The sequence below is a fragment of the Diadema antillarum genome, unplaced genomic scaffold (genome assembly GCF_040938485.1).
Source record: "Diadema antillarum isolate AM-2024a unplaced genomic scaffold, OU_Dant_1.0 seq00000002_RagTag, whole genome shotgun sequence".
NCBI lineage: Eukaryota > Metazoa > Echinodermata > Echinoidea > Diadematoida > Diadematidae > Diadema > Diadema antillarum.
This window is the reverse complement of record NW_027271124.1, coordinates 1,001,464-1,073,552: the sequence shown is the minus strand read 5'-3', so window position 1 is coordinate 1,073,552 and position 72,089 is coordinate 1,001,464. Positions and strand designations below refer to the sequence as shown.

Genomic DNA, 72,089 nt, shown 5'->3' with positions numbered 1-72,089 from the left:
TCCACCACATACCAGCTAATACCTGTATAGATGATCATGACCTACATGATCTTGAAGCTTTTAAAAAAAATAATTGTGTTAACTGGTTTTGTGTAAAGACGTCAGAGGTTAAAACAAAAAATACACAGTTAAAAATGTAAAAGGTAAGAATGTCAGAGGTTATTCCGTGCGTCAAGATTAACTGTCATGCGACCCATATACTAAATGCTATGACAGTGATGACTATACCATGTCACTGAATGCCATGTCCTTTCCTACTTATCAAGAGGAAATAAAAACACTTGAGAGGGGAGGGCTTAACATTTTTTGTCGATAATCAACAAGGGAATCACTGTCAGGTAGAACATGCACAAATATGTACTAAGTTTCATGATACCTTGATTCACAAGAAAAAGTGAAATATAGCACTTTCATTAGAGCTTATTTGCCAGGAAATTTCCCTGAGAATCTCCATTAGGTATAGCTAATACATGTACATCGTGTATATATTAAGTTTCATGAAAAATCCTACAAGCATTGCATAGATATGAGGGAAATAGTGAAATTTTAAGGGCCCAATTGACCTTGATCTTTGACCCCTGACCTTTGACAAATGACCCCTAAATCCCTAGAATATTCCTGCCAGTACCAAGTTCCATGAAGATACCTCGAACCATTTGCGAGATACGGAGAAAAAAAAGTGAAATCTTAACATTTTAACCTGACCTTTGACCTTTGATCTCTTGATCTAAGACTCTCTGGAGAATCTTACTTTGGTGCAGTCACTAAGTTTCAAGAAATTACCTCCAGACATTGCATAGATATGGGGGAAATAATGAAATTTTGAGCATTTACCTTGAACTTTTTGACCTTTCACCTCTTTGCCGATTTTACTTAAAAACTGCTTAATTAATTGCCCCATCATACGTCATCCTTGGACCAAGTTTGGTGAAATTTGCTTAATCCAGTCTGAATCATCTCATAAGCTGATACAATTTGTTAAGTCGACCTTGACCATTGACATCTGGTACATTCGGGTGTTAATATGCGTGATATGCTAATTAGGTGGTATTTGCATAGAGAAATAGTGTTTTGATATTACAAACCATTTCCTTTTGACAAAAGGATATGCATACTACTTTGGTAGTTTTATCATAAAATGCAGTTCTTAGACTGTGAGAAAAACTTTAAAGATAATGTTTTTAATTTACTTTCTTTAGTAATTACAGAGCCGGCGCAGTGTTTTCAAAAGTGTGGGGGCCCACTTCCCCGTCCACTTCCGGGTTTCTTCAGCTAACAAGCAAAAAAAAAAAAAAAAAAAAAAAAAAGGTCCTCAGTTCATTCTCTCCCCTCCCATTTTAGTGCCCTTTACGTACTTCCGGGTTGAAAAAGTGTGGGGGCCCAAACTGATGACACCTTATGTATTCCTTTGTATGGTGCACCGCCCCTGAATTATGTAAATTAGGTGGTATTGATAGTTCAAGTATTCAAATTCTTTTCTCATTTTGTTTCATAGATTGTTTACAACGGGTAAGATATATCTATAGGAAGAGATTTAAGGGGGTTTTATTTGTTTACAAATCAATTTGCATTTAACTTGCATAATTATGCAAATTTTATGTTTATTTACATAGGTATGAAATCAATTTTTTGCAGGAATTGTTTCCACATATTCTATAGAATACTTCTACCAAATTAGGTATTTCTGCTGGATGCACATATATTTTTAATAATTTTTATATGTATTTTGCATAAATTATGCAAATTAAGGCTTATTTGCATAGATACAGATTGTCTCTTTAGACGAAAATTTTTCATTTGCCCTAGGGAACATCTGTGCCAAGTAAGACATTTGTACTATAAAATGCAGCGATCGCCCCTTTTTTTCGCCCTTAGCAAGCCTACTACAAGTCAACTTGGACGTGATGAGGAAAATTGCACTGTACACTGTTAAACCTCTCAAAAATGATAGCTATCTTGTATAGTTCTGTCCAAAATCAGCTTTCCTATGATCGGCAGCGTCACTTTTTATATCGGTAACAAAGTAAAAATCTCGAAATGAAGATTCTCTTTAAGAGAAAGCTGTGGAATAATCAAAAGATCCAAAGATCCAAACTTTATTTTCACTTTTTTTTTTCAACAGAATGTACAAAGAAATATGTGAAATTTGACATGCGTGTCGTTGAAAATAAACATAACCAGCCAGAGATAGAATTATGTTCATGTCGATGTGATCAGTAAAAAAAAAGAAAACAAAAGAAAGACATATAATAGTATTTATACACTCTGCGAAAAAAAAGTGGAGGTACCCACTGAAAAGACTAAGCTTGTATTGTGGGTACCTCTGAGGGAAAGGAGATAGATGGGATGAAGTCTGAGTCTGAAGGCAATGATTTTTTTTCTTGCATAAAATAAGCTCTTTCTCTCTCTCTCTCTCTCTCTCTCTCTCTCTCTCTCTCTCTCTCGACATTCTTCTGACGATATTGCTGTCTCTTCTGAACGTTTTTGTTTGTCCTATTCTGTTCTCTTACTGTTTAGTTTTGTCTCGTTTTGTCTCGTTTCATAGTCAACTCTCCGTAGTACTGTTTCTCCTATTCCAGTCCCGTTTCATGTTTACTCATGTGTCTGTTTTTGTTGATCTGTCTTTGTGAGCTTCCAGACCTTTTCCTTGATTTCAACTGATGTTTTTCTTCTGAGGGGCTCACACCTACAATCTTTGCCTTTTTTAGTGGGTCCCTCCATTTTTCGAATTTTGCATATTGTTCACTTACTTCAAATCGCATGAGTTTTATGATAATGTATAACTATCGTAAGGTGCTACAATCATTGTACATTCTTTTCATCCTACATAGTTTTACGCACCTTATTTTCTGTTACCAAAAAAAAAGAAGTTATGTCTATATACATGTTCTTGTCGAAAAATGAAATAAAAGATTGAATTGAATTGAAGTTATTGGCGCCATATAAAGATCACCAAGAACAATAGGCATTTAGCAGATTGTAGATGAATCACTTCTAAAAGTAAAATATACATTATATTCAATTTAAAATTTCAATTTCAATTTCAATTTCAATTTATTTTCACAAACCATTCACATGTAATACAAACCCCTTGTGGGGACATGTACATTGTTCTGTATAACAAAATTGAACCAGGTTGATGTTTACATGGAATGTTGTGTAAGACCCTGAAAAAGCACAGCTTGTTAAACAAGGTCCCAAAAGAAAAAAAAAATTACATGCAGATGAGTGGAAATGATATACAATGTATTGCAAAATAACGCTGAAGTGAGAAAACAAAAGCAAGAGGGAGACGGGGACGGAAGGGAAGAAAAGAATTAATAAAAACCTAGAGAGAAGTGACATATAAGCATGCGTAAATATAGACACATATAGGCCTATATTCAATCTGTTTCGTCTTTTTCTTTCTCTCTCAATGCTCAAGCAGGTTGATATGCACGCGAAATATTTGATATATTTGTTGATTTCCTTCACATTGCTAAAACTGCACGTGTGGTCCGTGTTTCTTCTCTTCTCTCTCTCTCTCTCTCTCTATCTTTGGTTATTTTCTTGCACTTTTTATTCTATAGATTAGTGCCTAATAGGCGTACATAATAGGCATGTACACATAAAAACAAAAATGCCTCCAATTTCGCAAAAAGAATATTGATTGTACAGGGTTAGCTTTGCTTTGGAACTTTTCAGACATTTTCGTAGCCTAATTTTTACTTATTTTGAAAAGTTCAACTTTTAATAAGAAATGAAAAGTAATGATATCAGGGATGAAAAAGGTCCATTGAAGAGAAAATAGAACAATTATTAGGCAAGGAAATTGAAGATAAGCTTGACTTCTGCTCAGTGAATGAGGCTTGGGTTATATTCAAGAATGGAATAGAGAAGGAAATGACAGAGTTTGTCCCACAGAAGATGACATCCAAAAAGAACGACATACCATGGATTACAAACAAGATTAAAAGGTTGATCAAAAGGAGGGATAGGTTGAACAAAAAAAAAAGTCGGAATATGAAATTAAGAAACCACGGGGTAGTCCCTTTTCAATTGGAGGAAGAGTTGAAACAAAGAAATCACTGCAACAAGAGCTAAGGAGGGCTTATCGGAATTAAGTGGAATCTCTTTTTTCTATCGATGAAGATACCACAGAATTTGAGCTAGAGTATGAAGAGATTTTGGGGCTTCATCAAACACAACATGACTGATAATACAGGAATAAGAGAACTGAAAAGCGATGGTATTACGATCACTGATCCGATGGCAAAAGCTGAAGAGCTGAACCAACAGTTCAAAAGTGTTTTCACTAAGGAAACACCCATACCGAATGACTTACTTCAGACTTTAAAGATATGGGTGATATTGTGTTTACATCAAAGGGTGTAGAAAAGTTGCTTGGTGGTTTAAAGATATCTCTCTCAAAAAAATCGAGTGAAAATTTTCACTCTAAAAAGAGTGAATACAAAAAAGAGTGAATTTCGAGTGAAATTGGAGTGAATTTTGAGTGAAAATGCTCATTTTCACTCATTTTGGAGTGACGTCAGGGATCACTCGAAGATTTTGGAGTGATCCCTGACGTCACTCAAAATGAGTGAAAATGAGCATTTTCACTAAAAATTCACTCCAATTTCACTCGAAATTCACTCTTTTTTGTATTCACTCTTTTTAGAGTGAAAATTTTCACTCGATTTTTTTTTTAGAGAGGTATACAAGGCCCCTGGACCGGATGGTATAACTCCACGAGTCTTAAAGCAGCTGGCAAAAATTCTGGCTCCAATATTCTTTGCAGTATATTCAGGTTATCATATGAATTAAGTGAAATACCAAATGATTGGCGTGATGCAAATGTTGTACCAGTCTACAAGAAAGGTAGTCGATCTACTCCTGCAAACTACTGCCCCATTTCGCTGACATATATTTGCTGCAAACGAATGGAACACGTTTTAGCCAGCAAAATTATGAAGCACGGGGACGAAAATAACATTATCTTTCCCCTGCAATGGGCTTCTGTAAGAACATGTCATGTGAACAACAATTACTAGGTTTCACAAGCGATCTAATACACAGGAACTTGGATGAAGGGCGTCAAACGGATGTTATAATCATGGATTTCTCAAAAGCTTTTGACAAGATTGGACATGAGCGGCTTTTTATACGTAAATTGGACTATTACGGTACCGGGGGAAAAATCTGAAATGGATTCAAAGCTTTCTCAATGGAAGAAGTCAGAGGGTCGTTTTGGATGGTATTAAATCCTCTCCAATAGCGGTTGGATCTGGAGTGCCTCAAGGGTCGGTTCTTGGGCCTTGCCTCTTTCTGCTTTACATTAATGACTTGCCTGATGGTCTAGCGTCAACGGTTCGCCTTTTTGCCGATGATCGATGCAATTGACAATCAACATCATACGCAAAATCTTCAAGAGGACCTAAACAAAATTGGTGACTGGGCGAAAAAATAGATGATGGTTTTGAACACAGATAAGTGTAAGGTTTTGACACTATCCAGGAAAAGAAGAAAGGTGCAACACTTTTATCATCTAAATAACGCCCCTCTTGAATCTGTTGACTCCGTGAAGTACTTGGGTGTAACCATCACTTCTGATTTGAAGTGGACCCAACACATCAACAATACTGTCAATAGAGCCAATAACGTCCTTGCATTTCTAAGACGCAATCTTCGCATAAAATATTCTGATATTAAAGCCACAGCTTACAAAACGTTGGTTCGACCAAGAGTATGCTTCCACAGTTTGGGACCCATCTTCCAAGAACCTAATCAACAAAGTGGAAATGGTCCAGAGAAGAGCTGCGAGATTCACTGTAAATCGCTACCATAACACCTCAAGTGTCACCAAAATGCTGCAAGAATTACTTGATTGGACCACTCTGGAACAGCGCAGAGAAAATGACAGGCTAATTATGATGTACAAAATACACAATAATCTTACTCCTCTTTCAGCACAAGACTATAGTATCAAACAGGTTACTCAATTGACGAGAGCCTCGCAACCACATGCATTCCTATCAGGTACCATACTCGAGAACTGAATCGCATCGCCATTCGTTCTTTCCAAGAATTGTAAGGAACTGGAATTCCCTGTCGTCAGAAATTTTTTCAGCGCCATCTGTGGGATCATTCCGAAACCGACTAACGGTTGATCACAGTGGCTAGTTGTTTTTTCCAAATTTTATACGTGCTTGTAAATATCTGTAAATAAACTGTATTATAATGTAAATAGCACAGTCTGCAAGAATCGTCAGCCTATTGAAGGAGGCAGACTCAATCAGACGAAGAAGTTATATCGACTAATTCAAAACTACTGAAAACGTGTGTGCTTTTAAATTCAGTAACCATTTCTTTATCATTATGAGTAGTGTGAAGTAGTAGTAGTAGTAGTAGTAGTAGTAGTAGTAGTAGTAGTAGTAGTAGTAGAGTAGTAGTACATGTAGTAGTAGTAGTAGTAGTAGTATTCTTATGATTATCATTAGTATTGGTATCAGTATTAGTATATTTTATTGGATCATGACCACAAAAGTAGTGCAATACACGACTGAGTACCTGTAGACTCAGTAGTAAAACCTTGAGTAACAAAATGCGTCATAATAGTATTACTGAGTTTATCCCGAAGCCCTGACCTCTACTGTAGTAGAGGTCAGTGGTATACAGTACTCTGGATATTAAAGGAAACCGGTTGCGGTTTTAAAACCGGTTCTCTGAATTTGGCCGATGTAACACTCGTAGTACACCGTACCGCGCCGGTACGCGATTTTTTTTTTCCGTAACCCTAACGCGTCGAAATTGCCCATTGTGTCACTTGAGCAAAGACTATCAGTGTACAAGTTGGTTTTTTGTACGCATGTGCGTGGACTTCAGCAGATAGGCGTTGAGTTCGTACTGTTACACAGTATATACAGAGTACCATTGGCATGGTCGTCTGCTAACCACAGAATTAGATTACAATGTGAGAATGGGACGCCGTCCTTCAACCAGAAACATAAAAACGGGTTTGTGTGTAAGGGTATGTGTATGCGCGTGTGTGTGTGTGTGTGTGTGTGTGTGTGTGTGTGTGTGTTTCCACTTCACGTCATGTCATCGCCATCGCGTTCGGCTTTTAGGTGGTATTTCTGTAGTTTTGTTCGCCGTACGTCTGCTGACACTTTTCCTGTGTCTCGCGAGCACTATAATCTTGTATATCTTTTGTGTCATGTGTATAATCTTTGAGTATTGTATTCACTGGTATATTGTTATTTATACTCTTTGTTTGCTACTCTCATACCCCAAGAGGGGGTCGAAAGAGTCAATAAAATTCACAAAATTCACAAATATTTAGGTCTGCAGCGATTGCTATTGTTAACATTGATCATGTTTATTAAGCCCCACAAAACCAGATTCGAAGAGGGCTCTTGGTCTTGGGTAACATGGATAAACTCCTGGGTTAATTTGGGTTTATCCTCCAACTTCACAATGATTCAGAAAGTTGTAGTATAGGCTCCTTTTTAGTTCAGGTTCATATATATCAAGGTATATGATTCTCATGCAATAACATCCATGATGAAGATGGGGGAAGGGAAGAGAAACTGCGGGAGGGGGGGGGGAGCTAGTAATCATCGAATTGATCGATGAATCTCTCTATAAATATTTTAATTTAATCAGCTTTAAAAAGGCATTTTGGATCGGCATTTAAAAATCAAAAGATGTGCTATTTCCATCAAAATCAATTCATTTTCCCAGTCCATACATGTGCAAAATTGCTCTAGTATCACGGTTTGAATTGCTCTATATCAATATTTTTTTTTTATTTTTATGTTCACTTTATCATTGCCAACCCTATAGTCCTACTCATCACTTACCATCGTCACCTCTACCATCACGACTATCATTGCAGGAAACCAAAACCCAAAAAGAAATGTGGACTGAGTGAAAGCAGCAACATTAGTAGAACACATCAGTGAAAGTTTAAGGAAAATCGGGCAATTCGATGCAAAAGTTATGAATTTTTTAAGTTTGGATGTTGGAACCACTGGATGCATGACATCATGTGTGGGCAACAACATAAAGAAAATATAAAGAAAACAAACATGTTTTCACTTTTCTTGAGTAATGTAAGAGCATTTGATTAACCACTTTCAGAAAGTAGGGGGAATGAATACTACCCTTAACGTAAATTATGTCAGCATATCAATTAAGTTGATAGAATGTATAATTTTATCGATTTTTTTTTTGGTGGAATTCTCTTCATATTTTCTTTACATTGTTGCCCATCATGGTCTCTAGTAGTCTCTTTATTCAGTGATCACAACACAAAACATATAAAAATCAAAAACTTTGCATCGATTGCCCGATTTTTCCTCAACTTTCACTGATGTATAATGCCAATATAGCTGCGTTCACTCAATCTATATTGGTCTTTGGGTTTTGGTTTCCTTTAATATCAATCAATCATCACTACCATCATTGCTTTTATTCAATTCAATTCAATTCAATTCAATTCATTTATTTTTCATTCTTCTTTTTCCAACAAAACATAACGCATAATATATTTGGAATTACATCATAAACGTAAGCATTCGACTTTGTAAAAGATAAATGATACAAATAAACAAAAGAATGCATACTGGCAAAAAAGTACAAAGTTATGCTTCAGTTGAGAAAAATAAAGAACTTAGAGGTCCACTAAAAAGCAAGCTTGTATGTTGTGAACCACTCAAAAAATGAACAAACTTATGAATTACTTATATTTACAAATACTTATCACAGATATAATTTACGACAGAACGGAACAAGACAGGAGAAATACAAAAGACATGACACGACTTGACAAAAAAGACGGAAAGAATGGGGAGAGAGAAAGCAAAAGAAAAAAGAGAAAGAGAATAAGACAATGCCTATTAGATTACCATGCACGACCATAAACATCATTACTATCATTTCACAACTGGATATCATCTTATCACCACGATTATCACTTGTATTACCATCGTATACATATCACCACAAGCAATATATCTTCCACCACTATCAATACTTTTTTTCCATGTCATCAATCCATCAACAACTTCACGAAATCTCTTTCAAAGTTTTCAGCATCATCATCATTATCATCAGTCTAAATAAGCATTGCGACAAGCAATATATTCATACTCGATCCCTCCCTCCAATGCGCACATGGCCAAGCACCCGTAATTGAAATGATGGAGAGAAACGATTGAATATTAAAACACTGATTTGCTTGTTTGTTTGTTTGTAAGAACACTATAGCCGCATTCACACGTACAAAATAGCTGGTTACCGAGCGCGCTCCAAAACTCGAGAGTTCTTGTTATACTCGCAACTTTTTATAAATTTCATGATCGATATAATTATAGAAACAAACACCTGGCTTTAACTGGTATCAGATTCCCAGGTGGGTTCATGACTTTAAATGTGTATGAACCATTTGTTGTCGACTGACACCCAAAAAGGGAAGCCATGTATGATTTGTTGTCTCGAAGTCGTGCAGTATCGTACACATAAAAAGTGATGAGATATTAGAGCTGTGATAGAAGTTTACCAGTATATGAAGTTTATTAATATCAGCATAGCCATATGTTTACTATGTGAGAGAGAGAGAGAGAAAAAAAAAATCAAACCCACAGCTCCGATTCTCAAGTAAAACACATTTGTAGAAGAGATTTGAAACGATCGTTTTATAATGTGTTATTTGGCACAAAATAATTTCACTTATTCTAATAATATTAATTGATAACCAAATGAAAATCATTTTGCCCGATGTTAGCCAAATTTAAGATTTTTTCATTAAATTGGAGCAACGAGCATTAGTTCAGAGTCAACGAGGCTACTTTCGAGTTTGTATGAAATACATTCATAGGAAACTGATTACTATAAGTTTGAACGATGATAGCACCCAAAATATCATGGTTACAGTTCATTATTGAGAAGGTTCGTTATTCAGAAGGTTCTTTATTCCGAAGGTTCGTTATTCCAAAGATTCGTGATTCCGAAGGTTCTTTCCGAAGGTTCGTTATTCCGAAGTTTCGTTTTCCAAAGGTTCGTTATTCCGAAGGTTCGTTATGGACCCCATTTCATTGTCGGATCAATAAACCTTCTGAATAACGAACCCTATTTTATTTTCGGATTAGCGAACCTTCGGAATAACGAACCCTATTTCATTTTCGAATAAACGAGCCTTCAGAAAGCGAACCCTATTTTTCGGATAAACGAACCTTCGGAATAACTCACCTGCGGAATAACGCCACATTAATGTTCGGATATACCCTTTTTGATTTTCGGATTAACGAACCTTCGGAATAACGAATATCCGAAACACACAAATTCCCTATATACTTAGAGGTTTGTTAACCCTAAATTCAAGAAAGGTTCGTTAATCCGAACATTTGTGACATATTCCGAAGGTTCGTTAGTCCAAAAATAAAATAGGGTTTCTATTCCAAAGGCTCGTTTATTCGAAAATGAAATAGGGTTCGTTATTCCGAAGGTTCGTTAATCCAAAAATCAAACAGGGTTCTGGAATGGGTCATAAGACTTTTTTTGTTCAAAAGTTATCTGGATGTCTATAATGTCCAAACGTTTTCTCTATCGGTCCTTAAAAAATTAGAAAGGTTTCTTGTTATTTTAACGATTAAAAAAAAACACGTTTTTATAACGTCCAATTGAAACGTTTTGAATACGTCGAAAACCTTCCAGAAAAATGATGTTCTGAAAAAGTTTTGACAAAACGTCCAAATAACGAACTTCGAACGTTTCAAGAACGTTTAGAAACGTCCAAATGTCAGTTAGGACCCAGATTTGTATCATGGTTGTACTTTGAGGTACTCACATGCGCTTTATTAGACCGTAACCGCCCACGATCTAAAAATGACGTCAAAATCACGTCCATTTTCCTTGTTTACATAGTTTTCGTGAAAAAGGCGTCTTTCAGACGCCTTCCTTTTTTCTTTTCCAATATACATCAAAAAGGCATGAATTAACGTGTAGATGACGTGCTCATGACGTTATTCCGACGTAAACCTTGTCTTTAGAATTGTGATTTACACGTCATTTAGACGAATCTAATGACCACCAATGACATCTTTGGGACAACTTTTTTATTTGAGCAAAAATACGACATATTGACGTCAGTTTGAAAAATACGACATATTCACGTCAGTTTGTAACGTTTATATGATGTCACGTATCTGTGTTTATTTTCGTCTATAAGACTTTAAATTAGTAATCTACACGTCTTTACAACGTCTTCGTATAACCAACCAGGCGTCAGAAAGACGTCACAATGACGTCTTTTAGATATCTTCAAACATCAACACGACTTATTGGCGTCAGTTTGAGACGTCTAAATAGCGTCTGTTTTTCTCTGCTTATTTACCGCAAACAAACGACAATTATTACGCCTTTCTAAAGTCTAGATAATGACGTCTCTCTATATGTCTCCCATTTGAGCAAAAAAAAAAATCTTATTTTTGACAGTTGACTGACGTGAAATTGTCGTCGTTCTGACGACAGTATATGTCGCAAACTGATATAACTCTTTAAAATCATAATTCGTAGGCCTTATTATATGAAGTCACAAAGACGTCGCAAAACTGACGTAAATTTAACGTCACGTTATTGATATGGCGTGGTAAATAGGTTGCAAAGCAAAGTACATTTTATTTCACTAATACGTCGTAAATATGAAGTGAATAATACGTCTCAAAACTGACTTGAATTTTACGTCTTAACCCAGCTAACACAAAGACGTTTTCTAAACGTTCTTGAATTATTCCAAGTTCGTTTTTTGAACGTTTTGTCAAAAATCTTTCAGAACGTCTTCTGGTGGAAGGTTTTCGACGTATTTAAACGTTTCAATTTGACGTTATAAAAACGTTGTTTTTTTTAATGGTAAGATAACACTAAAAAAAACTTTCTAAAGTTTTAAGGACCGACAGAAAAACGTTTGGACGTTATAGACATCCAGATAACTTTTGAAAACCCTCTAGAACGTTTAAAAACGTTTTAAGAACGTTCAAAAAAGTCTTATGACCCGTTCCAGAACCTTGTTTGATTTTGGGATTAACGAATCTCGGAATATTTCATTTTCGAAGAAACGACCTTTTGGAATAGCGAACCCTATTTCATTTTCGGACTAACGAACCTTCGGAATAACGTCACAAATGTTCGGATTAACGAACCTTTCTTGAATTTAGGGTTAACAAACCTCTAAGTATATAGGGAATTTGTGTGTTTCGGATATTCGTTATTCCGAAGGTTCGTTAGTCCGAAAATCAAATAGGGTGTGTTATTCCGAACATTTGTGACGTTATTTCGCAGGTTAGTTATTCCGAAGGTTCGTTTATCCGAAAAAAATAGGGTTCGCTTTCTGAAGGCTTGTTTATTCAAAAATGAAATAGGGTTCGTTATTCCGAAGGTTCGCTAATCCGAAAATAAAATAGGGTTCGTTATTCCGAAGGTTCATTGATCCGACAATGAAGTAGGGTCTGTAACGAACCTTCGGAATAAAGAGCTTTGTTTCATTTTCGGAATAACGAACCTTCGGAAGAACGAATCTTTGGAATAATGAACCTTCGGAATAAAGAACCTTCTGAATAACGAACCTTCTCAATAACGAACTGTAACCATGATATTTTGGGTGCTATCATCGTTCAAACTTATAGTTATCAGTTTCCTATGAATGTATTTCATACAAACTCGAAAGTAGCCTCGTTGACTCTGAACTAATGCTCGTTGCTCCAACTTAATGAAAAGATCTTAAATTTGGCTAATATCGGGCAAATTGATTTTCATTTGCTTATCGATTAATATTATTAAAAATAAGTGAAATTATTTTGTGCCAAATAACACATTATAAAACGATCGTTTCAAATCTCTTCTACAAATGTGTTTTACTTGAGAATCGGAGCTGTGGGTTTGATTTTTTTTCTCTCTCTCTCTCACATAGTAAACATATGGCTATGCTGATATTGATAAACTTCATATACTGGTAAACTTCTATCACAGCTCTAATATCTCATCACTTTTTATGTGTACGATACTGCACGACTTCGAGACAACAAATCACGCATGGCTTCCTTTTTTGGGTGTCAATCGACAACAAATGGTTTATACACATTTAAAGTCATGAACCCACCTGGGAATTTGATACCAGTTAAAGCCTGGTGTTTGTTTCTATAATATATCGATCATGAAATTTATAAAAAGTTGCGAGTATAACAAGAACTCTCGAGTTTTGGAGCGCGCTCGGTAACCAGCTATTTTGTACGTGTGAATGCGGCTAGTGTTCTTACAAACAAACAAACAAACAAACCAACAAATCAGTGTTTTAATATTCAATCGTTTCTCTTCATCATTTCAATTACGGGTGCTTGGCCATGTGCGCATTGGAGGGAGGGATCGAGTATGAATATATTGCCAGTCGCAATGCTTATTGTCCCCGCCGAACGAGTTCGAGCAGGGGACTATAAAACGGGCTCCGTACGTGTGTGTGTCTGTGTGTCCGTCTGTCCGTCTGTCCGTCCGTCCGTCTGTGCGTCCGTGTGTGATCAAAATGTTCAAAAATGCTACTCCTTCGCCATTTCTAACCCGATTTTAATTCTGTTTGCTTTATATGATAGCACTACATGGGAGCTTTGAAACTTCTATACAGAATTTCAGTTGTGACCTTTGACCTTGACCTTTGACCTATATTGTACATTTTGCTTCAAAATGCTTCTCCTTCGCCATTTCTAACCCGATTTTGATTCCGTTTGCTTTATATGATGGCACTAGGTGAGGGCTTTAAAACTTCTACGCAGAATTTTGACCTTTGACTTCTTTGACCTTTGACCTTGATTTTTGACCTATATTGTACATTTTGCTACAAAATGCTACTCCTTCGTCATTTCTAACCCGATTTCAATTCCGTTTGCTTTAAGTGATGGCACTAGGTGAGGGCTTCAAAACTGCTACACAGAATTTTGACCTTTGACTTCTTTGACCTCTGACCTTGATTTTTGACCTGTATTGTACATTTTGCTACCAAATGCTACTCCTTCGCCATTTCTAACCCGATTTCGATTCCGTTTGCTTTATGTGATGGCACTAGGTGAGGGCTTCAAAACTTCTACACAGAATTTTGACCTTTGACTTCTTTGACCTTTGACCTTGATTTTTTACCTATATTGTACATTGACTACAAAATGCTACTCCTTCGCCTTTTCTAACCCGATTTCGATTCCATTTGCTTTATGTGATGGCATTAGGTGAGGGCTTCAAAACTTCTACACAGAATTTTGACCTTTGACTTCTTTGACCTTTGACCTTTATCTTTTTACCTATATTGTACATTTTACTACTAAATGCTACTTCCGGCGGGGACATATATTACGCACCGCGTAATTTCTACTTTTCCTTGTTTAGACTTATGATAATGATGATGATGCTGAAAACTTTGAAAGAGATTTCGTGAAGTTGTTGATGGATTAATGACATGGAAAAAAGTATTGATAGTGGTGGAAGATATATTGCTTGTGGTGATATGTAGGCCTATACGATGGTAATACGAGTGATAATCGTAGTGATGATGATAAGATGATATAAAGTTGTGAAATGATAGTAATGATGTTTATGGTCGTGCATGGTAATCTAATAAAAGCAATGATGGTAATGATGATTCAAAGTTTTTCGTTTTTATATTTTTTTGTGTTGTAATCACTGAATAAAGAGACTACTAGAGACCACATGATGGGCAACAATGTAAAGAAAATATGAAGAGAATTCCACACAAAAAAAATCAATAAAAAATTAATTATACATTCCATCAACTTAATTGATACTGACTTATGTTAAGAGTATCATTCCCCCTATACTCTGTAAAAACATCGGTGTTAGATTTAACACCATGGGTGTTAAATCTAACACCGATCAAACTTCAATAGAGAACCACACCCACAGGTGTTGAAAATGTATAGTGACGGTGTTAAAGTGTTCGCCTGGCACTTCGTGGTGTTGATTGACACTGTGGCTGGTGATATTTTTGACACTGCGCTAGAGTTGATTCAATAATGACACCGCATGGTGTCGATTTGATATTGGTGGTGTTAATTTCCATGGTTTAACACCCGTCCAGCTTCAATAAAGGACCACACCAACTGGTGTTACTGTGGTGTAAATGTGTTTACACATTTTTTCAAAAATCAAGTACTTTATCGGAAAATTCTTTATCGTCTTGTCGAAGTTCAAAATTCACAATTCAAGTGCAGTACTAATAACTAAGAAACTATTCAAAAAACAATTTGAAATTTTGAAATGACACCCGGAGGTGTTAATCTAACACCATGAATGAGCACCGGAAATTTAACGCCAGCTCGGTGTTTCATATTTAACACCGGACTTTTTGCAGTGTACTTTCTGAAAGTGGTTAATCAAATGCTCTTCCATCACTCAAGAAAAGTGAAAACATGTTTGTTTTCTTTATATTTTCTTTATGTTGTTGCCCACACAGTCATGATGTCATGCATCCAGTGGTTCCAACATCCAAACGTTAAAAATTCATAACTTTTGCATCGATTGCCCGATTTTCCTTAAACTTTCACTGATGTGTTCTACTAATGTTGCTGCTTTCACTCAATCCGCATTTCCTTTTGGGTTTTTGGTTTCCTTCAGTGAAGGTCGTGGTGGTAGAGGTGACGATGGTAAGTAATAAGAAGGACTATAGAGTTGGCAATGATAAAGTGAACATCAAAAAATTATTGATAGAGCAATTCAAACCGTGATACTAGAGCAATTTTGCACATTTACGGACCGGGAAAATGAATTGATTTTGATGGAAATAGCGCATCTTTTGATTTTTAATGCCGATCCAAAATGCCTTTTTAAAGCTGATTAAATTAAAATATTTATAGAGAGATTTCATCGATAAAAATCGATGATTACTAGCTCTCCCCCCTCCCGCAGTTTCTCTTCCCTCCCCCATCTTCATCATGGATGTTATTGCATGACAATGTAATCATATACCTTGATATACATGAACCTGAACTAAAAAGGAGCCTACACTACGCCTTTCTGAATCATCATGAAGTTGGAGGATAAACCCAAATTAACCTAGGAGTTCATCCATGTTACCCAAGACCAAATGCCCTCTTCGAATCTGATTTTGTGCGGCTTAATAAACATGATCAATGTTAACAATAGCAATCACTGCAGCTGTAGACCTAAAAATTTGTGAATTTTGTGAATTTTATTGACTCTTTCGACCCCCTCTCGGGGTATGAGAGTACAAACAAAGAGTATGAATAACAATATAACAAACCAGTGGATACAATACTCAAAGATTACACATGACACAAAAGATATACAATATTATAGTGTATATGGGAATACAAACATGAGTAAAATCATGGAGCTACAAACGAAGTCGTTTGTAGCTCCATGGTAAAATGAAAAGATATACAGACGTTAATCTACATGTAAATAGCAGATTACAAATTTGACAAAGAAGGTTGCTTCACTAACCTACCGCTACGTGTCGCTACGTATATATAATACTTTGATTATGATTTATTCCAAGCTTCAATTAGATTTCCAATTTACTTTTTGCAAGATATTGATGACGACGTCGAGTTTGCACGCATCCTAGTAACGCAAGTCTCGCGAGACACAGGAAAAGTGTTAGCAGACGGCAAACAAAACTACAGAAATACCACCTAAGGCAAAGCCGAAAGCAATGGCGATGACAATGTGAACACGTGGTGAAGTGGAAACACACACACGCACACACACACACACACGCACACACACACACACACACAAACAAACACTCACACACGCGCATACACATACCCATACACACAAACCCGTTGTTATGTTTCTGGTTGAAGGACGGCGTCCCATTCTCACGTTGTAATCTGATTCTGTGGTTAGCAGACGACCATGCCAATGGTACTCTGTATATACTGTGTAACAGTACGAACACAACGCCTAACTGCTGAAGTCCACACACATGCGTATAAAAAACCCAACTTGTACACTGATAGTCTTTGCTCAAGTGACACAATGGGCAATTTCGACGCGTTAGGGTTACGGAAAAAAAAAATCGCCGCCGTACGCTTGCACCACGTAACACACGACACACACAATGCACGAATTGAAGGTTTGGCGCATCCTGTGTAACGTGTGGAAAATCTTGTGTTCTGCAACCAGCTGTGATACTTGAAGGAGAGTATTACAGATATTTAGAGAAAATGGAGGAAGATGCGAGTGGAAAACCTGTTTTATTGGAAACATCGGGTAATTCTGAGATTGTCTTGTGTCAAGAATATTTTTAGATATGGTTGTTTATCAGTGAATGATATTATTTTACTCCTTCATTCTGCGGCGGAACTCAGTGTGAAGCCCCACACATAGGTTTCGATGTACTCATGGAGTCATACGTGTGAATACTTTCCATCAGCAGTGCAGTGCCAGTGCAGTGATCAGTAAAAATAAGTTTATGGACCCATGCCATGGTATGGTACCGGTGCCACTACCAGTCTGGTGGTATGGTGAGACAAGATCAAATGATTTGCAGGGCCGGGTAGAGGTTTGTAGCTGGATATAAGATCTCACTTATATCAAGAATTAAATTAAAATTAAATTTAGACAATTTTTAGTATTTTACAGCTGTTGATACGGCTAGCGGCTGTTATGCCATGGGCAATTAGAATTACGGGGCTATAAAAGTCAGCACCTGGCCTGGTTATGTTATTTAGTGACGTGCTTGCACTGTCTGTAGTCTTCGAAGTGTTGCAGTTGGGTTGTAACTTAGGCTGCACACGGAATCACATGTTCACCTGCTTTTTCCAATTATTGTCTTCACCTGCCTGCTCAACATTTGATTGACTGATGATGAGCTACGTAATACATGTATGAGAGTGATGTTGAGATGCTAAGTATAGAATTTTCTAGTACAACATAAATGCAGACACAACTGTATTGTAATTTACAGTGTACACTATGTTTACTCGAGTCTATTTTTCATGTTGCATTGCTACATGATACATTATGATCGTATGACATTGCTACAAGCCGTTCAATCAAGGTTTCTATTTTGATTTTACATCTGACGATGCCTGGATATCTATTTGTAATCTGCTGTGTTCATTATATCACTAACTGACTTGCAGGGAAAAGTCTCTTTGCTAGAATATAGCATCCGGGATCATTTTTCCTTGACTCTTTCAATGCGAAATCCAGGCAGCCCAATCTGTAACTGTCTACAATGTATGTGGTGTACTGAAGATTGATCATAGTTATGCTCTTTTGTATTCTGTTTACATTTGTGTTTTTGATATTTGAATGTGTTATGTGTTGATTTTTTTCATCAGTTTTGTCTGTGCTGTGTTTAAGACAGTGGTGTGGAATTTGAATGGGTCTGGGAACTATACCGGGTGTCCCAAAAAAAGCGGAACGGTGGATTTTCAGTACCTTGCGTTCTAAAAGTAGTTTATTTTTTGACATCATTAGAAAGAGCATCTTCCGCAGAAGACCATGATACCAAAATTATTAAATTTGGTTCAGTACTTGTTATTCTACGCCAATTTCTGTAAATGCAGTCATTTTCAATTTTTTGCGACTTATGAGATAATAATTTGGGTGCGACACGCGTTCCATACGGTGAATTGTGTAAGCTCATTGATCCATGTCAACAAAAGATACAGCTTTCATATTGGGCGCGGAAACACACACACACACACACACACACACACACACACACTGTTTTTTTTTTCCTGGCCCGCGCCCAATGTGAAAGCTGTATCTTTTGTTGACATGGATCACCGAGCTTACACAATGCTCACCGTATGGATCGCGTATCGCACTCAAATTATTATCTCTTAAGTCGCAAAAATCCGGCAAAATTTGGAAATGACTTCATTTAAAGAAATTGGCGTAGAATAAAAAGTAATGAACCAAATTTAATGATGTTGGTATCATTGTCTTCTGCGGAAAATGCTCTTTTTAATGATGTCAAAAAATATATCACTTTTAGAAAGCAAGGTACTGAAAATCCACCGTTCCGCTTTTTTTGGGACACCCGGTATTTTGGTGAAGATCAAGTTACGGAGGAGTGACTAGATATCAGATGCAAGTAAAGTACAAATTGTAGCTTGTTGGGTTTGTTTGTTTACTTGTTGAAACCGGAATTTCATTATAACATGTTTGTTACAATGGGAGTGCACGGAATACAAGAAATTAAAATAATTACGATGTACTCTTTTCGATCTTTCTACCCCTGCTTACTTTGGCATTTGCATTTAATAAATTGTATGTAGTTACATGTAGAGGCAGACAGAGTACACAGTATGTCCAAAGGAGCACAGTGTTCGTCTGAAGTGGACAAAATCAGCTATGGCAGCTCACTGTCAAATACTAAAATATTTCTACTAATTCATTTCTTTGCTGTCATTACCCTACATACCAGGCAACATCAATGATGTGCATGTGCCTTCAATCAATGGCGACCATGAAGTAACAGTCAGAAACGATACAGACACTAGCGGTACAGTGCCCACCAAGAGCGTAGAGGAGAGTGTAGACTATAATGTGAACAATTTGGATGCCAGTGATGGGGAAGGTGGTGCCCACGAGGGCAGTTACCAGGTGAACAGTGATAAGGAGAGCCAGGGAGACAGCATCAGTGATACTGGCAGCTACTCGCCAAACACTGCCGACCTGGAGGATGAGAATGCCATGCTGGAGCAGGGCACGTACCGCCAGATCGCCAACGCTGACAGCAGACCTGCCGAAGACGGGGCGAGGGATGCGGACCCTGTTGCCGGCGGCAACCAGGATGCCCAAAATGAGCTGCTGGAGCAGATTGGGAGCAGGGACCACTGCGACGATAGTGAGAGCGAGCTTGGCAGTTACCACATCAACACGGACAGGGAGGACGACGATGAGGATGCAGGTCGATACCGGGATAAGGAAGGGTTGTCGGATGGAGAGTATGACCTCAGTAGCAACCAGGAGTCGGATGTTGAGGAGAGCATGGATGAAGTGGAACTCCTGAGAATGCGGACATTGTGCAGGCAGGAGCATGAAACAGAGGATCTTCCAGAGACAGTCACAAAGCTGACCACACCGTCAGGGGCCCAGATATACATCGTTGGCACAGCGCACTTCAGCGAAAACAGCCAGAATGATGTGGCAAAGGTCAGTGCACTTTAGGCATAAATGGTCAAACTGTGGTGAATGGTACACTTGCCATTGCCTGTGAGCCAGATTTGAAGCATGATTTACATGTGTACATGTACATTATATCTTTGAATAGATCAGCATCTATAATGCAGCGTAGTATTTCCATTCCTTAAAAAATAAAAACAAAGAGAATTGTCATTGAAAGCTGAAATGTGGCATTATTTTGTTTGATAATTAGTTGTTTTTTTTTTTTAATCTACAATGTTTTGCTATGGATTATGTACATATTGCATAATAAGCTATGACAGATGTTTTATTCAAAAGAGGAGCAAAGAAAATATGCACACTTTGTCATGTTATGAGTTCATTGTGCAGTGAGTTTACAATCAACCTGTAATTTTACAGTAATGTTGATGGGAACACTTTGATTATATATACTATGTACATGTATGTAATTGATCTTTGATTCATACTGGTGACTTCTTAAACATATGAGTCAATTTTTGGGGGAGAAAAAAACAACAACAAAAAAGTCTTATACTGTGTAAGGTAGTAATTTGTAGTCTACCATGACTTGGGTCAAATATGTGATCACTGTTTTATATGATTCATCAACTACTGTAAATGTAGAATTTGAAAAATATGAAAGCAGTGGTTTCCAAAGCTCAAAAGCTCGTCATTACCGTAAAATTTGGTGCCTTTGATATACAATATGTTTGTCTTTAAAGAGTTTAGGGGTTTGAAAGGTGTGTCACTGGCTGAGATTAGGAGTTAAAGGAGATGGCTAGTAACTGATCAGTGGGAATCAGTGGGAATGTTGGGGGATGATTGTTCCAATCCTTGTGGGATTCATTTAAGAGTATATCTATTGTTGTGTGAAAATTATTTGCTTCAGAATGGTCTCAAATTCAAGTAATGTGCAGTTCAATGTTTCCAGGTTAGCATGCCTGCACAGTGTCGAGGTGATCGTTAACGGGCCGTTAATGATCACCCCGACACTGTACAGGCATGCTAACCTGGAAACATTGAACTGCACATTACTTGAATTTGAGACCATTCTGAAGCAAATAATTTTCACACAACAATAGATATACTCTTAAATGAATCCCACAAGGATTGGAACAATCATCCCCCAACATTCCCACTGATTCCCACTGATCAGTTACTAGCCATCCCCTTTAAGAGGAGGTGTAGGACTAGCAAGTGTAGCACCTCTTAGGACTAATATTACATTCAGGTATAAAGATAAGCTTTAAAAAACTTCCCCAACACCTAGACCATCAGAAGTGATCCGGATACAATTTTGAAGATATAAAACTGGATAAGATTTGTGTTTGACATTGACAAATATTGACAAAACTCAAAACCAATCTGCATCTGGATGACTTGTAGCACAACATTTACAGTATACACTTAAGATATGGCTTTCACTTGAGGCCAGCTGTATACTGATAGGTTTGGTAGCCAATTTTTAAGATATCATCCCTCAAGTGTAGTATGATAACTATTACTGCTGTTTGTAATGTGTACATAGCCTTTTTATGCATGTGGTTTGTACCAAATGTTATGCAAGTTAAAATTGGTTGACCCTACAAGCTATTACACAAGGTTATTATTGTGTGTGATACATAGAAATTCTAGCAGAAAGAGTAGTGGTTCCTAGCTGCTATGCTGGCCAACAGGCTTTACATGATGTCTGTAGCTGCTAGTATACAATATGCACTATGAAAAATTGCCCACAGGAGGCAAATTAGATTGCCGTTAGCTGTCATCAGACAGATGGCTGCTGTTAAGCAAGGTATTGATACAGGTACATGTGACTTTTTTTTTTTTGGATGTTTGCAGTGGCCACTTATAGCAGGTGGTCACTATAAGACAGGTTGATGTTCTGTATACTTGCCTGAATGCAAGAATTAATTTCCCCTCCTATTTTTCTTTCATTCATCAGACAATACAGGCAGTACAACCTGACATTGTCATGTTGGAACTCTGCAGAGGGCGTCTAAGCATTCTTGAGTTGGACGAAGAGACGTTGCTCGACGAAGCCAAGAATTTCAACCTCGCAAAACTAAGGCAATCGATTAAACAGGTAAATTTGTGGACACAGCTTTCTCTGTTTGTCTATGACATCACTAATGTTGCTTTTTACTCAGTTTAGATAAGCTTGAGAGAAAAAAAAAAAGGCATGGATAATACAAACCTTGATATTAGATGGCCAATGCAGTTACTAGGATGTGATTGGTCTACAGCTCGTCACATGATACTGTTTGTGAGGATCGTAATGTATGTTATATTTCCCAGCTCGTTATATTTCACCAACTGGTCAAATGAATATATTTTTTCATGTCTGTCACCCTCTTGTGGTTTAAACATCAACAATCACACCAACACAAGGGTGTGGGACTACGCTAATTGTGACAAGCACACGATTACTATCGATAACGGCAGTCTCGATCAATATAATCTGGTCTCATAATCGTGATCATATTTTCCCTCAGTGCTGCGCGCTTTGAGAAAATATAATCCCTTGGGAAAATATAACTCCCTGGCAGTCGAAAGAATGTTATATTCCACCTCCTACCAGTCAATATCTGTATATTGTTGTAGTTTTGTGATAATTGAAGATATGATGGGAGTAAGAGCAAGGTAAATGATTTTTGAAATGATTATACATTGTACTACAACTTGTAGGTTCTTAAGTAGCATAAAATAATTCATACACTTTCACAAGGAGTTTGGTGGTTTCCATTCATCCCTTATCTCATAGACATAACAAACATGTACCATGTACTCAAATTCCACATCATTAAATGGTTCCACAGTTTTCCTTTTAAGAGCACATTTCTTGTGGCACATACTGAGCAAGGGGTATGTCATTGTGAACAGGTGTTTTCAAGATCTATGATTCATTGGATCTGTAAGACAATTCATGATATCAATTTTTTTAATTGTGAGATTTGTAAGTGTATCTATCATTCAATAATTCTAAGTATTTCAACTATTTGTTGCAATGGAATATTATTTCCTAGAGATGAGATCTTTTTGATATTGCATGCATCACGTGGGTATCACATTATATTCATCTCCTTTACACAGAATAATTGTTAACTTTGAAAATAATGTCACTAACAAACGTGACCATCATGGTTATATCAGGAGTTTTCTGGAATTCTTTTGATGACAAATAGAGATGCACTGAATAACAATACAATTGCAATCCAATGTAGTACCAGTATGTGTCATGTATTTCTACTACAAATTTGTACAAGTTTGTAGAGCAACAGAGCAATGTCTTTGTGTGTCTGCATTCACATTTGGGTCTCTGGTAGAATGGTAAAAAAAGTTTCAAACAAAACTTAATGGTATTCTGGTAATGTACTCTGTAGCATTTGATCACAGTTTGTAGTTCTATGGTTGACTTATTACTCCACATACAGCATATAGTATTTATGTTGTACCTGATCAGATGAGCCTTTACTATGTACATTGTATGTACAGATAAACTGTATGGTGCAAAAGGGACCAACAGTCATGTGCAGCACTCGGATAAATAATAAGGAATTCTGGAACCACTCTGTCAACTACCCTCATGAAAGTTTGATGCCAGGCATTATTTTATTGAACATCTAGAAAACTTAGTTTACAAAAGATGGCTGCTACATTTTGAAAATCAGTCCTTTTTGTTTGTAATGTAATTGATTGTTCTTAAAAGACAGCAGAAAAAAACATTCTAGAATTACCATTGCTTCATGTCTCAGTACCTGTCTGTGAAAACACATGACACAGCATGACACTGCAGTAAAGGAGTGATACAGTAGTCGGAGGAGCATTTAATCTGGTGTAGCTCTGTGTGGGTGACAGGAAATCAAATGGGATCTCGCATCCTGTAGAAGTGATTCAAGCCGCATCATCCTGCTGTTTAAGTGGGAAATACATTGTAAAAGCCTCTTTGCAACAACAACAACAACAAGAACAAACACTAGAAGAAGATGAATTATAAAGCAATGCACATTTACACATGTACATATGCCATATATTTAGCAAGTCTATTTTTTTTTTGGTGCAAAATCAGAGCTTTTTGACAATTTCGCGATTGGTTAAATTTGCGATCATAAAGTACAGTTATGGACAGGGAAATGTGCGTGTGCATGTGGCATTGATGTTGAGATCAGAGTGTATAATTTTGCATGTTGTTAAATTCACGAATAACACCCGATTTATGAAATTCTTTAAAATAAAAACATTGCAAAATATATGGTGTATGCAGTTTCTTGTATCAGCGTGAACAAGTGATCATAACTAAATTCATCTTCAACCATTGCCAAAGGGAACATGTCTATAGGGATACTGAAGAAAAACTTGGGCAACTGCCCTGAATGTCTCAGATTGTAAGTGACCCCTACAAAGAAAAATTAAAGAATGCAAATATCCTATCCCTGCTACTGCTCTATAAGCTATACTGTATCTTCCAAGTTTCAGTTGGTCGTAGTGAGTATTTGGGTTATGCACTTATTCATTCTCTCTTTATGTGTCATTCTTGGTAAGAATGTAGTAATTGGTGGTGTAAAATGTTGCCTCCTCTATCTCAGTGACTGCTCCATTCGCTATGTGTTATACTACATGTAGGTTGTATATATTCCAAAATTCAGTTGGTATTAATGACAGCATTTGTATGCACTTTTTCTTTATACTGTAAGAATGGAGTGATTGGTGGTGTAATGCAAGCCCTGCTGCTCAACCTGTCAGCGCACCTCACCAAGGAGCTTGGCATGGCGCCTGGCGGAGAATTCAGGAGAGCTGTCAGAGAGGTAAAAGAGTGTTTTCTAACTCGCCCCCATGATCTTGAACCTCCTCACCCATGCATTCAGCAGCACTATTGCCCATGTAATGAAATTCTGTTGTATTGTGTGCTCGCAGGGTGGTCCACAACTTGAAATTTTAGCATGTTGCAAGCTCAGAATCTGAGAATATTGCAGAACTTGAATATGCACGGAGCGCACACGATGAGTACGTAGTACGCAATATTTTGCTGCTTATCTCTCTTTGCGCTGCGTACATTCAATGTTCTCTCTCATGTTTTGCAGACAAATATCTTAAGTACCTGGTGGTTTGATGTTTCTTATGTTATGCACATGTTTTGCACATTATTGAATACTTTTACTTTGAGCTTGTTGCAAATTCTTAAGGATGTTGCATAGCATGTTGCTGGCTTTTTAGGATGTTGCACAAGAATTTTAGCATGTTGCAGCGACATGCTAAAACCCCTCATGGACCACCCTGTGCTCGATACATGTACTGTATATTCACAGTGGATAAGTTTAGGAGTATTGTAGAATGATTCGTATCTGAGAAAAAAGTGCTCTTTCTCCTCTGATGCCTGACTGTACATGAATTTAATGATGTCTTACAAGATGTGCTGATATGCTTCAGGCTCATGTGAAGTTTTTTTTTTTTTTTTGTCAATCCAATTTTCAATTCAAATCAATTTCCAATATCACATTTTTGTTTTCAGCTTTTCTGAGTAGATACATTGCTATTGCTACCTCTATGAAATGTGATAATATGATAATGTTCATACTGTATTTTGTAAGTACATAACATGCAGTATATTTCACATTGTTGTCCCCGCCGAACGAGTTCGAGCAGGGGACTATGAAATGGGCTCCGTACGTGTGTGTGTCCGTGTGTCCCGTCCGTGTGTCCGTCTGTCCGTCCGTCCGTCTGTGTGTGATCAAAATGTTCAATTTGCTACTTCTCTGTCATTTATGAGCCAATTTTGATTCTGTTTGCTTTATATGATAGCACTACATGGGAGCTTTGAAACTTATACACAGAATTTCAGTTGTGACCTTTGACCTTGACCTTTGACCTACAGTATATTGTACATTTTGCTTCAAAATGCTACTCCTTCGCCATTTTTAACCCGATTTCGATTCCGTTTGCTTTGTGTGATGGCACTAGGTGAGGGCTTCAAAACTTGTACACAGAATTTTGACCTTTGACCCTTTTGACCTTTGACCTTGATTTTTGACCTACATGACATTGTATTGTACATTGGCTACAAAATGCTACTCCTTCGCCATTTCTAACCCGATTTCGATTCCATTTGCTTTATGTGATGGCACTAGGTGAGGGCTTCAAAACTTCTACACAGAATTTTGACCTTTGACCCTTTTGACCTTTGACCTTGATTTTTTACCTATATTGTACATTTTGCTACAAAATGCTGCTCCTTTGCCATTTCTAACCCGATTTCGATTCCATTTGCTTTATGTGATGGCACTAGGTGAGGGCTTCAAAACTTCTACACAGAATTTTGACCTTTGATTTCTTTGACCTTTGACCTTGATTTTTTACCTATATTGTACATTTTGCTACAAAATGCTACTCCTTCACCATTTCTAACCCGATTTCGATTCCGTTTGCTTTATGTGATGGCACTAGGTGAGGGCTTCAAAACTTCTTCACAGAATTTTGACCTTTGACTTCTTTGACCTTTGACCTTGAATTTTGACCTGTATTGTACATTTTGCTACAAAATGCTACTCCTTTGCCATTTCTAACCCAATTTCACTTCTGTTTGCTTTATGTGAAGGCACTAGGTGAGGGCTTCAAAATTTCTACACAGAATTTTGACCTTTGACTTCTTTGACCTCTGACCTTGATTTTTGACCTATATTGTACATTGGCTACAAAATGCTACTCCTTCGCCATTTCTAACCTGATTTCGATTCTGTTTGCTTTATGTGATGGCACTAGGTGAGGGCTTCAAAACTTCTACACAGAATTTTGACCTTTGACTTCTTTGACCTTTGACCTTGATTTTTTTACCTGGGTCAATCCACGTCAAATCATCCAGTGCTTGTCACCCGACCCCCTCCGATTTTCTTTAAAATCGCACCAAATGTTCCCCAAAGTGTCTGACGGAAAATCCCAAAATATTTTGCCCCAAGGTCAATTGGTTGCTAAGATACAGCCTCACATAGCAACCAATGCGCATTCCAAAATATTAGTTAAAAGAAAATTATGCATTTTTGATCGATTGTGGTAGCATGGATATTTATGCAAAAGTGTTCATTATCTGGAAATTGAGAGAACTTTATAGTCTTTGCAAGAAAAAGTGACTGTGACGCGAAATTGACTTTTCGTTTACGTGCACGAGGTCACCGAAAACGGTGTTAAATGTTAATTTTGAAAATTTCAATGCATATTTAGAGGCTAATATCTTCCACATTTCATCACCTCAGGTTCTAAGATATTATGCTGTTGAAGGCTTTGACTTGCTCAGTAATTTTGAAAAAAATCAGCGGATTCGTGCTCACCGTTTTTACGGAGAGCGCCCTCAAAGTTGACAAAAATGAAAAATGTGTCAAATTCAAGGTCACGGATCACCCTTCGTCCCACCTAGGAATGGCATCAATTTTTGTGTATTGATAGACATTTACCTATATTATCTTGGGTTACCAAAGAAACTTTGCTACCGAAATGTTAAATGGTAAATTTACCCCACTGAAAATGGTCGTAAACGGCCAAATTTCCATGTAATATCACATATTGGGTTTAGAGGACATTTTAAATGTCCATGCTTTCAAGATGAAAAGCCGTAGCCCTGTGATATTTGCTGTAGGGGTAGTCTGTAATACATATTTTAGTAATGTATACCACAAAACACTTTTATTACATAATAATGACCTTGAAATTTAATCCAAAATTTGATAAAAACAATAAGTCGCTCTATTTTCCTCATTGCACTGCATGTAATATGTGTTTTGAATGACTTTTCACAGATCAATATTTCAAGAATTATGAAAGCTGACAGCGTACCATATTAAGGTTCTAAACTATTTGTGTTCTTCTTTCAGATTTAGTGTCAATTTGATCATGAATGTTATACCCTTGACCTTGAAGTACTTCTAAAAATAGCTGTAAATTTGTTAACTACAAATTACACGCACAACATGTGTTTTATGGCATAACACACTAGTGATTCTTTCACAAACACAAAAGCTTTTTATAGTGTAAATGTTATATACTGGAATTAATCTATACGTGCTTGCAAGATATGTTACAATTAATTACTTTGTTCTGACAATGACCCTCAATTTCAATCACAAAAGGGGACAGTAATATTGAGTGATTTCATGTGATTTTCCTATGGAAAACAGTACTTGTGGTAAAAGTCATAAAAACTTGACCATTTTTACTATCTATCACTTTCATTGATTAATTCTATTCAAATTATGGTAGAAAAAGTGGGCTGTGACAATTTCCAATTAAAAAAAAAATGTTGTAGAAAATAAAAAAACAAAGAAATACATAACAAATTTACCAAAAACAAGAAAATATATAGGAATGGAAATGATTTTTGAATTGTCATAAGTAACAGAACAAATCCCCCCAAAAGAAGACTCTCAGTGCTTTTAATTTGCTTTTCACAGGCTAGAATGGGCACAATGTCCATAATTTCAACTATTATTATGTACCAGTACTTACAGTGTAAATACAGGTCTTTATGGGCAGGAATAGACATTTCTCCTGATTTTGAAGGTCATAAATTCAGGGTCATTGTCAGAACAAAGTAATTAATTGAACATATCTTGCAAGAACCCATAGATTTATTCCAGTATATAACATTTACACCATAAAAACTTTTGTGTTTGTGAAAGAATCACTAGTATGTTATGCCATAAAACACCTGTTGTGTGTGTAATTTGTTGTTAACAAATTTACAGCTATTTTTAGAAGCACTTCAAGGTCAAGGGTATAACATTCATGATCAAATTGACACTAAATCTGAAAGAAGAGCACAAATAGTTTAGAACCTTAATATGGTAGGCTGTCAGCTTTCATAATTCTTGAAATATTGCTCTGTGAAAAGTCATTCTAAACACATATTACCTGCAGTGCAATGAGGAAAATAGAGCGACTTATTGTTTTTATCAAATTTTGGATTAAATTTCAAGGTCATTATTATGTAATACAAATGTTTTGTGGTATACATTACTAAAATATGTATTACAGACTACCCCTACAGCAAATATCACAGGGCTATGGCTTTTCATCTTGAAAGCATGGACATTTAAAATGTCCTCTAAACCCAATATGTGATATTACATGGAAATTTGGCCGTTTACGACCATTTTCAGTGGGGTAAATTTACCATTTAACATTTCGGTAGCAAAATTTCTTTGGTAACCCAAGATAATATAGGTAAATGTCTATCAATACACAAAAATTGATGCCATTCCTAGGTGGGACGAAGGGTGATCCGTGACCTTGAATTTGACACATTTTTCATTTTTGTCAACTTTGAGGGCGCTCTCCGTAAAAACGATGAGCACGAATCCGCTGATTTTTTTCAAAATTACTGAGCAAGTCAAAGCCTTCAATAGCATAATATCTTAGAACCTGAGGTGATGAAATGTGGAAGATATTAGCCTCTAAATATGCATTGAAATTTTCAAAATTAACATTTAACACCGTTTTCGGTGACCTCGTGCACATTAACGAAAAGTCAATTTCGCGTCACAGTCACTTTTTCTTGCAAAGACTATAAAGTTCTCTCAATTTCCAGATAATGAACACTTTTGCATAAAAATCTATGCTACCACAATCGATCAAAAATGCATAATTTTCTTTTAACTGATATTTTGGAATGCGCATTGGTTGCTATGTGAGGCTGTATCTTAGCAACCAATTGACCTTGGGGCAAAATATTTTGGGATTTTCCGTCAGACACTTTGGGGAACATTTGGTGCGATTTTAAAGAAAATCGGAGGGGGTCGGGTGACAACTTTTCTGAAAATTGGATGATTTGACGTGGATTGACCCACCTATATTGTACATTTTGCTACTAAATGCTACTTCCGGCGGGGACATATATTACGCACCGCGTAATTTCTACTTTTCCTTGTTTTCATTGTCATGACTCTCACAAGAAATGTGCAAGATTAGAAATTATTCAGAAAATATTGTTTATGGTGTATAAAATATTGTCTCCCTAAACACACATGCTCTGTGTAGGAAGATGATCTTCAAGGTGGGAAGGCACTAATTTTTTGTTTGAACAGGATGATTTCAAATTCCAATTTCATCGCTGTGGTTCTCAATCTAATTTTATAAAGCGTTATAATCCCGAATTGCAGAATAGGCGTACAGTGTATATACAGGAACGTCCTTCGATTTCATCGCTTTGGGTTCTCAATCTAATTCTGTAAAACGTTATAATCCCGAATTACAGAATAGGCATATATGTTTTCGCATAATCTTTTCTTCTTTTTTTTTGAGCGCATAGGGACATTATCACTTTGTGTTATGCGTAATATAAGCACTGTCAATTATTATTATTATTATTATTATTATTATTGTTATTATACAGAAACGTCCTTCGATTTCATCGCTGTGGTTCTCAAACTAATTGTATAAAAAGGTATAATCCCGAATTACAGAATAGGTATAACTACAGAAACGTCTGTCTTTCACTTGTGATAGTCAGGGAATGCTATTTGCTCAGGGAAATGTATCTCGTTATTAAATTCCCTAGATTCATTGATTTTTTTATTTCTCTTGCTGAGGTATGCTGATAAGATATGTCGGCATGTTCATTGTCTTTTTATTGTCTCTTCTGTTGGCAATTGTGGAAACTGATTGTACTCTCTTTCAAATTCTCTTCTTCTCAATAGAAATTGGATATATCACTTGGAAATTTTGCAACAAAAAGTCTGTATGTGGTCAATTAATCCCCTCTCTGTTGCGCACAGGCCCACACAGTACCTGATAAATAAAGATTGGTAAATAGAAATTGGATGTATTGTTTGGAAATGTTGGGGAAAAAAATCTGTATGTGGTCTATCATTCCCCTCTCTGTGGCTCACAGGCCCACACAGTATCTGGCAAATGTAAATTGGTAAATAGAAATGGGAAATTTAGAAATAAGAAAACAAATTGTAAATTTAGAAATAAAAAAAATTGTATGTCATATGCTCCATTAATCCCCTCTCTGTGGCTTACAGGCCCACACAGTACCTGGCTGCAAGATTCACCTGGGGGACCGGCCCATCCAGATAACTCTGAAGAGAGCCATGGCCTCCCTCTCACCCTGGCAGAAGCTACGGCTGGCCTGGTACCTCCTCACCAGCAAAGAGCCCATCACGTAAGCCAGTTTGTGTCAAACCTCATGAGGCCAAGCATTCTCACCAGGAGTTTATTCACGCTTGTCGTGGGCCAAAGACGGATGAATTATCAGTGGGCGTACGCCCTGGGGGTTGGGTATGGGGGGGGGGGGGGGGGGGGGGGGGGTGTTGGGGGTTCCCCCGTTGCGCGGAAGATTTTGCAGTGTTCAGTAAAACACAGTTTAATCGCTGCTAAAATGCAACTAACTTGGACTTTTTACACAGAGATGTAATGAGCATTGTAAGATGCATATTCTCACAGAAACCATTCTGAAACACCATGCCTTATATTGGCAGCAGTTTGTAAATAAGAAATGAAAGAGGGGTCAGTGCCAGTGATGAAGGTTCTGTTTTCTTGTAAGCAGGCTATTAGTGTCTTCTGGACATTGCAGAAACCTTAGTACAGCTTCTTTCTTGCCTGCCCGGCTGTCGATAAATTCACAATGATTGCTATGCTTATAAATCCATCCCCACTCAGATGAGCTCAGAGTGACGGACTGGTTTTAATAGTTGGTCTTTGTATGTGATATCAATTCACCTCTCTAGTCATGAAACATTATACGCCTTCCATGAATGATCGTGCATGGTATAAGTTCCTCAGTGACAGGTCCACAAATTATGGTTGGTTAATATTCTTTTCAAAACATCCTAGAAGCCAAAAGAGAATCTTATCAAGTCTTCGAAGCCCACGACAGTTCTGCATACACATATCGATTTGTAGATATCATACTAGAATGAATGTAATGATATCATTGTTCTCATTTGATATTGCCCAATTCAGAGATAAGTATTTATGATACTCTCTTCTTATTGTACACACGATGTGTAAATTTGATGGACAGTATTTTGCTTGTGTGTGTGTGTGTGTGTGTGTGTGTGTTTGTGTGTGGATGTATTTGTGAACATTGTTAAGTTTCATTGTTTAAACATAGGACATGACTTTGTATGTAAAATACCATAATTGTATTAATTGTCTTATCATTTCGTTCTCAGTACATGAACACAAAGGGGAATGATTATACATGAGTACAACATGTGTTCCCTATGAGTTTGTGTTTATAGGCTTGATGAATTATATTCACATGAAAAGTACAAATACAGGCACTAAAAGTTTACCTGTTGGGGTCAAAAAGCTAGATTTTTATCATCACTATTGATGGCATACTATTCCGGAAAGAATTAACTAGTCACTACCTGATTCCATTACCTTCCAAATGGTTTTCAAGTCTAATAGAAAATGATCATCCATAAGTATGCTCTTTGTTGGGGTCTAGGGCAATTACCTCAGACCCTTCCCCTAACCCTAGCCCTAATCCTGATCCTGATCCTGAACCTAAACCTAACCCTAACCCAAACTCTAACTCAACACCTAACCCTAATCCTAATCTTTACTCTAAACCTTATCACTAGCCAGTATTTAGCCGGGGGACAGGGGAGGGGGAGGGATGGGGGGGGGGGGGGGGGGTAATTGTCCTCGAGGGAATAATTGCCCTGGTACGTCTTTATTGTGATTGAAACATCATAATTATAGACATGCTCATCTGAACTCATGAAATGTTATATCCTTGTACCCTCCCTCACTCTCTCTCTGTTTATTGTTATCCAGGAAAGAGGAGGTGGAGAAGTTTAAGCAGAAGGACCTCCTGGAGGAGATGCTGGGGGAGATGACAGGGGACTTCCCCGCCCTCAGCCAGGTCTTCGTCTTTGAGAGGGATATGTATCTCTCCCAGTCTCTCAAGGCATGCAGTCAGACCCAGCCACCCAGCAATGATGGTAAGCAAGCAACAGATGATGCGCCCTTTGATGGCAACTTTTGTCCAATAGCCCAAAAAATTATGTGAGTTTCTTCCTTTTTTTTGTCTCAACTACTTATAAATCTCGCACACGCAAGTGACTTCTTTGGAGCTGTGTTGATTTCATGTCATTATGTCAAATGCACAATCATGTCATTATGTTATTATGTCAAATGTACAATGGTGTGCAAACTTATAGCGATAGTAAGAAGTAGAGGTGAGTAATAATGATAAAAATGAAAATAATAATAATAATAATAATGATAATAATAATAATAATAATAATAATGATAATAATAATAATTATAATAAGTACAGCATTTGTAATGCACCATCGATCTGGTGCCCTATTCTGTGGCACAGAGGGACGTACACGTATAAGCTACTTAGTGTGGTGGATGAGACTTTTCCTTCTATACAAGGGACTTTCCATTCACAGGAAAGTTTCTTTGCAATTGTTGTCAATCAGTGCAGTGGATTCTGAATTTCATGCAGCACACTGGTTTTTTATGACTTAACAAAGTGATTACAAGAAAACGTGAAAGCATAAAAATTTGTTTGTCTGTTATACCTCACTAAAAGTGTTTGGGAAAGTCCGAGATCAATGGTGCTAGTATGCCATTCCTCTCACCTACACCACATACTCCTTTGTTTGATATGATGCTCGATACAGGTTTGCTTTCCTTCTCGTATGTTTGATTATGTTCCTTTGAGAGATGTGTATAAGGCATGGTGACAGATTCTGAAAGACACCATGAAAGAGAATTCAATCATGATTCATCATAATACTGATATAAAAGATGAAATATGATATTGCAGATTGTTGTAATGCAGCACCAGATTTTGTGGTCACTTTGTGCCTGTATGTGTGTGTTTGTGTGTATGAATGGTGAATGTGTGCTTTCAGTAGACAAAACCTAGTTATGCACCTTGTCATGTTTGCATGTAACATGAAACAGAATGCACTATACCTTAATGTTCAAGCATATCCCAATCCCATGCAGGCAATGAAAGTTGGAAAGGCTTGACTTTCTAAACGATTCTTGTACACTCAAGTGAAGGGGGTGATGGCTCTCCACCCCAGTTATGAGCCATGAGCCATTTTGGTTTAATAATGTTGAGCAGCCCGTTACCATAGTGGTGGCATTTTTTTCAATATGAAACTTCCACAAATGTTGCGGATTGAGCTGGCTCCCTTAGTTTTGGGTAATGTATTGATCACATTGAGTGACATTGTTTTATTGTTCAAAGGTTTTCTTTAATGTTTTTGGTTAGATACATTGGCCCGCCATGGTATTATCCTTTGTCTGATTAGGCCGACCAGACGCCGTGCGCTATCTATACAGCGACTCAGCTGTGTATAGTTATTGTCTGATAAGTGTATTTATAAATGTCATTGTATAGTTATTGTGTGATTGCATGTATTCAAGTTCAGTGGAAGAACTACATATACCTGTCCACGTATGCGGTACTTTGTGTAAATGTCATTGTTTGTAAACTGAAGTCATGCACAGCATCTGATCGGGCTTCTGTTATGACTGTATGTGCAGGGCCCCCAGGAAGAACAGTACCTGCCTACTGATGGGGCTACCCTGTTGAAATAAGACTGAATAAGATAGAATCAAATAAATAAAATGTGACCCGCTACAACAAAAAGGTCCTAAAGTCGCGCATGGTCGAAGCCGTGAAAATCGAGTTTGAAGTCAGAGCATTAGAATTGGTCAAAACTTACGATTTTCTGATTTTGATATATTACTGGAGTCTAACATGTCTTCTATCATCTGTGGAAATTTTGAAGCAAAATTATCAAAGGAAAGATTAAAAAATAGCGTTTTTCTGAGCCATGTTTTTTGGCGTTTCAACGAAGCAGAAACTGGTTCGAAAATTTGGATTTAGCGCCTCAGATAGGTTCCGCCCCTAACAACGACCAGAGTGATCTCATTGGTCAGTTTGCTGCTTGCTGCTAACCGAAGCGTGAAGCTCGCACACTGCCCAGTCAACTGGTGCGTGCGGGCGGGGTGGGCTATGCTCAGCCGCTTCTCACATCCTGGTCACTGATTGGTTGGTGAGGAGACCGCCGACGCTGATGTGCTTGAATGAACTCTTCGGGGGTTGCTAGGGCTTACCTTCTATTGTCCAGAGGTGAAAACTGACTTGCGTGTCCCTTGATCGCGATTGCGTCAAAAGGAAGACTTTTAGGGCGCTTTTCTCGAAACAGTGATTTTCCAGACGTCTCGACATGCTCTCTTTTAAACATCGATATCTCCGCAGCCGATTATCTTTATAAAATGTGTTATATATCAATTTAGAGCAGAAAGATTAGGGGATTATATCATGCAATTTTCAAATAATCGACCTCGCCCGACTTTAGGATCATTTTGTTGTAGCGGGTCACAAATTACTGGAGGGGGGAGGCTCTGTTCTTCCCTCTCTGTCTGATATGAAAAGCAAAGTGTGCCAGTGTGTGTTTTAAGGTGAGAGCTGTGGATTGTAATGTACAGTAGTGTAGTAGAAGTCACAAATTGTGCAGCATACGTGTACAGCCCGTGATCCATGTCAAACAGCCTATCTGAGAGAATACCTTTCCTTCCAACCTGGTGTCTCTGCAGGCTTTGTGTATCCAGCTCCAGTGGTAGTGGGTGTGGTTGGTATGGGACACGTCAAAGGCATTGTAGATAGCTGGGAGACTTCAGTCACCGCAGAGGCTCTCAAAGAAATCATCACGTAAGTTCAGTTTCATGTACAGTGCACTCCTCTTATAATGAATGAGGTAATAATGAAATTTTGGATACACAAATTAAAATTCAGGTCCCTGGGTTCAGCTATAACAAAATTTTGAACGAAAGAAAACTGCCAGTACCCAGGACTTCATTATCGTGGGAGTTGCCTTTACTTTTTTTTTTTGCATTCTTTTTTTTTTCTCTCTCTCTCTCTCTCTCTCTTTTGTTGTTGTTGTAGTGTGCCACGATATGTTTGTATGTGTATATGACAAACAAACAAATATGCAAGCAAAGAAATACAAGGAAAATATAAAGGCCAACCAAAACAAAACGTGCCCAAGCTTTGTGTTTTGGTATACTCAGTATAAAGAGGTGGCTCACATTGGTCTACAAGAGACCCCCTGTTCACAGGGGCCAACTTCCTACTTCCGTGTGGTGCACTTTAGACAGAATTGGCTCTTTTGAAGAAAAAGAAACTTGAAATTTCAGTCCATAGCTCGGTTATCACATTGCAACAAGTGACAGTCCAATTCATGAAGTTTTTTTTGGTCAATGTGATTCATGCCTGCATGTATTAATGATTTCCTGTGTGTGTGTGTGTGCCTCCCTCTAGTATTCCAGGTCCATCGATTGCTGGGCGCCTCTTGAAGTGGGGTTTCCGGGCCTCTCTGTTCAGCCTCCTTGCCTGGGGTTGCTACCGCTTCTCCAAGTGGACCTACCTGTCGTTATGGTAACCAAGCCGGGTCGTCTTGTAGGGTGACTATTGGCTACGCCAAATACAATGGAGTATCAAAGTGATGATGTCACAGGTCTCTTGTTACAGCTTGGGTTGGAACCAAGTGCATGCATTAACACTTGGGCCAGGTGAGGTTGTTTAGAACCAGTTTCCATGGCGATGAATGGCTATGACATCACACTTTGGTACTCTATGTAGAGACTCAAGGGTTGTGGAACCGTTGACAATATCATCTCATAGTGCACAGGTAGCCTCAGTCTGTGAAACACTATCACAGTGCTGGCTGTATTCACATAGAAAGTGTGATCATATATTTCCGATAGCAATTTCGTCACAAATTTCTAGTGCCTGCTAGAAGCAAAACCTAAGTGTTATTTCAAATAGTCTTTTTGTGTAGGCTCTGTTGTGAGTAATGAATAAATGATAACTAAAAGCTGATATTGAATTGTGTATTGCACGAGAAGGTACACATGAAATTGTTTCTATTTTCTTATATGTGCATTATTTTAGTATTGGAAACTCCTAACATTTTCAAATGAACAAGCATTATAAATATTTTTATAATGGTATGTGGTGTAGTGAATGTCATGAATGTCACAAGTAAATGTAGTATTAAAGTAAAAAATATAACTCTTTTTTTTTTCCCCCTGTTGATATATTTCTCCTCTGTACACATTTTACCATGTGACATGTTGTGCCCCAGTTTCTGCCTCCATCTCAGAGGATGGCAAACAGCATCATACTTTCTTCATGACCATCTCTTTATTCCCACACCTGGAAATCTCAGCTCAGTGTATTTCTAAAACTCCCCGGAGGATTTTGTGTGGCCATCCTACCTGTAGACCATGCAACACGTATGAGTTTATCAGAGCACCGTCCAAAGTTTGTCTCGGTTCAAAGCCGTTGGATCACGTAATGTGAAAAGTTATAGAATTTTGTTGTTGTTGTTGTCAGAAACAAACAAATAATGTTATCCCTGGAGACTCTGTGTACCCACCCCCTTCAGGACACTCCCGTTATTGCAAAGTCCTCCAGACTAGCATTTTGAAATTTCGTTTTAGCCAAACAGTAAAAGAATATAAAAATAAACCAGGTATAGCTGATGATTTCGGAACCTTAGTTTACTTTCTTGTAAGGAGAATTTCGTTATAACCATGGTCATTATAATGGGAGTGCACTGTACTATGCAAAGATAACCTGAAGATAGTAGTGGTTGTAGTCTGGGCAAAGGCCACAGTTCCAAAGAAAATGTCTGTAATTGCTTGGTATGTACTGTAACGACAGAAACTGTGAAGAAATTGTATCACTAGGCCCATTCACACACACCGATAAATCATGATTTGACCAAAGATGCAAAGTGCACTCTCTTTTAATGCTCTTGTTCATGAATTACCCTGGTAAAAAAAAAAAGGTGATCCAAATCTCACCAGTTCTTAAGAAAAATTTTGATCCAAATTGCACAGGTTTGAGTTTTTGTCTGCCTACTCTCAAAATTTAAAGATGGTGGCTTAGAACATAATCAAAATTGAGATATTACCAATTTTCTGGACCATATTTTTGTTTTTGACAGGTGCCATGTTTTCATTGATATCTCTACACAATATTCCTGAGTGACCCATCTTCAAATCCTCTTTACTCCTTTTTTCTGTGAAACTGCATCTCCTAACTCTCTTTTATTTGCATCATTTTTTTTTGTAAATGGGATATTATGATGGTCCAATTACAAAGTTTAGAGCTTTCTCTTTTTAACTTTGTAGAAAAGTAGAAACTTATTTTGGCCTACTTTTTGTGAGTTTTGTGCTGGGTGGTCATATTTTATACTGTGATGTGCCATTTTATTCAGCAGTAAAAAAAAAAAAAATGCTGGTGCTTTGACATGCAATTAAAACATCAGTTATATGTCTTACTTCAACAAGCTTACAAACAGAAAATATACTTTCCATAGAGTTAAAAGAGTTTCAGCTTCTCGATTTTTGGAGCCCGAGTAATAGGTAAATATTTGCTTGTATGTCAGAGTTTTTTTTTTTTTCAAAGTTACTTGATTCTTCTGTTATTGATAGAAATGGCATTTATTTGTAGTTTGATAGATTTAGATATATATAGCTCTTATCAATTGGCTCTCGAGAGTTAGCAACATAATTTGTAATTGAAGAGATGAACATTTGAGGAATGTGCACAGACTTAGGCTCTGTGAATGAATTTTAACTTTATAGAATTTTACATAGCAGGTACTACATGTAGATTTAGATCAATCTATTAAGCAGCTCTCCCTTTGTCCATTTAATCTGATTTATTTTTTCTTCTTGGTGTGCATATGTAGCTAGCTGAGCTAGGTGATAGCATTTTTGAATCTCGATTTTCCATAAAACCTGACGGTGATTGGAAATTAATAGATTTGGCCCGCACGCATTTTACATTGAGCTGCAATGAGCAACTCCAAGGTATGGTGATTAAACACTATGTACATGATGTTAAACTGTTAAATTGTAATCTGCAATGTGTTTTAAGAAGCTGCACAGTCATTATGTGCAATATTTATAACAATGTCATGATGGAAATTGTAATGAGATATGACACAAAATTATCAATTTTTGTTTTGTCCCTTTATGTTACTTATCCAAATGCATGTGTACAATGTATGTGTGTTGTTGGACATTGTCCACAACATGATTTATCAGGGGCCATTTTTTTTAAATACATTGTTCATGTAATACTGTTGGCAGGTCTCTGTCTAAAGGCGGGGGGGGGGGGGGGGGGGGGGAGGAGGAAATAGCATTTGCCGTAGTGCATGTTAGAAACCCTATATTCATTTTAATCACATATCATCACATATTTAGATTCGAACGTTGACACTAATGCATGTCAAGAAAGATCACTTCAAATTGTACAACCTGATGTGGAAATATATGTGTGTTCTTTCTTCCTTCCAAGTTTATAGGGATGGTATAGTATTGGTGGAAATGAGGATTGGGCTTTTAACTTTTTGTAAGATACCAAGAAACCACTTATGAAATAGTATTGAGTATACCCTTTTAAGAGGAATTCAAAGTTTATTTGATGAAAATCGGTTTTAGAATGACTGAGATATCCAAAAACCAAAGTCAAACAAAGTGATCGTAATAAAAGGTGGGTCCCACCTTTAATTAGGATTGCTCTGTTTTAGATATCTCAGCCATTTCAAAACCAATTTTCATCAAATAAATGTTGAATTCCTCTTGGAATTTCCTGCTTTCACATTTCATAATAGGTTTCTCATTGTGTCATCTAAAAATGTTAGAAACCTGAAGTTAGGTGTCAACCAAAACTATATGATCCCTTTAACTGTCTTTTTGCCATGCACTTTCTGCTCTTTTGATAAAGAAGATGCAGGGTACTAGATAAAACAAGAAATGATCTGTTTCTAGAGATATGACATTTGTAAGGTAATGATATTTCCACCCCCTCCCCCCCCCCCCCCCCTCCAAAAAAAGAAAAAAAAAAAATCTCCATCTTGACATGTATCAAATTGTTTTGTTTGCTCTGTGAATTTAAATGTAGTTCTGCTGATCACATTTCCAGCAGGATGTATCATTTCTTAGAGCACCATCATTATGTTGTGTAGTATACATGTAATAGTATAATTTTTTGTTCTGTGGTATAAAATAGAATTATAGCTGATGATTAATTATTAACATGCATTAGTATTTGTGTGTTTGATTTGCATAATACAATGTATTGTAATTAGGAACAGATATAACAGATTTGTTACTGTTCACTGAACGTGTATTCCAAATTTATGAATAAGCCGTAGACATACATTGTACAATGATGAATGACTGTTTAAATAGACAGAACAAATGTTAAATGCAGCCTACACATGCACAGATTCAACCCCCTCCCCAAATCTTTGAACAAAGTAATTCCTTTGACCTTCCGTAGCATTGTTTGCTACTGTACTAGCAAAGGTTATATTATCAAAACCTCAGAAATGAATACTGTGCGTTGAGTCAAGTGAAAAAAAGAAAAGAAAAAAGTGGTCGTGCTCACTTTGAAGTTAGTGTGTCTGTAAATGTTGATTGAGACTGCCAAATAAAGTAACTGTCCTATTTTGTACGTAGATATTCATCTTTCGGTTTCTAATTGAAACTTTAGGCCTGTAGAGATTCAGATGATTTCATAGGAGAGTGGGATAATGTGTTGTCAATCCACTTCATATGAATGTCTTCTTTGAAAATGACTCGATTTTATTGGAAACCTTTGTTGTGGTTATATTTGTAATTTTGTGATCAGTGTTTAAGTCTTAACTACATGTTATGAATCCTTGCTTTTTGAGGACATTTTTTTTTTCTTTTAACCAATTCTGTGATCAAATAACAAACTCAAATGAGAATGGTTGTTTACTTGTATCTAATGTAGATATCACAAAGTATATTTATTTGTTTGACGAATTCAATTTAAGATTTATTGGAACTATTTTTGAAAGTTGGAGTTCTTTGGAAATTTCTTACTGTATGGCTGACCAGTCACATACTGTATTTTGTTCTTATTCAACTGAGCATGACATATAAAGCCCTAATTGTATCAATAAAATATCTCCTTCGGAACGTACAGAAACTAATGTTCTGTCCATCATGTGTTCTGCATATTTGCTTTAATTTTGTGTACAATATTGAAGATAACCCTAATAGAATGTGGGTGTTTGTTTGCAATGTAAGAGGCAAAACACTCTTTCCTTCAGTGAGGACATTGAATAGAGGTCCCGCTTACGAGAGAGTCAAATATTTAAAAATTATTTATTCGCCAATAATTAGGACACACACGTATGGGGTGCTTAAATGGAAGAGTAGAGTAGTGATAACACTGAAGAGGATATACCCTAGGTAAATAAGACCATGATGTGACAGCCCAGCTCAAGACGCACAAAAAGTAGGCCAAAATGAATTTCCACTTTTCTTATACGTACATAAAGAGTAAGCACTAAGGTATAAGATGATTGATACATAACAAGTAAAAACCATCCCAACCCATTCAAATAGTGATTGAAATACGGCAGAGTCAGGAGGAGCAGTTTCATAGAAAAGAGAGAAGGGATGATTTAAATATTACAGTCACTCGAGCGTCTCGTGCAGTAGTGTCAATGAAAACATGTCATATTTCACAGTGAAAGCAGTGCCTATAAAGAAAACAAAAATGGTCCAGAAAATCTGCTATCATCTCGATTCCGGTTTGGTTTTATAATCTACCAAAGATAGACAGTATAGGTGGAGAAAAGATTACTCTGCTAGATATGACGAACTATAACAACAACGAAAAAAAAAAGAATATGAATGTGTCTGTCGACCATATGACATATTTTGGTTCATTACAGAAAATCCCAATCTGTAAATTTAGGTGGGTTTGAGCTGGGCTATCACATATAAATCTCATTACAACATCATATTACCCCCCTTACATTTTCACTTTCGATCTTTTTTGCTAGTCCTCTTCAGGGCTGGGTTTGTGGTACAATTGTAACAGGCATGGTGGGATTTGGGAATGAGTTGGGTCTGGCTGATTGCGTGCGTCTTGTGTCGGTTGGGCGCCATCAAACTCGACTCTTTCCATATCACAACTCAAGTTTTGAAGAAGATCCGACCCACGAAAAGGTCAAAGCTTGGCATCCAAAAGGCTGTAAAGTGAACAAAAACAGCAACCTCCCACTTATATGGCTCTTTCTTAGTTATTCAATCATATAAAGACCAAACCACACCATCATAGCCTCTTCCAAGTACAGTCGCGACAAAATCATGAAAGTTTTTATCAAATTAATATCGATACATAGTGTCGAGAATGGTATCGTATCTGACTATGACGTCACTGTTGTCTGCGGTTGTTGCGGCTGCGTTGCGGTGTTGTTGGCGGTGGTGCCACCATCGTCGGCAGATTCATCCACCTGACCGTTGACGTAGTCAAATCCCTTGAAAAACACGTAGAGTACAACGGTATTGACGATGTTGATGGCCGCCAAAACCAGAAAATAGTAGGCGAGGTGGCCGTTGTTGATATCAGGTGGATACCACTCATCTCCTGGAAACATCGGCGGTGATGAGAAGAAACGAGCTTAATGGTGACATCACTCAAAAAATGATAATGAATGACAACAAAAATGAAAACAGAGAGAACACATGCAAGAAAAAAAAGCTGAAGTTAACCGATGGTTGTCTTTGTGTACCTCGAAAAATTTCTTTGTGCGATTGTACTGAAAAAATAAAAATAAAGAGAGCTTTTCACACGTGCTCATCCTTTCGTAGAATGCAGAGGGAGTCTATTGTAGGTATTGAACTGGAGATGAAATTAGCAGTCAGTCATACTGCGTCATAATAATTGTTTAAGATGTGCTCTTTTCCTACATCGTCAGTGTTCCCAAAATGATTATGTTTCAAGCTACAAGTAGTTGTCAGAGCTGCGCTCCTGCTATCGTACATTTTTATGTTTACAATAAGCATAAGCTCTGTTTAGCTTGATGTCGTTTGCTTTATAGCTTGGGGTAGTAAACACACATAATATTCGCTTCGCCGTGTCTTGACTTTCTTAGCCTACTTTGACAGATAGAATCGATTCTTCGATCGCATTGGTACGTTCAACACTTTATAACATACCGATGGAAAGTACTTGAGGTTCACTTTTTTTTTTAATTGTGTAGGCGCCCTATGTATTTTCCCCTTCCTGTTAAAAATTAGAAAGAATTACGAGCTATAATATAGCACATGTCTTCATCATGGATTAAGTGGCAGTAAATTGTGTTTGCTAACAGTTTCATATGACTTGAATCATTTGTTTTTATGAACAATTCGTTACGAATGAGATTACAGCCTGGTCCCGCATACGGGAAGACTGATAGGACACCTCCAGTTACCAAAAAATACTGGTGACCATCAACAAACCAATCTGCGACCAAACACCCAAAAATATGATCGGCGACTGGATGTAGACGAGTTGCCGATATGTTCTTGTCATAGCCATCTGTTGCGACACGGATTGTCGCCGCTACACGGATTGTCGCCCCCTTCTCGGGGCGACAATCCGTGACGGAGTTGGCGTCACGGATTGTCGCCCCGTCACGGATTGTCGTCTGGCGACAATCCGTGACGCTTGTGCAGTTCCCAGTTTTTGACCTCGATGGCGACAATCCATGATGGCAAAAAATTTGTTGCGACACGGATTGTCGCCCCGTCAAGGATTGTCGCCCCGGACTCGGGGTGGTTGCTCCGGTGTTAAGCTTTGGTGGGATGGGTATGACTGGTAAGTTATGCGTATGTTTGTTTGTTTGTTTGTTTGTGTGTGTGTGTGTGTGTGTGTGTGTGTGTGTGTGTGTGTGTGCATGGTATGTGCTGTATATGATTTGCAGGTGCGTACAATAAGTGACTTGTGTATGAGTTTCCGTATTGTTGTGTGTGAGTGTGTGTGTGTGTGTGTGTGTGTGTGTGTGTGTGTGTGTGTGTGTGTGTGTTTGGAGTATAATAACACAATAATCATGTAGAAACTGTGCATGTGTGGTGGTTGTATAGTGGTAGTGATTTGTTTGTCTGTGTGTATACGTGTGCCTGTATGCGTACGTGTGTATGTGGTATATAGTGGCGTATGTGTATATCAAAGGGTACATGTATGTGATGGTGCGTGTTTGTGAGCGCAGTTTTGTGCCTGCATGAGTATCTGAGGGGTTTGGTGTTCGTGGGCTACATAGGCCCTACGTATGTGTGTTGTGTGTGAGCGTTCGTGTGTCTACGTAAGGCCCCAGTCACATAATGCTCTGCGTCCGGCGTTACGTCCAAATAAGTCTTTTTTTTTTCTGCGGACACCCGCGGATCCCTTGCTGTCACCAGAGCATTTTTACAAAACATACGGGAAAAAATATGCGGGCGATACGGAGAGATACGACCAAATGCGAATACTTGCGTCCACTTGCGGATATTCTTACGAATTGGCACGTAATTTTGTTCTTTCAACTTGCATAAATTTCCGAATAGTTCGGAACACTTGCGTAGAGTTGCGACTATTTACGGAGAGTTGCGGATATTTTCGGATAGTTACAGATTGTTATAAATAATTATGTACAATGTGACGATCCCTGCCAATTCAATGTATTATGACAGCAAATTTATCACATATTGGACTGTCTTACATCGTACACTGGGGAAAACTGAAATTGAATTTACATACAAGTTGTGAAAAGTTTTCGCATTTCTTTAATTTGCTTTACAATAATAAAAGATATATGAAATTTTGAACTTGAAGTTTGAATTTTATTTGTGCAGCTCAAATATGGATAAACATCATAAATGTAAAGACTACATAACATAATTATACCACAAATAGAATACAATCTAGATCGATAAGTTAAACAGAGTAAGAAAATATTACTTACAGTCATGGAATAGACTAACTGTGGTTACGCTGTCATTGTGCAGTGATATTCATGGCTTTCTGGGTTATGTTAAGGAGATTGTTATAATAAAGCAATGCCTATTACATTTCCAGAAAAAAAAAAAAAAAAAACATTAAGACATTCGGACACCCCTCCCACACCCAAATACAATATTTAAAAAAAATGTAATATCCATGGAGCGTAAAGTGGGTAAGACTATTTAATATGGAAATACTAAATTCGTTCTCATTTTATATAGTTTATCGCTGTCCCACACCTTCCCAGCCAGAAAAGTGAAAAAAATGCTGTCACTTCATCCCCAACCCAAAAATTGCCTTCCGAGTTTCGAAAAATATACATTCAAATAGTATACAAGGGAAAAATGTTCAGCACCAATGGTCAAGCGATGTCATGCGTATATGGGTGCCACCTAAAATGACCATTTGTGGGAGAAATTTCGTAACTTGACTTTGCGGTTCTGCCTCTCCACCGCTCCGAGTGTGTTGTAGCATTCCTTCAGGTAAATGCGCTGCAGCTTGGCAACACGAGTTGTGTGGCTTCCCACGCGTCTCTGTGTTCCCATGCGAGTGGAAAACAGAAAACGTCGAAGGACGTAATCGTCTACAGCATCCCCTGTGCAATTCCCTGTACCTAGAGGTTCGTTGATCCAATAATGAAATTCGGAATAACGAACCTTCGAATAAAGAACCTCCGACTAAAGAGCCTTCAGAATAACGAACTTTTGCAATAACGAAATGTAACCCCCTCCCCACATACACACACACCCGAACCGATACCACATTCCTTCCTGATGAAACGACTTCCCAATGTTGATGAATTAATAAGACTAGTCACATAATGGACGGTATGCAGAAAAGCAGCATCCGCCCGCACGCAAGCACCACTCCGAATTCATAAACAAATCCGCCAAACTCATCAAAGTCAAAGCTGCTGATAAAATCAATATCAACGTTTATGCCAGCAACAGCTTACTAGGTGTCCCTACCCACGCGCAGCTAAAAAACACATACGCAAAAAGCTGACATAATAAACACATTCTTCCATCACACACACACACACACACACACACACATACACACACACACGCACAAACGGACACTAAATTATCATGTGCGCGCGCACATACACACTTCCTTGAAACCTCACCATGACTTTTTACATGGCATGTTTGCATGGATGTAGCCATGTAAGTTATGTGTTAGTATTTTAATGACTATGTCCTGAACGATATTACCCAGCAAAATGTGCTTGAGGGCGGGCGACAATCCGTGCCGCCAGCCCTCGTCACGGATTGTCGCCAGACGACAATCCGTGACGGGGGCGACAATCCGTGCCGCCAACTCCGTCAAGGATTGTCACCCCCGAGCCGGGGGCGACAATCCGTGTAGGGGCGACAATCCGTGTCGCAACAGCCATCTTTTCTTTCATCATATACATCTTATTCTTGCTCACTATACGTCAGTTCAGTTGCTTGTTCTGCTGCATAGGTGACAGCTGTGACAATTCGATGGCCTCAAATGAAATGCATAAAAAAAAAATAAAAATCAGACAGACCAAACAAATAGAACATACCTGCTGTAAGCGCGTTTATGGCGGGAACCAGAAGAATTCCTACCAGGTGACCCAAAGTGAAGTAAAAGAAGAAGATACCGGTCAAGGTAGCCGGGAGGAGCTGTAGCGACTGTTTGAAGGCAAACTCGAGTCCTGGATTGAGAGAGAGAGGGAGAGAGAGAGAGAGAGAGAGAGAGAGAGAGAGGGGGGGGGAGGAGGAAAGACAGAGGGGGGGGAATAAGAGATGGAGAGTCACAGAGAGAGGGGGAAGGGAGAGGAATGGAGAGATGACACATCATAGAGTTGCCTCATACCTCGTCCATGTATATTTTATTCGTAAGCCCCAGTCACATAATTATATAAACACTGATCCTCAAGGATCTACAAGGCAATCTCCGGAACATGCCGGCAATGATCCGGGGAGTTTCGGGATAATTTTGCCTATGATGGGGTCTCAACGAGCGTTCATGACTGTACACATGGTATCAACACGGCAGCTACACGGATGAGGCCGGGCCAGCACGGCATCTGGCAACTACACGGTCCATGCCGGAAGAGCGTCTACACGGAACATCAGGGCGTCTACACGGACCAACATGGCAGCTACATGAACCACGTACGCCGGTAGACGAAAATCTGCCGTAAAAAGCGAGCTGATTTTAGATTTTTCATTAATCTTCTCGTTCTCGTTACGTACGGGACCAGGTAGATTCGTGTCCATCCCTGTAATACCGTGTTTGAACGTAATGGTCCGTGTAAATGCCATGTGGCTGCTGTGTAGGTCCGTGTAGCTGCCTTGATGATCCATGACTGTCTTTGGACTGCCAAGGATACTCACTTCGCCTACACGATCGTTCCAGGCAGCCACACGGACCTTTACGGCAACTACACCGCAGCCACACGGGTCATCCCGGATTGCTCGGCCAACGCGGCAGTCCCCGGACGACGCCGGATGTTTTTGACCTCCAAAAGTTGCCGTGTTGGCCTCCCGGATGTCCCCAGATCGATACGGACTTACACGGTCCTCCAAGGATGCCCAAGGCGTAAACACGGATCTCACCCCCGGATCACCCCTGATCAGATCCGGGGTGATCCGGCATGTCAATGTGACTGGGGCTTTACTTTGAAAAACTCTGATATACAGTACTATAACAAAGTCGGCTTTGACAGCATATAGATTCGCAAGCATTATAGCTTATAATCCGAACTCGCAAAGAGGAAGAAAAGGATAAGAGCTACGTTTACACTGACAGGTCAATAGATAGTCTAGCTGTTCTTCTCAAGCAATATTGCCTCCATCTGTGGTGCGGTTATGTTACGCTGTTTCTTTCGACTATATTTCAAACTCCTTCCTTTCCTGTATTGTTGTCGTTGATAAGAAATATATATTCGTTGCCGCCTCCAAAGAGGTCTCCTGTATTAGACATATTGTGACGTCATTTCAAGAGCCTTCGTCATAATTCATTTAGATTAATCACACAAAGTCAACGTCAAGAAACCAATGCAAACCACTTTCCTCAAGGAATGTTCTTCGTATTCTATAATAGCCACACTCCAACTTCATAAACAGATTAAACTTTGCAGCTTTACCAATGACACACTGGAAGCACCATTACGGGTGCAACTTTGCACCTTTCAAACCAGTGTCACAACGGGAGCACTTTTAATGTACAACTTTGTACCTTTTCTCGTCTAAAACGTGCAAATTCGCAACAGTACAGGTGTCCCTACTGTGTCTTTTCAAGGTGCAAAATTGAAACAATTTTTCTTAGTGTGTACCATGTCCGTGTTATCGATCATTTTCTTCCTGAAGTTGGCCGACATCATTTATTTTCATATTTCTCGCTACCCCCTTTTTTTATTGCTCTAAATGACGTTAACGAAAAATTGTCTGACTCTAGCTTTATCTATCAAAGGGAACAAGCACACCAACCTGAAATGTATACGAGAACGTCGGCTAAGGCCATGAGTAGGTACTGTGGAATAATGTAGATCAGGGACAGATCAGACACAACATACTCGATGCCATCTGCGCTTGTGATTACCGAGCTCCCTCCATCGGCAATGATATTCAGCCGAGCGCTCTCTACGGCAGCTGCAAACAAAACCGACAGCGTGGCGCACACGAGGCCCCAGACTGGTCCAAAGCAAACGAACAGGAGACAAGTAACAGGAGACAAGTAACTCCAAGGTAAAGGCATATGCTATAAGGGGACTAACAAAAATACATGTAACTTACGACAACTTGCGACCGTGTGCCGTCACCATGTTCAATGCAAAATGATATATCCAATTTAAGCTTTCTCGTCCATTACCCAACGTAGCTCTGGTATACATGTTATTGATGATTTCTGGCCTCCCTTCAGAAACATGATCTTTCTAGTTGGAAATAGTTGACCAAGTCAAATTGACGAAATTTCCTAGATATCGTCTTCTTTATCTTCATTATCATCATTATCATTATAATCATCATCACAATCACCATCATTATCATCATCACCATCACCATCACAATTATCATCATTATAACCATCATCATTATCATCACCATCATTATCATCATCTTCACCATCATCATCATCATCGTCACATCGTCGTCGTCATAATCATCGACATCATCACATTCATGTTACAGAATTTGGTGGTATATTTTCAGTTTAAACCGTACGGGACCTCAAAAAATGATAGTGACTGTCATGAATGCTTCAGTCTTTGGACTCACATGTTCGGAAGGACAGCGTGGTGGAAACGAGGCGCGCGCTGAGGTATGGGTAGACGTAGACATTGACGATGGGTGCCAGAGCCACCCCGACTGCCGGCAGGATGGAGCTCACGATGTCGGGAGGAATGAAGTGGCCAACAATCTCTGGTCTGAGATGTTGGGCTTGCTCCAGGAACGAGGACGATGTCTAATGATAATAGTGGTAATGATGATGATAATAGTAATAATAATAATAACAATAATAATAACAATAATAATAATAATAATAATAATAATAATAATAATAATAATAATAGTTATAACAATTTCTTAGAAAAGCACTAGAAGACTCAGGTTCCAGGATGGAACTTGACGTGATATTGATCTCCAAGTATATCTTGTGAAGATAGAGACAATAATGATAATAATAACAACAATAATAATAATAATAATAATGATAATAATAATAGTGATAATAGTAATAATAATAATAATAATTATGATAATAATAATAATAATAATAATAATAATAATAATAATAATAATAATTCTTATTATTATTATTATTATTATTATTATTATTATTATTATTATTATTATTATTATTATGTCTTATTTACCAAGGATAACCTCTTCAGTGTTGCCACTGCTCTACCAGAGTGCCTTGCCATTATTAGTACCTTAGCGTTGCCAGGTACCCATTTGTACACATGGGTCGATCCAATTGGGAGTCGGGAGTCCTATCCACTATGCCACTGCGCCCCAAAACATTAAGAAGATATGATAAGCAAATCTAAACTGTAACCCTAGTTTATGTTTCAGTCAGTTTCGACATACGGAATGAAATGGAATATGGCTGCAAATGTTTACAAAAAAGGGAAAGAACGGTAAAGACGTGGCACTTTAAACACTTTTCGTGGAACAGAGAAAGTAAATAAAGAGTAGAGGAGAGGAGGGAAAGAGCTGGAGAGAATGCTTGTGGTGACGGCACAACTAGACCATTGGTCTTAGCTTGGAAACAACATGTTTTATAATACATCCTTTACTGCTAAAACCATCCGTGTAAAGTTTAGAATGTTTACAATGTAATTACAAATGTAAATACTGGTTGAGTGAAAAAGTAGCAAAAATATAAGAAGACATCAGTAAAACATTTAAAAAATGACCATCGATTTCTTATAGTTTCGGTGCCGTCATCGCTGGATAAGGAGTCTACAACATTATCTGACGTCATAATAGACAACAAAAACGAAAATGCAACATATTTCCACTTTTCTGGCAAAATGCAAGAATATGCGACCAACCTCTTTCTAAAAGTAGGGAGACTGATATTACCCTGACAGTAACAGGTCGATGAAACGTGTATTATCATGGAAATGACTTTTTTTTTGAAATTCTCCTTGTTAAATAATTTCTATTCATATCACTGTCCATAATGAAATAATACAGTAGGCTCCTACCGGGGGATGACGGAATCGAAAGTTTATTTTCAATCGATTATATTTCCTTTGAAATTTCACTGATGTTTCCTACTGATGTTGCTGCTTTCGCTTTGGTTTCTTTTAAGGATTTGAACTATTTCAAAGTCATTCATTGGTAAGACATTATAGCCAAGGACTAAGTGTCCATCGGAATACCTGGTAACGTAGGATACCGTAAGGTAGAAGGGCCGAGAGCAGGAGAGAGGCGTATAAGATTCTCAGACTTGATACCACCTTATCTTCCGAAATGCCGCTGACACTAGCAAAGTCTTGCACATTAATCCTGCCAAAGTACTTGGGTGGGGTCTCCGGAGGTGGGGTTGGATGGGGTGCGGCCAGTAGTGCTGGTCCCGGTTGTGATGTGTCTGCGGTGATACCGCCGTCGTTCGACGCGGTTGTTGGACCAGGATCAAGGGCACCGATCAGAGGGATGGTCTCGTCGACGTCGACTTCAATATCATCGACAACGGTGGATGACAAACAACTCTGGCATGAAGTACATGAGATCTTGTCTCGGATCCGGGAACACAGATTGCCACATGTAGACTTGAGTGAGCCGATAAGTGTTTTATGTGCCACTTTGGCGACCGTAACAGCTGGTGTGGTACCTGCCCTCAGCGAGAAACAAATCCACTTGGTTACTGCGATGCTTTGTTATGCAAAAGCGTATAACAAATTTCGATAACTGCAATATCTACCACTTTCCTTTACAGGTTAGTAACGTCATACAAATTTGCTGACTGACAGTGGCGTACCGTGGGTGAAGACATTGGGGTGGGGGGGGGGGGGGCACCTCATGGAAAAGTAATCTTGAGGGTGTTAATTATTAACATGCTTGTGCGTGCGTGCGTGTGTATGTGTGTGTGCGGTTCCTTCTGTCAATTGTTACGTGAAAATGTTTTGCCGTGGGAGAACACTGCAAAAATGTTCCTCCATCACGTGACTGTGTTTAGCCAATTAGGCCTACTAACCGGTATTTGACTAACCCATTTAATATAGCGGAATGTGATACAGTACATTCCACAGCGCAGTCACTGAGCAGCATTGCCACGAATAGGACGCACGAATAGCAAGCAAAGCGAGGGAGCTTAGCGATCAAACACGAGCAAAGAACATGCTCTTCTCTGTACCTTGAATACATACAGTATGTTATCATTTTTACCCAATGAATATCTTCCCGAAAAATATAAGTTCCACGTGCAAAAACTCCTTTCTTTCTTGTCGGCGCAATGTCTGTTACATGTTAACAGTTTTCCTTACATTGATTATGGAATGACGGTGTGAAATGACAAATTACTGGTAGCAACTTCAGGAGAATTGCATAACAATCAAATGCGAGCGAGCGGAGCGATTAAGCTGTAAGGCGCACCGGGCAATTACTGTCAGCAACATCAGTCAGGAGAACAATTAAATGCGAGCGAGCTGGAAAATTTTGACATTTTACATTCCAAAAACTGCCGTTTGTAGATATATTTTTCCACTTTGGAAAGTAAGGAGGGGCGGGGGAGCTCATCGGGAGCAACTGCTGGCAATTACTGGCAGCAACATCAGAAGAATTGCATAATAATTAAATGCGAGCGAGCTTGAAAATTTTGACATTTCACAGTCCAAAAACTGTTGCTATATTCTTCAGCTTTGGAAATTAAGGGGGGGGGGGAGGTGCACTGGGCGCAACTGCTGGCAATTGCTGGCTGCAACATCAGGAGTATTGCATAACAATTAAATGCGAGCGAGCTTGAAAATTGTGACATTTTATAGTCCAAAAGGTGCCGTTTGTATATAGCTATATTTCTCGCTTTGGAAATTAAGGGGGGAGGGGGCGCACCGGGCGCAACTGCCGGCAATTACTGGCAGCAACATCAGGAGAATTTCATAATAATTAAATGTGACCGAGCGGAGCGAGCGAGCTTTAAAATTTTGACATTTTACAGCCCCAAAACTGCCGTTTGTAGCTATATTTTCCGCTTTTGAAATTAAGGGCGGCGCGCCCGGTGCGCCCCTCCCCCTGGATCCGCCACTGGTAGTCAAGGGTGTCGGTTCATGTTCATGATTGAGGGAGGTATGACCAGCGTCGAATTGACCAAACGGGGGAGTTTTCACATTCTGTCACGTTGTCTCTTACACAATAATTACATACAAGTTGAACACAGATAAAGATAACGTTTGGTTTGAGTTAAACCAGGTAATTGAAACAATGATAAAAGAACCAGTCAGGTAATGTGTTTTGTTACCCTAGGGTTTATCTTTTTGTTGTTGCTGTGCAGAAGGCTAAGCTGCTTTGAAATACGAAATGAGTGGACTTACGAAACATGTCGTAACTTTTCACAATCGAAGAAAATCAGAAAAATGAATATCAACGGTCATTTTACATTTTGGTGGTGGGTCGGACACAGTGTTTTGTTATTTAAGCATCTATTCATAGCGGTGTATTCTTTTCATGGAGGTAGAGAAACATCCAACTTTCGATTTTTTTTTTTTTTTTTGGGGGGGGGATATCAAAAGTTTTGCTTCCATATCAAAATTAGTTAAAGCCCCTCAATGTGGCAGGTTATCACTGCTACACTCACTGCAGACAGCTTGATGCGTCGTCTTGTAATAATTCTTGGCGTAAACGAAGAATGCCATGATGCCGAGGTTGACGATGACGACGATGACGAAGCCGACGAAGAAAGAGACTTTGGTTTGAACGAACGTCAGGCTGGTGTAGGCAATCAGAGGAGCAAACTGCAGCGCGCTGTAGAGACTACAAAAGAGAAGGAGCAAGATTAGTCCAAGTTTCAGACCGTCAGCTCGTGCTAATTTATCTATTTAATTGATTCATTATATCGAAATATTTAGCCAGAATAACATGATTGACACTGGAGTTTGTCGCAGAAAAATGTGAAGTTAGTCATTTTTTTATTTCATCCGGTCAAAGTTAGCCAAAAGGAAAAATCAAACTCACAAGTTAATAGGAACATAACAATGACTGAATATTTCTATCCCCTCTTATTGGTATTCACTAGTGGACACAAAAAGTCATTGCAGTGTGAATTGCCCAGTGTGGGGTGATGTGGTTGATCATTATTCGTTCTCGCTAAGATTCGTTAATCAAAAAATGAAGAAAGGTTAGTTGTATATTCGGAAGGATAGTTAAAAATCTAAAAACTGGAAAAAAAATCGTTATTCCGAAGGTTCGAAAATCAAGTTTATCCGTAAACGAAATTAGGTTTGTAATTCCGCAGGCTCCTTAGTACGCACCTTTTTTTAAATACTTTTTTTACTTTTGGACTAAGAACCTTAGGAATAGAGAACTTTTGAATTAACGCCACAGATTTTCCGATAAGCAACGATTTTAGAGAAACTTATTTCATTTTCGGACAACCGGACATCTTGGTATGGGGAATTTGTTTGTTTCAAACATAACAAACCATAGTTCGGTTTTGGATTAAATATTCTTCGGAATAAGAACATTGCAACTCTTAGCAAAATTTTTGAACTCTTTCGAGTGCCTTCATCAATGTAGCCTGTGAAACGTGAGTTTGGTAAACACAAGTTGTCGCCTGCAGTATTGCAGTGGTCCATGATCAATGGCGCCAATATTGATATTGCAGCTTTATTCTTACACACAAATTCAATGAATTTTGTAGCTTTTTTTCGGCATAATCTTATCAAGAGTACACTGTACATTACTATTAGAGCTAGCAAATAATGGATGTTCTGTTGCCTATGCAACGTCCTACAAACCACCTTGAATACAAAGAGTAAGCAAAAGTAAGCCTTTATTTTTAAGCTTTGACGATCATTGTTAAAGTTAAAACATATTATATGTAATGTTCACTGTAAGCTCAGCCCATCCATAGTGGGACAAGCTTCCCGAATTCTCTTCATGGCCTGTAATGCCTGTGTATCGGTTTCCGCAGGAATGATTTTGGCAAGTTGCATGGTCTACTTGCCTGTAAATATTCATTTTCAAACCTAGTTTTTTGAATTACACTGTTTTGAAGAAGATCGCTACTTTCACAGCAAATAATCCAAGCATCACATGTGGTGCTCGAAGGCGTGTTAGTCATGTATAGTCATATGTGATATTGCTTGTCGTTGAAAACTACCAAATTCAGAACACACTCGTTCCTGTCATGGACGTTAAAGGCGTTACAGAGCCCACTTCCAGGTTTTACTTCTGGCTCCACTTCCGGGTTTCTTCAGCTGACAAGCAAAAAAAAAAAAAAGTTGGGGGGGGGGGGGGGGCAAAGTGGTGACACCTTATGTATTCCTTTGTATGGTGCAAAAAAAAAAGTGTCGGGGCCCGAGCCTCCCTTCCCCCTTCCCCCGTTCCGCCAGCCATGCATTATTTTCCTTTCAGATGAAACAAAGCTTTAATTTTTCAAAGTACTTCTAATATTTGAGTTCGGGACAGAAACAACCAAATATAATGCTAACCAGTGTAATCAATGCTAAGCATAGTTGAAGATAAAAAATGTGAACAATGATAATAAGGTACGGTTTATTGAGAGAAAATAGTGATATCTCCTTATATTTTAGGCTTTATTGCAAAATTTTTATATGGTAGGATGTTTTGTGATACAGTGGACCTACAAAATATGCATCAAAAGTGATAACTCGAACATTTTTTAAAGCCATTGCTCCCAATGGTTAACGGTACCACTCATCCAAACCAGCATTGCTTCTACGACTGGTACATGATAATTATGAGTCTTTTATCCCTGTGCAGTTGATGTGCAGCTTTTAAAAATACAGTGTACGACAAAAGCAAAAAAAAAAACACAAAAAACACAAAAAACCCCAAAAACCAAACCTCCCCCCCCCCCCCAAGAAAAAAAAAAAAAAACCTCTTACATGTGGAAAAATGTTTCCAAGACGGAATCACCGTACGGCTCAACCTGTGAGGCAGCGAATGGAGGTGCCGTCGTGTTGATGGCTACGACTCCCAGGCCGATCAGGAGCCGACCAATGAAGTAATAGATTTGCCTCTGATATATGGGTAGACCGTACTGCGGACCATATTGAGCCCAGTCGAAGGTAATCAGAGGAAAAATGCAGGTACCTGTAGACGCAGAAGAATGGAGAACCATATTTGGTCAGGGTGGTCTTGTTGTCAACCGACTTGATCGGTCAATGTGTAGGCCTATAGCGTAGATAGAGCAGACATGGTGAAGAATGTAATCTTGAATATCTTTCAAATTTCATCCATTTTGTTTCTGTCTTTGTACACGGGTGTCAATCGGATAAGATTTGTCCCCGTTATTTTTTTTTTTTACTTTGAAGAGACGTTCAATAACAAATATACCAACATGAGCAAAAGAAGGACTTGAGAAGAGTGCATGGTCAATTTACCGTCACGAGAAACTAACATTTCACGCCAATGACACCTAGTCAGGAAGTGACACCGACATCTTGACTTTTTGATGAAAATTGCTGTTTGCGTATATACAAACTGTAGGGCCCACCTCAGTCTTATCTTTTATATCCTCTTCTGCGATCTCCTTCATTTTCTGCTTCTTTTTCTTTTTGCGTCATATTTTAGTTGTTGTTTTTACTTTTAAGTTTATGGATGGTTTGAGCACTCAGAATAATCCGTGTTCGCTTGAAACACACTGCACTGGAGCTAAAACTGTGTTTCTTAAGTGATGTGTATTACTTACCCAATAGGCAAGATACACCACCCACGTGCATTACTGAGTACGGCCCCGTGCACGAGTCAGATATCAGTCCGATGATGGGGAAGAGGAGAATGTTGATGGCGAAGACAATGATCTCAGTGATTTTGGCTTCGGAATAGCTATAGTGGAGGAATTCCTTGGAGAACAAGGTGAGGTTGGTGGCCACGGAGAAAAAAATGAGTTGGGCGGAAAAAGCCCCCAAGACGATGAAGAAGGTGTTGAATACAACTTCCTTCGGAACCGATGCATTGCCGTCTGTACCATCTACTAGGTCCCCAATTTGCGACGCCATGTCGGAGAAGAATCCCTGTACCTCTGGTGGTTCATTTTCATCCACAATACTAACGACTTCAGAGACTGCATCCTCGGATGTAGCTGAAACACTGTTATCCGTTGTGTTGGTTGTTTCATTCGCCTGAGACGACGTTGGTGGCGCAGGGTTAGACGTGGAAGACGTCGGATCGGAAGAAGGGTTTTCCGAAGACATGATGTCTAAGTTTGCTCTTGTTATGGGTTCATATAATAGTTTATTCGTATGTTTGTTATTCCGACCAATAAAGATCCATTTATGAAGCGAGGAAACACTATGCGCCTATTCTGAAGCGAAGAATCTGAAACAGAAGTGTTATCTTTATAGCCTGGAGATGTCATGCTGAGCACTTACAAAGAGACTCCCCTTATTCCGGCCGTCAAGGAGAGGTTGTACTGTGCTGGTTGCTGATTATGAACGTGTTACCTATGTAATCTCAACTAAAAGTAAACAAATACCTACCAGCCTACATGCACATTAAAAGCTATAAATATTTATTGCTGGTCGCAGGAGCTTTCATTTAATTCGCATCAGAAAGCATCGGATTTCTCTTCCAAACGTTTTGTCATTGGAGTCTGACAGAAGGCACGGATAGTTTAACTCACTACTCTTCGAGGGCGGTGAGTTGGCTCAGTCGGTAGCGCGTCTGCCTCACGATCACGCGGCCCGGGTTCGAACCCGAGTCTTGACTGAGCAATGTTGTGTGTGAACATACCGTCCCCTCTAGCAAGAGGCAAAACACTCTGTCCCTCGGATAGGACATAAAATGGAGGTCCCGTGTATGAGAGAGTCACAGCTCATGCACGTAAAAGATCCCGCTTCATTCATTCATCGCAAAGAGCAGGGGTACTGTCTAACCAGGTGAAGTGGTCCCACCCCACATCCAACTGGACCCCATGGAAGACCAGCTTAGTGTAGCTGAATATGGGCTATCCAGCCATCTTCACAGATGGAAAATGAACAACAACAACAACAACCAGGGGGAACTAAATTAAAAAAAACTAAAATTAAGATGAAGAAAGAAATAGAGGAAACAAAATCTAAGTAAGGAAACTGTAACAAAAATAGTCTTATCAAATCATTATTGGTGACGAGGAAAAACGAACTCGATCTATACCTATTTGTTTACTTACATCCCTTAATTACGTTAGAATAAACATGTTTGTATCATGACATCTGAATTTGACTATCTCAAGGGCATCTATAAAGAAAGCTTACATATACTTGTAAGGAGTTGAAATTAAGAAGTTTTTATTGATTTTATCATTGCTTATAGCTAATAAGTGTTACCTTTAATAAGAATGTGACGTCATTTTGATTTTTTTTTTTGGGGGGGGAGGGGTCATGATCAACATAATCCCCTTTTAAATTCTGGTGCTTATTTTGATCATTATAATCAGTAATCTAATCTGTTCTCATTATCATTTTTATTGCGATGATGATCATCATTATTATTGTAATCATCAGCTTTCTTGCTGTCGTTGTCATTATGTCTGTATGCAAATATTTGCGATTTCTAGATTTCAATATTTCAATCTCAACTATCATTTCATTTCATTCAGTCGTTTTCATTTTTTGATATATATATAAAGGTGCCTGAGTTTTTGATCCTACAGCAGAAAAAAAAATGAGAAAATGTGTGGCTTGTTCTGTGAAGTCATTCTCATTTCGTTTTATATAACGCCTGGAGAGATCCTTGTCATTGATTGGTTGTTTGACATTGATCATTCGGCCCATTTCACTATGACATCATCATCCATGCAATTGGCGCTCCATTTACCGTGCAATTTTGGATCCATACGATTTGGTCCATTGCACGCTCGCTGATTGCCCGGCACACACAAGTGTAAAACGCTTGCGTTTGTAGTGTGTGCATGCGACAGCGCGCTAGCGTAAAGCGCTCAGCGAGCACTCTCGCGATCTTAGATTCTCTCTTTGTTTCTAAATTAATAAAACGTCAAATGACAAGGATCTATTTTAGGCGTTATATAAAACAAATAATAAATGTTTTTCATTCGTGCGATGGACAGAATATTTCATTCGATGAAAGATGAAATGTTTGATCCATTCAACTCGGCTGCGCCTCGTTGAATGGATCATTTCATCTTTCACCTCATGAAATATTCTGTCCATTGCACTCATAAACATTCATTATTTGTATATTATTTCATTTCTAACAAGACATTATTTAACCATTGGAATGCACATTTGTTATTTTCGTTGCATTGTTGTTTTTCATGTCATCGTTTTATTTCATTTCCAACACATATGATTACAACATTAGAATACACGTTTGTTGTTTTTTGTTGCATTGTTGTTTTTTCGATACATCGTTTTATTTCATTTCCAACACATACGATTACATCATTTGAAATCACACTTGTTGTTTTTCATTGCTTTGTTGTATCATTAGCATGTGTATTCAATTGTTGTAGTCATATGTGTTGGAAATGAAATAAAACGAAATGAGGAAAGGACTTAATGCGCAATGAATAAAGATTGTTATCATAATTAAAACAATAATTCATAATTACTGGAGTTCCCTCTTCAGATATACACCAAGACGCCGCTTGACACAGCACATATGACCAAGGAAGGGATGTCCATTTTCCGAATAATTTTCTATGACGTCGTTAAACTGTCGGAACAGAACGTGCAGAAATCCTCGCAATTACAAGTTGTTGTTGTTTTTCATATATATCTCTGTCTACATCTGTAGTTACCTTCTATCGACATGACATTTCCCGATAAAAGGTTGGTCTAAATGCTTATTTATACATTGGTCTGAGCTTATTATCTAAATTTAGCTATCTAAAAATATAGTAGTAAGTCTACTGTACTACAGTATTTCTTTGAAACGACGAGACATAGTGTAGTTATAAATGATTTTTTTTTATGTCATTACTTTATATCGACATTGTGAGTTGTAGACATTCTTTTTTCACGAATTTTCCCCAAATCAAGCCCAAAAGGCTACTGGTAACCGCGCACTTGAATGCTGAGTAAATTATAACCTTTACATGCCTTAAGAATGACACCAGGATGTTTTCACTTTGATCATTATTGACATTTCATGCATTGGGAGTATTTTATTTATTTTATTTTTATTTATTCATTTCCATTCATAGGGTGGATAGCCCTTTCAGCTCGAGACTGATTTCCAAAGGGGTCCACATACATGTAAAAATACAACGTATACAAAACAATGAACAAATACAAACGTATGATAACTCTATACATAAGCAAAGTGGGAAAAAACAAGATGTATAAGATTTCGTACAGAGGTCAAATGAAAACAAAGAAATTAACAAATAGATTAGACAAAATAAATGTAAAAATAAAGTCTGAAACATTAAAATAAAGAAATGAATCATACAATAGTTTACCAATTGTTAATCAAATATGGTTATAACAATCTAACAGATTTAAGAAATACAAAAACGATAAATAAAACAATAACTGAAAAGAAATTTTGAAATCTATACATGTACTGAATCATCTTATTGAATTAAATCATATTTATTAAGGATAAAATCAATTACAAATCAATTTAGAATATATAATTAACAAATTAAATGAACGATGTGAAATATGAATAATATTCAAAACATATGAAATTAAATATAAAATGTTTTACAAATTAAAGATCAAATATGTCTACAAAATCAAAAAGAAATGGTTTAAACAGTATAAAATATAAAATATAAAATAATGATAAATAAAAAGACTATATGGATCAATATCGAATCATGCAATTGAATTAAATAATACTTTCAGGTTAAAACCAACTTCGTTGTTAGGAATGATAAAAATAAGTTCTTAATTTGATGAGTATTCAAGTAAAAAAACATGAGTCATAAATGAACGGGTACGGTTTTTAAGACAAAATTTAGTTACATAGTATATAAAAGAAGTATAAACAATATAAGGTCAGCATGGTAATACAAATGGTTGGTAAAATTCATTAAAGGCAAGAAAATACATAAAATAAACAATCAAAAGGATTTGCAAAAGCATTACACAATATAATTACAACTAGAACACAAGATAGATCTATTTTTCAATGACAGTATGGTGATTTAACGTAGTTAACCAAAATTTCATAACTTGTGAAACATGCGAAGTACAAACAATAACAAACAAACAAGCAAACAATTTGACTGAAACAAATGTGAAATTGTAAAGTACACAGAGGAAAAAATCATAAGAAGTTAGTAATAGAACAACTTTGAGTTCAGCAACTACAAAGTGAACGCTAGTGGGGTTTCCTTACCTTAACCTGAGAACAAGTAACAAATAACACAATCATCTGTTCAGCATTCTGAATAAGTTATCTAAAAAGTTAAACTTCTGAGAGAGCGAGTAAAGGAGTTGACATTCTTTATGCTCCGTATTTCTTGAGATAAAGAATTAAATAACTTAATGCTGCTGTAAAAAAAACTTCGCTTTAAAAACTCTGTTTTAGGTTTAGGTAATTGTAATTTTAAAAAACTATTTCTTATATTATATGAATTACTTCGTAGTTTAATCCTCGTTGACAAATAAAAAGGGGCCATATTATGAAGTACTTTAAATAACATAGTCAGATTTCCTATCTTCCAGCGATTATCAATAGATAATATTTTGGTCTCATCATATAACTCATATGTTCGTTTGTAGGGACACGCTTTGTTTAAAATTCGTACTGCTCTATTTTGTAGGACTCGAAGTTTGTCTAGATTGCACTTGTTTGCATTGTTCCATACGATAGAGCAGTAATCGAAATGCGATTGGATTATAGAGAAATATAACATTTTTGCGACGTGATATTCTATATACGGTCTAGCTTTGCGGAAAAGGAATAGATTACGAATGATTTTGGTGTGAATATAATCTATATGCAGCTTCCAATTTAGGCTTGGGTCCAGAATGACTCCTAGATATTTACAGCTGAAGACCTCTCTCACTGGTGTATTACCAATAAGTAGTTGAGAATTAGAGTTGTGAAATTGTTTGGTTTTTTTCTTGGAGCCCATAATCATATATTCTGTTTTATTTACATTCAACATAAGTTTATTTGCATCCAGCCAAAGCGCCACAGATTCAAGATCATCGTTTACCCTATCTGCTATTGTTTGAGGATTATTGGAGGATAAGTAAAGACAAGTATCGTCAGCATAGAGCGATACAGAACAATGCTTTATTGCGTTTGGCAAATCGTTTATAAAGAGCAAGAATAGGAGGGGTCCGATAATGGACCCTTGTGGGACTCCGCATTCAACTGTGTCGGGTGAGGAGATTGACCCGTTTACTCTCGTTACTTGCGTTCTTTTACACAGATAATCATTAAACCAGTCTATACAAGTAGCATCAAACCCATACCAGCTTAGCTTTTTTTAAAAAGAGGGAATGGTCCACTGTGTCAAAAGCTTTTTTCAGATCTAAAAAAACGTACTTAAAGTATGGTGGACGAGAAAAAAGGACGATATTCATCATAAACAAGGTGATTTATACATTTCTGAAAAGTTTAAGTCTCTAGGACTATGAATAATTAACTTTCAGAAGGTAAAAACGTCTCTAGAACGATGGAGAGATGGTGTTTTAGACCCTTTTTAGACCGACTAAACCGGATCTGACGGCGAAATTTTGGTGACCAAAATTATGACGTCACGAAATGAACGAATCTGCCCTGAGGTGATGCGCTGTGCTACGCACTCCATCCACACAGTTGGCTCCGTCTATGGAAGGCCATTGCGGACATAATTCGTTTGGGTGATACGTATGGAAACGAGCACATGTATGCAACTCCAACGTTTGCTAATACACCAATCAGCAAATGTTGTTTGGCAAACGTTTGCACGGTGCGATAGCATACGTTTGCAAGGTTTTTTTCATATTCTTTTTTGTTAGCAAACGTATGTCGTTTTTATATGTATGCACAGAATGCCAGTTAATTGATTTTCAAGGCAACCAATGACGTTAGCTGTTAGAACCAGCTGATCGGCTCAGCACGGCTAAGTACTGCTCAGATCAGCTCAGTATGGCCAATAAAACGCAAGTGGAAAAAAATTGCGGTTAGTGCAAAAGTTTCAAAAAAAATCTTCAGCTCATTGAAGAAGGCAGAATTAACCATGTTCAAGCTGAGGAACTATAACAAGGTACGTGTGAGATTTCCACGTACACATCCAAGGGCGTACCGAGGGGGGGGGGGGGGGGTGTTTTGGGTGTTCAAACACCCCCCTTTGCCAAAAGGGGGGTGTTTAAGGTGTTCAAACACCTCCCTTGGGCAAAAGGGAGGTGTTTGAGCTATTCAACACCCCTCTTCAGCAATGTTTAGATGTTGACAAATGAAACAAAAACTGTCTTTACCGCTTTTATTTCCGTTTTGAATTCCGCCTTTCCTTTCTTTCGTTCATTTTTTTTCTCTCTCTCTCTTCCTTGTTTTAATGTTTGTGTGGATGATGATACATTATGGAGTTACATATCATACGCACTAAAGAACTCGTGTACAGTACGTGTTAATACTACGTTACTGCACCGCGCGCGAAGCTGACGCGCAAACAGTAGACATTCCCGATCCCTGCTTTGCTTTCTGACCGAATCGCGAAGATACATTGCGCATAATGTTCACCGTTTACCGGTATTATACCGTACGCGGTACCGTAAATTGTGTATGATGCATAATATGTGTGTACAATGCATGCTGCGCTGCAGCCTATTATTGGCACATTGCATGCTAAGTTAGTAGTATCAACTACCAACAGTGGCGTATCGGGGGGGGGGGGGGGGCAAGGGGGCTCGTGATAAAAAAAAAAGCGAGAAAAAAAAAAAGAAGTAGAAGAAAAAAAGAAAAAAACCTCGCCCGGACGGGGGGAAGGAGAATGGGGGGGGGGGGGGCAGAAAACCAAATCAAACAAGATAAAAACAAAACATGAATTCCATGTTTTGTAACGCTGAAATATAAAAATTTTCGGCTCGCTCGCTGCGCCCGCTCGCCAAAATTTATCCCCCCCCAAAAAAAAAAGATAAGAAGAACAAAACGTAATGATGACGTGGAAATATAAAAATTTCGCCTCACTCACTCGTAGTAATTTAGAGTATTTTTCCAAGTCCTTAGTTTGTTGGCATTAATCGTTATCTATGAAGCCGTCACCATATCTTGATTAGAATTGTAAGATTTAATAACCAAAAAATGACAAGAATTCCATGTTTTGTAAGGTGAAATACAAAAATTGTCGGCTCGTTCGCTGCGCTCGCTCGCCAAAATTTATCAAAATTTATCAGATTTTATATCACCCTCAAAAAACCCTTTTAAGTGCTCGAAAAAGCATATCAAGTGGACTTTTTTAAAGTCCCTACCGGGATGGGATTGGGGTTGAACACTGTTGGTATAATCGTTATCTATAAGACCGTCACTATTTTTGATTAGAATTGTCATTCGAAGATTTAATAACCAAAAATGACAAGAATTCCATGTTTTGTAAGCTGAAATACAAAAATTTTCGGCTCGCTCGCTGCACTCGCTCGCCAAAATTCTTCAATATCTATTACATTTAAATCACCCTCAAAAGACCCCTTCTAAGTGCTTGAAAAAGCATATCATGTGGACTTTTTTAAAGTCCCTACCGGGATGGGGTTGGACACTGTTGGTATAAATCGTTATCTATAAGGCCGTCACTATGATTAAAATTGTAATTCGAAGATTTAATAACCAAAAATGACAAAAATTCCATATTATGTATAAAGCTGAAATATAAAAATTTTCGGCTCGCTTGCTGCGCTCGCTCGCCAAAATATATCAACATTTAGGGTTGCCTATTATATTTAAATCACCCTCAAAAGACTCCTCTTAAGTGCTTCAAAAAGCATATCATGAGGACTTTTTTAAAGTCCCTACCGGGATGGGGTTGGGGTTGAACACTTTTTCAGAAATTAGGGGCGCAATTTTCGCGCTTGCCACGGGCGCCGTTTTCCCTAGATACGCCACTGACTACTGCTACCAAGTACAGTCAGTATAGTAGCCTACTGGAAGCAGCAAGCTCTGGAAGCTCTGGGAGTAGCAAGTTACTTGCTACTCAATGTAATTAGTAATAGGACATGGACTTGGTAATCTTTAGTAATAGTAGATATGCATTTTTTCAATGACTGAAAGTTAAAACTGTGTGAGTGTGAGTCTACAAATTGTGGTTGGATGACTTTATTGCGCCTAAAATTCACTAGATATCTAGGTCTAGGAACAGTGGCATAACTACGGGGGCATGGGGGGGGGGGCACGTGCCCCACCCCCCAATCCGCTGGTAAAAAAAAACAAAAGAAAAAAAAACCTACGAAAATGGAAATTCAAGGGTTAGTAAACTGCTTTTGAAATCGACATGAAAGGATGATCAAGAAAAAAAGATATTTTTCTAAGATTTCTTTTAACCATAATAATTAAAAAGGTATAACATTGTTCAAAAAGCCCGGAGACGACAAAAGATTCTGATTCAGCGTGATTCCTGGTTGGCATTTTGAATACAAGCAGGATGTGCGCAGTGTACTCAGAATATCGGAATGGCAAAAAGAGTCGCTGCAATGTTGCGCAATGTTTGATAGGTTGTACACATTTGCTATCAAAGCTTGATCATTGATTTTGCAGTGTTGCTTTACATACTAGTCTATATTAAAATGCCTTGCATTGCCAATATAAGACTTGACCTTGGCTATTTCCTAACTTTTCCATCTATATGAAACACACACACACACAAACACAAACAAATTAGGGGATGCTCTATATAAAGTGCAGATTTTGGACATCCTTCTCCCGCTTGGTCACTTCGACGCCCCCTCGCTGGTCATACCTCCCCCAATCATGAACATAAACCGACACCCTTGACTACCAGTGGCGGATCCAGGGGGCGCACCGGGTGCCCCCTCCTTCCAATGCGAAAAAAAAATATACATTTAGCTACAAACGACAGTTTTTGGACGGTAAAATGTCAAAATTTTCAGCAGTTGCGCCCGGTGCGCCTCCCCCCCCCCCGAATTTCCAAAGCGAAAAAATATAGCTACAAACGGCAGTTTTGGGACTGTAAAATGTCAAAATTTCAAGCTCGCTCGCTTCGCTCGCTCGCATTTAACCGTTTATGCCATTCTCCTGATGTTACTGCCAGTAATTGCCAGCAGTTGCGCCCGGTGCGCCCCCCCCCCCGAATTTCCAAAGCGAAAAAATATAGCTATAAACGGCAGTTTTGGGACTGTAAAATGTCAAAATTTTCAAGCTCGCTCGCTTCGCTCGCTCGCATTTAATCGTTATGCAATTCTCCTGATGTTGCTGTCAGTAATTGCCAGCAGTTGCGCCCGGTGCGCCCCCTCCCCTTAATTTCTAAAGCGAAAAAAATATAGCTACAAACGGCAGTTTTGGGACTGTAAAATGTCAAAATTTTCAAGCTCGCTCGCTTCGCTCGCTCGCATTTAACCGTTTGTGCCATTCTCCTGATGTTACTGCCAGTAATTGCCAGCAGTTGCGCCCGGTGCGCCCCCCCCCCCGAATTTCCAAAGCGAAAAAATATAAACGGCAGTTTTGGGACTGTAAAATGTCACAATTTTCAATCTCGCTCGCTTCGCTCGCTCGCATTTAATCGTTATGCAATTATCCTGATGTTGCTGTCAGTACTTACCAGCAGTTGCGCCCGGTGCGCCCCCTCCCCTTAATTTCTAAAGCGAAAAAATATAGCTACAAACGGCAGTTTTGGGACTGTAAAATGTCAAAATTTCAAGCTCGCTCGCTTCGCTCGCTCGCATTTAACCGTTTATGCCATTCTCCTGATGTTACTGCCAGTAATTGCCAGCAGTTGCGCCCGGTGCGCCCCCCCCCCGAATTTCCAAAGCGAAAAAATATAGCTATAAACGGCAGTTTTGGGACTGTAAAATGTCACAATTTTCAAGCTCGCTCGCTCGCATTTAATCGTTATGCAATTCTCCTGATGTTGCTGTCAGTAATTGCCAGCAGTTGCGCCCGGTGCGCCCCCTCCCCTTAATTTCTAAAGCGAAAAAATATAGCTACAAACGGCAGTTTGGGGACTGCAAAATGTCAAAACTTTCAAGCTCGCTTGCTTCGCTCGCTCGCATTTAATCGTTATGCAATTCTCCTGATGTTGCTGTCAGTAATTACCAGCAGTTGCGCCGGTGCGCCCCCTCCCCTTAATTTCTAAAGCGAAAAAATATAGCTACAAACGGTAGTTTTGGGACTGTAAAATGTCAAAATTTTCAAGCTCGCTCTCTTCGCTCGCTTGCATTTAATCGTTATGCAATTATCCTGATGTTGCTGTCAGTACTTACCAGCAGTTGCGCCCGGTGCGCCCCCTCCCCTTAATTTCTAAAGCGAAAAAATATAGCTGCAAACGGCAGTTTTGGGACTGTAAAATGTCAAAATTTTCAAGCTCGCTCGCTTCGCTCGCTCGCATTTAATCGTTATGCCATTCTCCTGATATTACTGCCAGCAACTGCCAGCAGTAGCACCCGGTGCAATCCCCTTAATTTGCAAAGGAAATATATGTATATATATATATATATATATATATATATATATATATATTATATATAGCTTCAAACGGCAGTTTTGGGACTTAAAATGTCAAAATTTTCAAGCTCGCTCGCTCCGCTCGCTCGCATTTAATTGTACAGTTATGCAATTCTGATGTTGCTTCCATGAGGTGCGCTTCCCCCCCCCCCCCCCCAATGTCTTGACCCACGGTACGCCACTGAACACCCCCCTCTAAAAAATCCTGGGTACGCCTGGTTAGTACCTCCTTGCTCAGATCGGGCGTGAGTACCTACCGTGCACATACACACACGCAACATACACACATTACAAATGCATATTAAACGAAGTACCTGATTGGTCGATCAAATGCATACATATGCGCAGTAAATTAACATACGTATGGTATGGGCATACGTTTAACAGATAACATGCAAACGTTTGCTAAACACCGTACAAACGTTTGCCAAACAACACTCGCTGATTGGTCAATTAGCAAACGTTTGCTTAAGGCAGTTGCATATACGTATACCCGTTTCTATACGTATGCTTTAAAGGGGATGGCTAGTAACTGATCAGTGGGAATCAGTGGTAATACTGGGGGATGATTGTTCAAATTCTTGTGGAATTCATTTAAGAGTACATTTGTTTATATTTAAGTAATGTGCAGGCATGCTAACCTGGTAAACATTAAACTGCACATTACTTGAATATGAGACCATTCTGAAGCAAATAATTTTCACACAACAATAGATATATAATGTACTCTTAAATGAATCCCACAAGGATTGGAACAATCATCCCTCCGCATTCCCACTGATTCCCACTGATCAGTTACTAGCCATCCCCTTTAAGATGATTGATACATAACTTGTAAAAACCATCCCAACTCATTCAGACAGTGATTGAAATAGAACAGAGTTACAAGGAGCAGTGCCATAGAAAAGAGAGATGGTATGATTTAAACATTAGGGTCACTCACATGTCTCGTGCAGTAGTGTCAATGAAAACATGTTATATTTCACAGTGAAAGCAGTGCCTGTCAAAAAAAAAAAATATGGTCAAGAAAATCTGCTAATATCTCGATTTTGGTTTGGTTCAATCTGCCAAAGATTGACAGTAGGTAAAGAAAAGATTTGGAAGGAGTCGAGTTTGATGGTGCCCAACCGACACAAGACGCACGCAATCAGCCAGACCCACCATGTCCATTACAATTATTGTACAACAAACCCAGCCATAGCAGTGCAAAAAAAAAAAATGAGTCTGTTAACCCGAATGAAAAACATTTTGTAGTTTTAATAGTCCATTACAGAAAATCTGCGAATATTTCTGGGTTTTGAGCAGGGCTATCTCATATGAATGTCATCATATAAATGTCACTATTACATCATATTATCACCCTTACATATTCACTTTCGATCATTTTTACTGGTCTCCTTCACGGCTGGGTTTGTGGTACAATAATTGTAATGGACATGGTGGGTCTGGCTGATTGCGTGCGTCTTGTGTCGGTTGGGCACCATCAAACTCGACTCCTTCCACTGCCATATCACAACCCAAGTCTTGAAGAAGATCCGACCCACGAGAAGGTCAAAGCTTGGCATCCAGAAGGCTAAGTGAACGAAACGGCAATGTCCCACTGGCTCTCTCTTAGTTATTCAATTATGTATACACCACACTATCATAGCCTCTTCCAAGTACAGTCGTGACAAAATCATGGAAGGTATTATCGATACGTAGTGTCGAGAATGGTATCGTATCTGACTATGACGTCACTGTCCTCTGCGGTTGTTGCGGCTGTGTTGCGGTGTTGTTGGCGGTGGTGCCACCATCGTCCGCAGATTCATCCACCTGACCATTGACGTAGTCAAATCCCTTAAAAAGCACGTAGACCACAACGGTATTGACGGTGTTGATGGCCGCCAAAACCAAAAAGTAGTAGGCGAGGTGGCCGTTGTTGATATCAGGTGGATACCACTCATCCCCTGGAAGCAATGGTGGTGATAATGAGAAGAAACGAGCTTAATGATGACATCACTCGGAAAATGAAAATGAATGACAACAAAAATGAAAACAGAGAGAACACATGCAAGAAAAAAAGCTTAAGTTAGCCGATAGTTGTCTTTGTACTTACATAAGTGTACCTCGTAATATTTCTTTGAGCGATTGTACTGAAAAAAAGAGCTTTTCACAGGTGCTCATCCTTTCGTAGAATGCAGAGAGAGTGTATAGTAGGCATTGAACTGGAGATGAAATTAGCAGTCAGTCTTACTGCGTCATAATAATTGTTAATCTTAGTTAAAGATGTGCTCTTTTCCTATATCGTCAGTACTACCGAGTAGTCCCGAAATGATTATGTTTCAAGCTATGTATAGTTGTCTGAGCTGCGCTCCTGCTGTCATACATGTCTATGTTTACAATAAGCTCTGTTTAGCTTGATGTCGTATGCTTTATAGCTTGGGGTAGTAGACACACATAATATTCGGTTCGCCGTGTTTTGACTTTCCTAGCCTACTTTGGCAGATAGAATCGATACTTCGATCGCATTGGTACGTTCAACGCTTTATAACATACCGATGGAAAGTACTTGAGGTTCACTTTTTTTTTTAAATTGTGTATGTGTTTCCCCCTTCCTGTTAAAAGTTCGAAAGAATTACGAGGTATAATATAGCACATGTCTTTATCATGGATTAAGTGGCAGTAAATTATGGTATGATGGTATGGTATGGTATGGTGTGAATCATTTGTTTTTATGAACAATTCGTTCATGTCGTTACGAATGAGTTTACAGCCTGGTCCCACAGACGGGACTGCCAGCTACCAAAAAATACTGGTGACCATCAACAAACCAATCTGCGACCAAACACCAAAAATATGATCGGCGACTGGATGCAGACGAGTTGCCGATATGTTCTTGTCATAGCCATCTTTTCTTTCGTCATATACATCTTATTCTTGCTCACTATTTCCGTTCAGTTGCTTGTGCTGTTGCATAGGTGACAGCTTTGACAATTCGATGGCTTCAATTGAAATACATGGCTCATTCACACTTGGAATAAAAACCAGACAGACCAAACTAATAAAATATACCTTCTGTAAGCGCGTTTATGGCGGGAACCAGAAGAATTCCTACCAGGTGACCCAAAGTGAAGTAAAAGAAGAAGATACCGGTCAAGGTAGCCGGGAGGAGCTGTAGCGACTGTTTGAAGGCAAACTCGAGTCCTGGATTGAGAGAGAGAGGGAGAGCGAGGGAGAGAGAGAGAGAGGGGGGGAGGAAAGATGGGGGGGGGGGATAAGAGATGGAGAGTCTCAGAGAGAGGGGGAGGGGAGAGGAATGGAGAGATGACATATCATAGAGTTGCCTCATACCTTGTCCATGTTTATTTTATTCGTAAGCCTCAGTCACGTATAAATACTGATCCTCAAGAATCTACAAGGCAATCTCTGGATCATGCCGGCAATGATCCGGGTAGTTTCGGGATATTTTCGCCCTAGATGGACTCTCAGCGAGCGTTGATGACTGTACATATGGTATCAACACGGCAGCTACATGGATGAGGCCGGCCCAGCTCGGTATCTGCACGGCATCTACACGGCACTTACACGGACCATGCCGGACCCGCCCGGCAACTACACATGCCGGAAGAGCGTCTACACGGAACATCAAGGCGTCTACACGGACCAACATGGTAGCTACATGGACCAACGGCAGCTACACGGACCACGTACGCCGGTAGAGGAAAATCAGCCGTAAAAAAGCGAGCTGATTTTAGATTTTCATCAATCTTCTCGTTCTCGTCACGTAGGGACCATGTAGATCCGTGTCAATCCCTGCAATACCTTGTTTGAATGTGATAGTCCGTGTAAATGCCGTGTGGCTACTGTGTAGGTCCGTGTAGCTGCCTTGATGATCCGTGACTGTATTTGGACTGCCAAGGATACTCACGGCGCCTACACGATCGTTCCAGGCAGCCACACGGACCTTTACGGCAACTACATCGCAGCCACACGGATCATCCCGGATTGCTCGGCCAACACGGCAGTCCCCAGATGACGCCGAATGTTTCTGACCTCCAAAAGTTGCCGTGTTGGCCTCCTAGATATCCCCAGATCGATACGGACCTACACGGTCCTCCAAGGATACCCAAGGCTTTTTAACACGGATCTCTCCCCGGATCACCCCCGATCAGATCCGGGGTGATCCGGCATGTCTTGGGCTTTACTTTGTAAACTCTGATATACTATAACAAAGACGGCCGTGACAGCGTAGAATTGCAAGCAGATAGTTAGATTCCGAACTCGCAAAGAGGAATCAAAGGATAAGAGCTACATCTACACTGATAGATCAATAGATGGCCTATAGCTGTTCTTATCAAGCTATATTGCCTCCATATGTGGTGCGGATGTATTACGTTCTTTCTTTCGAATATTTTTCAAACTCTTTTCTTTCCTGTATTGGTGTCGTTGATGAGAAACATTTATTTTGTGGCCGCCTCCGAAGAGGTCGCCTGTATTAGACATGAGATTATGACGTCACTTCAAGAGCTTTGTCATAATTCATTTCGAATAATCACACAAGTCAACGTCAAGAAACCAATGCAAGCCAATTTCCCCAAGAAAAGCTCTCCGTATTCTATAATAGCGAAACTCTAACTTTATAAACAGATTAAACTTTGCACCTTTACCAATGACATACTGGAAGCACCTTTCCGGGTGCAATTTTTCACGTTTCAAACCAGTGTCACAACGGGAGCCTCCTGGTATGCACCATGTCAGTGAAATCGACCATTTTCTTCCTGATTTGGCCGACATCACCATTTCCATATTTCCAGTTATTCCTCCCCCATTTTTTTCTCTAAATGACGTTTACGAAAAATTGTATGCCTCTAGCACTAGCTTTATCTATC

General features: G+C 38.6%; 3 protein-coding genes across 3 annotated transcripts in view; 1 reads left to right on the top strand and 2 right to left on the bottom strand.

The window, feature by feature from the left end:
* Positions 1–17,143: 17,143 nt before the first annotated feature.
* Positions 17,144–36,820, top strand: LOC139724866 (traB domain-containing protein-like). Its single transcript, XM_071635990.1, has 8 exons — positions 17,144–17,268; positions 19,439–20,169; positions 22,103–22,243; positions 24,852–24,962; positions 31,167–31,306; positions 32,932–33,098; positions 35,728–35,842; positions 36,452–36,820. Exons 1-8 carry the CDS (start codon positions 17,223–17,225, stop codon positions 36,570–36,572), a joined length of 1,572 nt encoding a protein of 523 aa, XP_071492091.1. The 5' UTR covers positions 17,144–17,222; the 3' UTR covers positions 36,573–36,820.
* Positions 36,821–42,398: 5,578 nt separating this feature from the next.
* Positions 42,399–56,861, bottom strand: LOC139724901 (solute carrier family 15 member 4-like). Its single transcript, XM_071636025.1, has 8 exons — positions 56,357–56,861; positions 55,551–55,758; positions 53,279–53,454; positions 50,868–51,319; positions 49,252–49,438; positions 48,463–48,666; positions 46,551–46,682; positions 42,399–42,619 (listed from the first exon to the last, which is right to left on the bottom strand). The coding sequence occupies exons 1-8, from the start codon at positions 56,859–56,861 to the stop codon at positions 42,399–42,401; spliced, it is 2,085 nt and encodes a 694-aa protein (XP_071492126.1).
* A 12,085-nt stretch (positions 56,862–68,946) lies between these two features.
* The window catches only part of LOC139724900 (solute carrier family 15 member 4-like), an 11,978-nt gene continuing 8,835 nt past the window's right edge, over positions 68,947–72,089 (bottom strand). The window contains exons 7-8 of the mRNA XM_071636024.1: positions 70,273–70,404; positions 68,947–69,167 (exon numbers count right to left, since the gene is read on the bottom strand). Of these exons, the coding sequence (XP_071492125.1) occupies positions 68,947–69,167; positions 70,273–70,404 (353 nt within the window). The remainder of the gene's footprint in view (positions 69,168–70,272; positions 70,405–72,089) is intronic.

Excerpts from the sequence above, each read along its gene's own strand:
- LOC139724901 (XM_071636025.1), bottom strand. The coding sequence starts at position 56,861 with ATGTCTTCGGAAAACCCTTCTTCCGATCCGACGTCTTCCACGTCTAAC. Across the intron at positions 48,667-49,251 it reads CACGCTGTCCTTCCGAACAT|TCTGGGGCCTCGTGTGCGCC; the intron begins GTGAGTCCAAAG and ends GCTTTGGACCAG. Across the intron at positions 46,683-48,462 it reads CGTTCTCGTATACATTTCAG|GACTCGAGTTTGCCTTCAAA; the intron begins GTTGGTGTGCTT and ends CTCTCAATCCAG.
- LOC139724866 (XM_071635990.1), top strand. The coding sequence starts at position 17,223 with ATGGAGGAAGATGCGAGTGGAAAACCTGTTTTATTGGAAACATCGG. Across the intron at positions 31,307-32,931 it reads ACCAGCAAAGAGCCCATCAC|GAAAGAGGAGGTGGAGAAGT; the intron begins GTAAGCCAGTTT and ends ATTGTTATCCAG. Across the intron at positions 33,099-35,727 it reads CCAGCCACCCAGCAATGATG|GCTTTGTGTATCCAGCTCCA; the intron begins GTAAGCAAGCAA and ends GTGTCTCTGCAG.